Below are 72,089 nucleotides of genomic sequence, written 5' to 3'. Positions count from 1 at the left end.
CTTCTCCTTGCTACACCCAGCCAGGCATTGTTTTACTGGAGGTTTAAAGTCCAGCGTGTCTGCCACCAAATGATGCAGTGGAAATGTTTACTTCTCCTAGTGCTCCTCTCTCCTTTCTCTTCCCTGTACAAATCCCCTTGACACACATGCTGTGGGACCTCCCACACTGAAAGAAGTGAAGGGTCCCAGTAGGTCACCTTGTATTCCTAGATTATTCCATGGCCCACCAGGAATGTAAGTCAGGAGCTCCTCCTGGGAGCAGCCTGTGCTGAGAGCAAGTCTTACAGGATGCCCTGACCGTTGTTTGCCATTGGGGGACCTGGCCATGCACACAGACCCATTGAGTCAAGCTGTGGCCCCTCTCCTGGTGCCTTCCAGGCCTCATGTTTATTTTTTTTATACCTTCCCCATCTGTGGTCCCACTAAGTCATGGGATTTCCTGATCAACTTCCCCCACCATCCCCAGCAGAAGAAAGAGGAAGCCTGTGAAGAGTCCTTGTGACCACAGTGCCTATATCCATTCCTTTTTCCTCTGAAGTCCCCCAGCAGAGCATCAGTGACAACTGTCCGTTGGCTCCTCAGATGCCCTCAGGATGGGGTGCGTTCTCCTCTGGTTCCCCATCTGTACATTCCTGACCTTTGGACAGTGATCTTCCTCTCTTCTCTCTTTTTCTGTATCTCGGGATCATTTGGCTTTCGCCAGGCCTTTTGAAGAGCATAAGATCAGTGCAGGCATGTACTGACACCTCAACAGAATACTTGTGTGGCCTGAAAAGAGTTAAGGCAACTCACCCCTACTATGTGTAATAGCTTTGTGCCTTCACCAAATTGTCTTCTCACCATATGCCCTCTTTTCCAGTTCATTTATAAATAGGCTAAACAGCAGGAGCCCAAGAACAAAACCCCCTCAAGCATCACTAGAGACCTCCCTCAAATGTGGATGATGGCCATTTATCCTCCTTTTTTAATAGGTTATTCAGGTGAAGGCTTTTTCTGTTGTCCCATGGCACCTTGTCTTCAGAAATTGTTGCTGGGATTCTATATAGGTGACCTTGTTGTGGTTTTCCTTTAACTTGCCAGAGTTCTTTCTATTTTCCATTCGTGGACACAACTTCTATTTTGTGAAGAAAGTCTTCTGCTTCTAATAAATTCCTTTATCCTGCTGTTAACTGTGTCAGCTCTTCTTTTCCGATGTCTTTGTCCATACACAGAGGAGAGAGAAAACATACTCCTACATACTGTGTTTAAATAGACACCATGCAAATGTTTTAGCCTTCAGGCATCCATTTTAGCTTATTTTTAACAAAGTTCCTTGTTCTCCCAATTCTAGTAATTCTGTTAAAGTTTGGGCTTTTTTGGGGGAAGGGGTGGTGGTTTGGCGTTTGGTTTTTTTGGGGGGGTTGGGTTGGTTGGTTGGGTTTTTTGTTGTTTTGTTTTGTTTTGTTCTCTAAGTAAGTATGTGGAGTGGGGGTATTTTGAATCAGGTTCTGCATGTTGCTCTGGGCTAATATAAAAGCTCCGTCTTATTTTGTAGGCTCTTTCATGCAGAAACAGTATTTTCATTTTATGCAGCATCAACCCCCTATGTGACATATATCCAATATACAGGTGGGAAATTGATATCTGCTGCTATTGCTGCATTTCTTGCTCTGTCAGCAACTCTGGTCTCCCTCAGCATGTGATAGATACAGACATTTGATTTAATCCTGCTATGATATGGCATATTTCAGACTTAGACCAGGAATGTCAGGCTAAGTTTTGAGCTGCTTGTAAACAAACTTAACATGTTACTTTGGTTTGCCACAAAGGTTTCTCTAATATCTGTTACCACTTCTCTTTTGCTTCTGCCTCCTATGTCTCTTTTTTTATACTTTGTGCCCCAATTCTAAAGCATCTGATCAATTGCCTTCTTCCCATCAATGTTCTGTTGAAAGTTAGACCTCTGGCTTTGATAAAAAATTCATCCTTTCTTTTTCTTTCTATCCTATGAGATCCTTCTTGTTTGATTATTCTTCATTCTCCCTTTTAAAGTTCACCAAATTGTTATTCAGCTGAGGATAAAGTTTTCCTGACTTCCTGCTCTGAATATGTGCCATCCTGAATCATGTTTTAGCACTTGTCAGCTTCTTCCTTCCTTCAATCTAAAAAAAAAATTCCTAATACCTTTTCTAGGTGCCACTAGTGGTTTTATTTTAGTTTACCTGAATCTGACTCATGCATTATGAAAGTTTTCCTTTTTTCTAACAAGTTCAAATTCTTTGTCTTCAGCTATTTCCTAGCCAGTCATTGACAGCTTGTCTCTGCTTCTCCCACTTCAGCTCTGCTCAAGGTATTGGAGACATTTCAGATGAAGCTGCTGTGGAGCTCCTGACCTCCAACTTACAATCTGGCTGCACGCGTTTTGCTTCCTGAAACCATCTCTTCCCTTCCCGAGGTCTTTGCTCCATACACTGTCTCCAGAGACTCTCTCAAGCCTTCTCCAAGAGCCTAACCAGATATTCCACATCATCCAGCAAGCAGCTATTGCATCCAGCAGTCTAATCACCATGCAGTCATTTTTGGGTATCACAAAACCACATGGATGTATGCCTCATAGAGCATCAGTGGTCCTCTACCACTGTATCTTCCTGAAAACTCACTGCAAAAGTGAATGTGGCCTCAAGACATGAGATCATTTCTGTCCCTCCTCCAGATAAGACTGCCACTCACAGTGCCTTCGCTCACCTCAGCAGTTTGGGATCAGCCTGGAGATAGGTCTGTTGAGTGATGATCCTAAAGAGATTGTCAGTGCATGTGTCTGTTACCCTGAAAGCTTTTAGTTCAGGTGTCATGACCTAAAGGACCAGGATGTTGGGCTAATTGCACTGGATACACATTGTCATCTATCTATCATCGTCATCTATCTATCTATCTATCGTTCAGTATCTACGCACTGAAATGATTTACAGTGGTCAGTGGAGCAAACTTAGGACTCCTTGCCCACTCATCATGTAAATAGCCACTGCTGATTTAGGTTAGAAGGGGTCTGATGGGTCCTGTACCCAGCTCCAGGCACAGATCCCTGAAGGAGGAGCCATTCAAGTTCCTAAACCAAGGAGACAGGCAAAATGCCTCCTCTGGCTGGTCTCCTTTTATGTCACCCAGCACCACTGGTCTGGTCCTGCTGTGGTCCCATAGTGGGTCTTTGTTTTCTCTCTTATTCCTTGTCACTGACACCCAGAAAGGGAAAAGCAGGAACTAAAAGTACAGTGCTGTGATAAACAGCCATTGGTAACGTTATACTGCTACATTGCCCTCTGGTATGCTTTGGATCTTCATTTTTTTAGATTGGAAGGACATTTTTATGAACATTTCAGATCAACTGCCCTGAGCAGAGGCATTCCACAAGAGCCAGAAATGGTGACTTGGAAACAAGGGGCTTTATACTAGAAGCGCTGTTGTTGAAGTGTGTTTGTTCTTTTTGGTTACAATTCTTCTATATACTGACAGTTGCTCCTTTGTTCTCCTTTAGCTTTCAAAGAAAAGATCTACTGCCTGAGAGCTCCACATTTGTGGAAAAGAAGACCCATCAAAATAGAGAGCAGCAACACCCAAGAAGGACCGTGAAACACCACACATGTAGTTGCCACTGGAACAGCAGCTTCATGGGGGGAAGCCTAGAATGGGGCCTAACTTGCCTGTAGGTGAGGGGTGAGGACAGCTAGACAAGAGACCACACTCATCTGAGCTCCCATATAGTCTCTGGGAACCACTTTCTTCAAAACAGTAGGACACTGGGCTCTCCCAGACCTCAGCTCCTACAGACTCCCTCATTCCTTCAGCCTAGGGCTCTGCTCACAAGCTGTCATCAGCAAAAGTGCTGTAACCCTGCTGATGCACATAAGAGATGGAAAGGGGAACCACTGTTTCTTGAGGGGGAGACTGAGGAAACGGGTGACATGTGGTGGGAGGATGTGCAGTGAGAAATGGAGAAATGAAAAATGGAAAGTTTTCACTAGAGTTGTGACGAATATGACTCCTCTAATAGAACTAGACGGCAGAGCGGGCAGAGACAACTTGATGGCCTTTTAGAAGAGGAAGGAGTGACAAATATGTGAAGATACTAAAGTGGCCTATGTCCTGTGCGCCCTGACTACCAGGCTCTGGGCGTTCATGCTGAGATGATTTTAAGAAGCTCCCAGTCCAAGTTGTTCACCCATTGCCACAGGTTATTACCCTGTCACTGATTTGTCAGAAGTAGTGGTGTGCTCACATCATAGGCACTAGACTGATATATTGATATAACTGAGGTCTCTGTGGCTAGTTCAGTTTACTAGGAGGTAGACTGTGGTGGCCAAGGCATCTTCTTCTTCATCCCTATCAGGTTTAGTTGAATAGGTAACCAGCTGAGGTCAGAAACCTCCTGAGAGGAAGCACCACAGCCCAACCAGAGAAGCACCAAAAGTGGCCAAGAGATCACGAGGAGAGACTTGATACTAATTTTCTCGTCTTTAGACCTCCATTTCTCTGTTCACTAATTCCTTTGTTGCCCCCTACCTTGCAGAAGGCATTGGAGAAGGTTTTCAGAAGCCCTGTAAGCTTGTTCTTCTGATGTCTCCTTTCCTCTAGGGAGTTGAATTGCCAGACTGAATAGTACAGGTGGTAACTGATCCCATGATGTGGTACAGAGAAGAGCTCTGGTAATTGTATAGAATGGCTGTCAGGGTGCAATGAGGGGTGGGGAGGAATTCCAGGGTGGCAAGACCAGGGTAGCCTGTGGAGAGGTAGCCCTAGCCCCATGCATCCAGCACCTCCATAGGGATGGAAATGTGACCAGGCTGAGCAGGGCTGGAGATTGGTCCTGCTGTGGCATTTCTGAGGCAGAGATTTACAGTTCAGGGTCCTGGACCCTGGTCAGGATGGGCATAGAGCCCTGGAGGAGTTGAAATGAGGTCGTGGCTGCTGGTCAGGGTTGGGGGAGCTCCAGGGCACTTGCAGCAGGGACAAGCAGGGCTGGTGGTGCCCTTGGGATCCTGACAATGCCGTTGGCCAAGTCTGGCACTTTTAATCATCTCTACTCATATTAAGGAACTAGAGAAAAACCTACTCCAGCAAATGAGTTACAAAACTAAGCTTAATTCCTCGTTGTTACCTTGGTCATGTGTTCTGATTACCACAGAGTAAATGACCGCTGCAGAGCATAAAAAGATGCCAGGCTGGCACCCAGTAACAACTTTGGACTGCTTCTGGAGATTTGCTTTAGCTCTGACTACAGCAATCCCTGCATGTGCTAAAAGGAGCAGCTAATAAATGGCAAATACTCCCATGAGAATCACAGCTAATGGCTGCTGCTCAGTGAGATAATCACCCATTTAATAAGGGGTGAGCTTCTACCTCTGCACTTCCATGGGGAGCATTAATGCATTATTTTCCCCTCCTTAGCCACTTATTTCCACAAAACTGGTAGGAATTCAATGTTTTTGAAACCACTCTTCCTCTATTAATCTTAGCTGAAATTGCCCAGTGGATTCAGAAGTTATTAGGAATAGCTAGATGGTTGTACAAATGCTGACAGACACAAAGCATTATTGCATTAAGAAAGTGCTTGAGTTTATAACAACACAGATTTTTAAATCACGTTAAAATCCAGCAAATAGAAGCTATTATGGGGATTATGTCTCATTCCTGCACAAGTCTGCCTCACTAACAGCCTGAGAAGGTAAAGGAGCTCAGAAAGAAGTAGCCATTGCTTAGATTTCATGCCTTGATGCTCTTCTCTGGGAAGGAGTGATGGAAGGGTCAGGACTCTGCAGGAGGGCTTACATAAATATTCTTTAGAGACTAAGGGGTTTGCTTTGTACATCTAATTCTAGATTTGTCAAAGCTGCAGTTATCATCTTTTCTTCTCCAACATTTTATAAGTTAAATCCCCTCTCACTCTGTCCACTTCCCATGTTAGTCTTTGCCTTCTTTTACCTTGAGACTTGAAGGTGCAAAGTTGCTTCTGTTATTCATGTTGAGCTTCTCAGTAGCAAAAAAGCCTTACTGTTTTATGGAAACATTTGTTTCTCGGGGAAGTTCAAGCTTTAGATATAAACATTTGTGAGTAATTTCTCCTTAGGACTATTTAAAATGTAATGAGGTCTACATTTTGTATTGACTTGAGTTTTGGTTTACTTGTTCATGCATTTTTGAGAAAGAACAGATGCTGCTTGAATGTTTCCTATGAGGCAGATTAAACACACTCTAGAGAGCACACCTGAGCCAAAGGTCAATCTTCCTCAGCAAACCAGACAGCAACAAACTGCTCCATGAGTTCTCAATTTTGGTAATGAAGGCTTGTAAAATAAACTGTAAAGGAATTATATTTATTTTTATTTAAATTTTACGAACTACTGAAATACAAGTTTTGAAATATTTTGCTTTGGTGGCCTCCAGAGGATAGCAGCTGGTTTTCTACATAGAGTACTGTGTAATTTGGAAAATTCCAAGTCTTCCAGTAAATTGGTCTGGCAGCTTTCACTGCAGAATTACAAGTTGAGTGATTTTCACTATGCAGCCATGCCTACAGTTCTGCCCTTCTAAGAAGTACATTTCTCACAGGACTTAAGATTCTTTCCAATTAAAGTCTGAAATGGCTTTGTCATATCTGTGGGTCACTGTACTCTTATTGTAAAACACCTCATTTAACTAATCTCATTGCCATTGGCTTTAAAATTATGGTGTTCATGTCCAGGACAAGAACACTCTTTCTTCCTTGGGAGGCTTGGTTACCTCAGGGAGTTGTGCCAATTATGTCAGGAAAAAATCCTCCCTTCATAATGCTCCATGCTGGCCCTAAACTGAGTGGTAAAAACAGATTGGTGAAATAAAAGCTGTGATCTGTCACTGTGTATGGATAGGAGGAATTACTGAAAAGCTCCTTGTGTTCCCTCCTCACCCTATGAATTGGTCTGGGTATTACAGTTTACTCTGTGTAAAAGCATGAGAGAAAAGCAAAAGCAGAAGTGAAATCAATGTCTCATGAAGGTTCGAAATGACAAAACCACCCTAAAAAGCAGTGGATGTGTCAAAAGCAGTGTGGTTGTGTCATTTGTTTGTGATAACCTCTCCTTACAGATTATTCTGTAAACTGTATGTTAAACTAAAAATTCTAGTTTGTTTATTTTGAGAAAGGGAATGGGCAGTTTGAGGTGGGATGAAGGGAGAAAGAAATACTTCTTTTTTTTTCAGGAAGAGCTTTTATTGCTATTCATCCAAAGACTGAGCAATAGTTAACTGGTCAGTGTGAGTGGTTTTCTTAAATGAACATGGGGAATAACAAGTCATAGGAAGTCTGGCCATATTTCCAGGAGAGAACAGAGTATTTGTCTTTTAGCTGTATACAGTGGCTGTTGAAAACGTCAACTTCCCTCAGCAAAAAATCAGAATTACATGAATTTAAAAATATCACAAATATTTCAGTACAAAGCTACATATGCCATGTCTGAGACATTTCTTACTGATGGTGGAGGCTGAATGTTTATATTATAAATTATTCTTGATGGTTCAGAGTGATAAATGTCAATAACAAGTGATCCCAGATAGCAGAATTCTAAATCTGCTCTGAAAAGCATATTCAGCCTGAAGAAATTGATGGAACTAATATTTTCCTAAGCCCTTGGTTTTCTTCTTTCACCTATGATTTCCCAATACAGATCTGTAATATTTTTCCGACGCATTTGGAAAATGTGAATTTCTCCTAAGATGACTTCCTAATTTTTTCCACCACCACTTCACCCTCATTACTTATCTGTCCTAATATTTTACCTTTCTAAAGTTTTGAATCAAGGAGTTATCTTTGTGAAATGTCTGGACAAGCACTTATGGATTACAAAAGCTCATGTTTGGAGCTCTTTTTCTATTAGAGATTATTAAAAATGGATGCAAGAGAGAGCATAATAATAATAATATTGGGATCTTCATGAAAATTCTGTTCAGTTTCTGTTTTCCAGTTAGTCTGGGAATAAAATGGAATAAAATATAGAAGTCAATAAACTGATTTTGCTTCAGAAGTAAGAGTTTTATTGTCCAGTGTGGAAGTGGATACTCTACCTACATAAGAGTTGTGAATGCACACCTGTTGTTGAACCTTCACTGGGACTTTATTTTCCACCAGTTTTCATATCTGCATTTCATTTCCTTCCTGGCCCTGAGTATCTGTGGGTGACCAAAAGCAATGATATGTGAGTGAGCTGTTTGGTTTGAAGAAAGAAAAGGGGAGATGGATGGAATGGGGGTCCTAGGTGCAGATTATCCACCAGCAAAGGAGCACAGCAGCTCCACATTTAGCCATGGCGCTGTAGCCCATGCACTTGTCACTCCTGAGTTAATCGGTTTAGTTGAAGAGGCCAGAGTTGTACTTTCCATTTTCAAATGTCAAGATCGCTGCCGGGGGCAACTGGTCTCTCTGCACACCCTAATGAAAGTAAGGCTACAGGCTGCCTTGCATTCTCCACAAATCCACATAGAGGTAGGCTACTATTGGAAATGCACCTCTATGGTTTTTAGATTTTTGGGGGGGTTGTGTGGGGTTTTATTGTAGTGGAAAGAAAACAGGGCTAAGTGACAGGCTGGTATCTGAGTATGTTGGAGCATTCCTTTTGCTTTTAAGTGGAGAGGAAAAAAAGACATGCAGAACTTCTGTTTTGATGAACTGACTCTAGGTGGCAACAGCACCCTGCGTAGCCTTCTAGAGGCTAGTCAGGCAAACTAATGCTGCTTACAGAGGAAAAACATTATGGCATTTTCAGTACTGCTTCTAGAAAATTTTACAGCTGATCACACTAGCTGCTCATTGCTAGAAAAATTTCCAGATTCTACCACTTTTCATTGTAATAGAGGACTTGGTTTTCAACACTTAGTTTGAATAAGATGCTGCATGTTTCATTTTGTAGCTATAATACTGCAGGTGTGCAGAGGAAAATTAGCCAATTATTCTCTTTCGGTTATCTTGCTTGGATGGGCAATCTCAGGAAGCTTGTGTATCATCCTGATTTGTAATGATGCCTGTAAAAGTGCACAGATAGGTATGTACAACTACAGTTCTGTAGCATTCACTGAAGATGTTCTCGAAATGCCACTTCACCACCTCATCAAGAAAACAGACACACAGATACCTATTAAATGCTTGACACATATTCCACGTAAAACACTGTATTATCTGCCAAGAAATCTGTAATGCCCTATGTCATTCCATCTTCATTACATATCCAGCCTCTTGGGCTTGGGGGTAGCTAAGCAAACACTTCCACAATATGAAAATTCTTACAAATATGATGGCCTGCAGCATTATCACATTTTTCTCCAAAGTCAGCTTAACTCCACTGACCTTGATATATTTAAATCTGTTATTGATGTGTTCATAGGCATAGGGAGAAAGCACAGAGAAAGACATTAGCTTTGATTACCCCTTGCAGAAAAAAACTGTCATTGTAACCACACTGTATATTAGTAATGACTGTAGAAAATCTTTCAAGTGTGATGACATCATGTTTGTAGCAGGCCAAAGTGTCTGATGGCACCTACAGGATATGATAAGCTTCTTTATTACTCTGTCAAAGTGACAAAGCTGTAAACCCCTGTGATTAAATCAGATTGTTTGTGTAATTGACCCATTCACCTGCATGTTGTCAATTTATCTCCTCTGGGTCTACCTCCAGTGTTTCAAACCTCTAAGCTGCTTTCAAAGACAGGAGCTGTCCTTTGAAATGTTAAAATGCCTCTCCTGAAAGCAATTTCTTCCTTTATTACCAAAGTGTGGAATTTCCCTTTAGATTATACTGAATCAGATTTCCAGATTCACAGTACTCTAAACCAATGTCTTATAATACTCTATAACCCTGTAAGCTGACTTTTTAAATATATATTTATAAATTAATCAGGATTTATTCTTACTAGGAATATATAAAGTAAATAGGATGAGAGTGCTCTGAAAAGGAAAAGTAGAATTCACTAACACTTTTAGGTACTTTGCATCAAGGTGCTTTGTGTAACCCCTGTTTTTATTAGTTTTTCTTCCTTTCAATTAAGCAGTATTTTTATTATACATTTTTCAAAAAGTGGGGACATGATGGCAAAAGTAGTGGAAATACAATTAGAAAAATTGGTTATGTCCATGACGTATTGTCCCTGCTCCTTTTTCTTACTCCTTTCTCTTTTCTTTCTCTTCCAAGACATCAGCATTTTTAACACACCTGGCATATAGGGCCAAAATAAAATGAGTAATGTATCGAGACTAACACGTTTTCTTCTGTCAGCTAGGCTCTTTGGAAGCTTAGGAAGTGTGTTGTCAATGCCAAATGTCCTCACGGCAAAAGTGGGGAAATGTGTTGCTTGCTGAGAGCGCAGTGGGTTTCCAGAGGCAGCTGGCTGGGACATCTGCCACAATCTTACCCAGCACTGACACGGGCAAAATCAAGGTGACTACAGGCAGTCAGAATTCAAGTGTAGGAGCTGATAGCTCTTGAATCATGTGTTCTCTAACTCTTCATTATAAAATTGTGCAAGGGTCTGTTTAACCATTCCTTTACCCTATGAGCATCCCTTCACTTTCGTTGTCATCCACGTCAGTAAAGCTTTCCCACTGATAATTGGAATGTTCCCTGAAACTTGTGCTGTAATCAATAGCTTATCATTCACCTAAGCTTCAAGTTCCATGCATGAAGTTGTGAAAAATTGCTTTGTCTTCCCAAAGAGCCAGTGAAACACCAGAACCATAAGCGACAAGTCGGATACCAAATTATGTTTTAAGATGACGCATCATATAACAGAAAGTTTTCAGAACTTTCTGTTATTTGTTTTAGTTTGTTGGGGTTTCTTTCTCAAATAGGGTCAGGTGTGACTTTGTATAGATTAAAGCATCCTGTTTTCTAAATGTAACCATTTCATCTTTGCAACGCAAAGTTTGGGTGCAATATGAAATGTCATTCTCTACCAGCAGTTCCAGAGAATCCCTAAGGGACAAAAACACAAGATTCAAAACAAAACCAAATGTCCATGTGTCCCATAAGTGTCAATTCCATATTTTTGACTCACCTAAATGAAGTCACTCCATTCCTTGTTTATTCGCAACAACAGTATCCATTTCAAAATAAGTTTTGTTTGGAAAAGGAGTTATCACATTTTCAGGAATTTGACTTCTACCAGGTTTACCCAAATTTTATTTGGTAGAGCACCATCATCATGAAATAGAATAGTTGTCAGCAGCAACAGCCCAAGTTCTAGAAGGAGATATTTGGCTGTTTGTATGTGGTTCTATTTCAAACAGCTATTCTCTTCTTCCACATTACGAGTCCCCACTGTGATTTACAATCCTAAATACAACCCTAGTTATTGCGAATGAGTTGTAAAGTAAAACCTCTCTCTCTATGGTCAATCTATACTGAACTCTCACCACAAGCTGTAGAAGAGTGAACACCTAAACCAGCCTTAGACTTTTATTGATTATATAAATAACAACAGACTCTATGTTCTGTGCTTATCAGGTAAATCAGAGTGAAGCAAAACTCAAAATTAAATTTAGATTGTACCAGTTGACTTCTTTCAATGATAAATAATATTTCAAAACTCTTTTTTTTCCTCAACAAAAGCATGTCTTACTGAATTGCTTCCCTTGTACACAAGTTCCCTTCAAATCCTGGAGTTATTGTCTCTTCAAAAAATTTAATTCTGTTTTCATTTTTCACTTTGATTCTCCAATTGACTTTTACCATAAGATAATTTAAGGTTTGGGGGTTGGGTTTTGTTCTACATTTCACCTGAGAGTTACGTTTATTATATGCAAAAATGGGTTTAGGACAGTAATCATTAATGGTAAATCATTGATTCAGATATCAAAGTTACTATTGAGGCTTACAGATCTTAGTGATGCAGGAACCTTTATTCAACCTATTCTGCCTGCAGTGGCCTTCTTACTATATGCATCATTAATTCCCTTATGTGCAGTTAACCAATGAACAAGAAAATAATATTTTCAAAGTAAAGAGGAAGTTGAAAGGGAAAGCAATAGTCTCTTTCTTTGGCTTCTGAGTTTTGGGGGTTTTAAACCTAGAAGCTGCAGCCTTTTGTTTTCCTGGTTTGGTTTTCTTGGTTTGATTTTTTCAAACTATACAGAATCACGGGATCAACAAGGTTGGAAAAGAGCTTTGAGAGCATCAAGTCCAACCTATGACCTAACAATGTGAATGCTACATGAAGTTTCATGCCACTGATAGACATAGAATCACATCCCAGGGAAAGCTGAGCTACTATGAGATTGCTGTTTTCTTCCTTACTGTTGTTTGGGGCAGGGGTGGGATACATAATAATTCATCAACATTTTTATGAAAATTCATCCTGACTCTAAAAAACAAAACCAAAAAAGATAGTGTTGATAGCAAATTACTATTGAAACGCAATTGTTACAGTTTTCTGCTGTTGCTTTAGCTGCGCCATCGTCTTTTGTGATGTGGATGGGAAATGTGAAGGGGAGCAGGCATTGCTGGTATCAAATTGCTGCACAGACTCCAGCTGTGAGCCAGTAATTGGGTTTTTGTATGTGAGGCAAGAAAAGACGGGCACGTTTTGAATCTTTGAAGTTTGGTGAATCTACTTGAGCAATTCAGACTGGTCTAATACACAAATAAGCATTGAAAAAACTGTGATTCACATGTACTAAACAGAGAGCTTGAGTCTGAGGATTTGTTTGGATGATGTAGCTTATAAAACAGTGAGAAGGTGTTGTGGCTTAGGAATGGTATTTTGCAATTTAGTAGTCCCACTAAAACCAGGCCACCGCTCACTCCCCCTCCTCCTGCCTCCAATTGAAAGCACAAAAGGCAAAGATCACAGACTGAAGTGAGAACAATTTACTGTAAACAGCAATGAGATAAGAAAACAAACAGTAACAGCAACAATATTAACAACAAAAGTTATAAGACAAAGAAACTATTTATATGGAAATCCACAACAAATACTGACTGGCTCTTCCTAACCATGTTTCTCACCCAGCCAGAAAAGGACACTGTTCTCCTTGGAAGTGAGAGAGAGTCCCTTTCCTTCGCCCCTGGCAATAATGTGAGATGGTATCAAATAAATTAGGGTCTGGCCATGCCCCCCATCCAGGTTACTGTAAAAAATTAATCCTGTCCTGATTGAACCTAGGACAGAATGTCACAGGTGCAGTAGAGCTCTGACATCATAATTCACTATCAAATTTAAGTATAATTCAGGTTTATATGTAAGCGAATCTTTGCGAGGTATGTTTTCAGTTGGCTGAACATCTTGAAATATGACTGTTCTTGTCACATTGTCATCTTTCCCAACATGTATGAAGTCCCTACTCTTTTTGCCAGGCACATTTAGCATGATGTTGTACTGAATATGAAAAATATATATCTAAAATGGGTGAATCTATATATTTTACGGAGGGGGGGGGGGGAATCTCTTAATGTCTCCAACTGGGAGCTTTGTGTTACTAATGACTGCAAGGCCTGAAGTGAAAATTTCATCGACTGAGGATTGTAACATATTAAAAAATTGAAATATTCTGCCTCTGAAGTACCTAGCTTCTGTTGTGTTTCACCTAGTAAGTTTGCACCTATTTGAAGAAACACTGTTGAGTCATATACTCAATCTACCCCCAAACTGAGAGTATAAACCACACAGTGAGTCACCAGCACCAGGAATCGAGAGGTTTTCAGACTGCAATGAGATGGTGCTTGGATCATACAAATACAACTGTCACATGGACGTGTCTTTGGATGCTGAAGTTCCTAAAGGACTCAGATTTGCAAATGAGTTTACAAAGAACATTTTGTAGTTTCCAAGCAATGTTGTCCTTGGCAGACTGTGGAAAAAGAAACACCCAAATGTGCAGTTGGAGAGGATGTTCAGTTCACAAATGGGTGACTGTGGTGGTGGGACATTAGTCCTTCCTGTATTAAAAATTGAATTTGCATCTCAAATGAGAACTAGTATCATCTGTTGCCATATTTTATCCCCCTAACCATCAGTAGTAAACACTTCAGAAGAAGCTTCAAGAAATACAATGATTTGCCTAGGGAGGAGTTTCTATTAATGATTCTCTCCCTGTCCCTCTGGCTTAGTGACAGGCTTATGCATTGAAATATTAAGGTTTCTATTTCTTTTTCTATCTCTTTATGTTTTATACAATCTAGTCCTTTTTCTAAATTTAATCTCATGTGATAGTGAATGCTTTCATTTTAATAGCTGGTATTTCCTTTCATTACTTTCAAATTTATATCTTTTTAATTTCACTGGATGAACTCTTGTTCTTAAATTATGAAGGAAAGGTGACTAGAAATGCAGGATTTATCTTCTATGTGCCATTCATTATTTTTATAAAGATCTATCATGTCCATTCTTAATGCCACCCAGATACAATTTTTTTTTCTCTCAGCCTCTAGTAATTTGCATTGCCTGTCTCCAGCTGATCTCTGTGTCTGCTCTATCTATTTTGCAGCTGAATTTCCAGAACTGAACGAAGTACTCATAGTGTAACAAATAACCAACCGTTGGGATTACAATATTTCCAGATAGATTTTTAATTTCCCACTAGCATTTTGTTTTACAGTGATGTCCACTGAGCTTTCCACAGTACTGCCAGGATTTTCTTTTCTGAGCAGTTGTACTCAATTAAGGTCCCAGTAGGTTGTGTGAGTAAACCCAAGATGTGCTGTACAGTGTTATGCTAACCCAACATGCTTTCTGACAGTTTTGAATGCTCAACAGTACCACTCCCACCACAAATTTGGGTAGAAGCCTTTATAAACCTCTGATAATTGTTTTGTTAAATGGTCAGCTGCAAGTCTTGACAGAGGTATACATACTTGATTTTACTTACGCCAGCATCTTCCCAATGTAGTAAAAAAAAACAATCTAGAAATAGGAAGGTCGTGAATCTGAGCATGCCCACAGGTACCATGGACCTAGTAATTGCAGTGCTTCCACTCAAGCCCTCCTCCCCTCAAAAAACTTTTTGTGTCCCTCACCCTTGAAAGCCACTTCACGCCGCTCCCACTGCTGCAGTGGCTCTGCCCATCCGGAGCCACCTGTGAGAGGCAGCCGGCACAGCTGACAAAGGCCTGTGTCCATTTGCATTCCAGTCCTTCTGTACTGCTGTTGCTTTGTCTCCTCAGGACATCCAGAAATCTCAAGCAATGGTTTAAAATTTGCATTTCTTCCCAAGGTAAAGAAAAAAATGGTCTGGAGAAAGCATGTTTTCCTTTTACAAAAGCCAGAGCTTATGAGTTCATCCCCTATCTTAGCATATTCATGTTTTAGTGCTTCCTTCAATTATCTCTTCAGCTCATTTTCCATGTTGCAAAGTCTCTAATTTTCAAAAGAACTGCTAGCCTATAGACACAGAAAAATGGTTTTCCACTGTCTCCTGTCAGAATTATTATTACAATTATTACATTATTTAAAATTTATATAACAGATATCTAAAAGGCTGCAATTAAATTAGGTCCCACTGCACTTGCCACTACCCAAATGTGTAACTAATGGTATTTCTGGCCCTCAGGAAAAACATTTAATTCTAAGGTAAACTCCTCAAGGCAGAAATTACCTACATTTTTGTTCTATGGAAAAACAGTGCCTGGTGTTGGTACAGCCTAGAGGCTGTGCCACAGTTCTAAGAATAATAATAGTAGTACTGATAATTAATATTAGTATTAAATATTGTTACTTCAGTTTTATCACAGCTTACCCCTCTCTTTTGTTTTAATATTATGTGATAAGAATGTGTTTCATTCCTTCAGCTGAGGCATTCTCTATTCAAGGTTTTGTTGCTGGTTAAAGATACTTTGCTCTGCTCCCAGGGAACAAATAGGCCAATGGAGTAAGTGTTTGGTGGGATGAATGGTGTTCAGAGTGAGGACAAATGGTGAAAGAGAGGGGACACCATCAAAAGCTGTTCCGCTCCACATGAATGTGAACGCTTGTTCAATATCCTGCAATGAATTCCTGTAGTACACCGAGTTACTGGAAAAAATCTGCTGCACAGAGAAAGACACACATGTCACTGCTGAGTCAGAAGATGGCCATGATCAAATCAGCACTTTTTTTTTTTAAAGTTCTTTCTTGGGGGGTTTGTCACTTTACCCCTAAGAAGTAGATGCTCCTTAAAAATTGCTGCCAGAAGGCATTCCAGATGTAGATTTTAAACATTGCCCTTAAGCCAGATTGGAAGATACAGGGACAAAATGTCAAAATGCAAAGGCAGGATAGCTTAGTGTTAAAGTGTTACAAAATGCAATTGCTGTTTTAATACTGATTTATTACTTCAATGCTAGGGTTTAATAATTGTATGTTTCATTCCATTCTCTATAAGTATAGAATTATTGTGACTGCCTGTCACAAATTAGTGTACTTGAGATCACCCAAAAATCACCAACAAGGGCATGAGCAAAAGTCAGATTTCATATTAAACTATAAAGCACAACAGATTTCTTGGCAAGATTCACTCTACTTACAAAGGACAACTAAGGCACAACAGGGGAAAGAAGGCAACAACAAAACCAAACAAAATTCAGGCAATCAGAACAGAAATTAATTGAAAACTACCTAGGGGGGTGGGTGTGTGTGTGGGTGTGGGTGTGGGTGTGTATGTGTGTGTAAAGACAGGGCAGACAAGGATGAAAAGGAATGTGGCCTAAAGCTTAACAATCCTTAAACTTAACAGTGCTTTAACTTAACTTACACCTTAATTTATAGCTTGACCTTAACAATCTAACAGAGAAATAACACTTAACAGCATTCGCCTAAATTATAATTTATCTTCCAGATTTGCTATAGCATATGTGCAAGGGGTATTCGTGCAGACAGAAATAGTCAGTGCAAGATAAGGTACCTGTGGAAAAAATCTCCCTCAGAGGTCAGTGAAAATACTCACTTCAGATGCTTTTGCATGTCCTGCTGGATGAAGGATTGGGCCTTGAGGAGTGGTGTATCAGCCCAGGACACATCGTGTTTCAGCAATCCTCCAGGCACAGCAAACCTGAGGGTTTCTGGCTCTGAGAGGCTCCACTCAGAGGGACATTGCTGGTCTCAGACCCACTGTGGCCCAGGAGAGCTCAAAGGGCTCCATATCGGACTGCTGTTTATGGGTTTGCAAGAGTGGGCTTTAGTCAGAACAATGTTCCACCCTGGCCACAGTTTGTGTCCACACTTTCTTTGAGAGTGTGAGAACAAGAATGTTATGCCATTCAGGCCAGAGAAATATTTTCCAGGGCCGACCAGGAGAAAAACAAAAGCTTGTTAGGAGTTCCTGGGAACAGACAGTGTTTTTGACTAGCTCAGAAAGAGCTGAGCCCAGGTGGTGTTTTCAAGGACAAGGCCTAAAAAGCATTTCTGAGATCACACTGCAGCCTGTAAAGTGAGGGGGAATGATGCACCACCACACTGCCAACAGTCCAGGCAACAACTTGGCATGTTTGCAGTTAGTGCCCTGCTCTGTAAATGCTATTGCAAAAGTTAAGCTCCAAATGACATTAAGCTAGTTAAAATTAAATACATTTCAAGCAGAGTGAAAAAAAAAGAAAATAAAGAAAAAATCCCCACACAATAAAACACTTTACAAGCACTAGAGCAGTGAACTGGCTAAAGTGCTGTCCTAAAGATATAGGTGATACCTGCCGACAAAAACGGCTCGTCCCTGTTAGTAAAATACCATTGTAACCTTGATAGGAAAAGTAGTCTGCAAAACATGGATATCTGCACAATGCTAAGACATCCAATTGAGTTTTCCTGCAAGTCTTTTAAGATATCACCCAATTGTCTCAATTGCCCCTTCTGGAAATGCTATTCTTTATCTTCAGCCTGGAGTGGGAAATGTTTAGAACCCTGTGTTTTAAACTGCATTGAAGATTAAAAGCCTTAGGAGACACTATCAGTACTTCAGGTGCTTTGTATTAGTGAAGACCAGATAGAAAGTGTGCCTTTCCTATCATTTTTCTGTCCCTTCCTGTGTTTCCACTTGGGAGAAAGTGCTAGGAATTTATTTAGAAAGAAAAACGGATAGGCGTTATAGCAACAGCACTGCTTTCTTGCTGTCAAAACAATGACCATTTCTTTGAGCAACGTTTTTGTTGCTCAGCTCTTTCTTTTCTAAATGCATCTTAGGTTAAAAAGCATTCTTAGTTTTCCAAAAGATTTTAGAATATGAATTGCTTTCCAGCTTTTGAGGGGTTTTGGTTTGGGGTTTTTTTGTTTTAATTTTATCTGTTATGAATACTGATGCCCTGATTTAAAGGAGGTGACCATTCTTTTAGATCAGGAAAAATAAGCAGATTTTTCCTATACTGTGAGATCCAGGATGTTGCAGATCTTTCCCTTCTCTAAAGTTACTCTTTCCATCTCAGAGCAAGCAAAGTCACAATAAGGTAAAACAAACAAACAAAAAAATAAGCTCTCTATGCTCTGACTGGATTTATGTTACCTTTTTTTTTTATTTTTTAACTCTTGAATTGGTATTTAGCATGCAAATTAGGTAGATAAATATGTGGTGACCCCCTGTCTTTCACACACAAACCTTCTATCTCCTTCATTTGTGCCGCCATTGTCATTTGGCTGTGCGATGGTGAGCTGTGAGCTGCCAGCAGCTCTGCCGTAAGCTGGGCTGCTTTGTGAAGAGCTCCTGTGGGGGTCTTTCTTGTCTTTGGCAAACTCTTCCTAAAGAGTATTTTCTGCAGTGTGCGAGCAGCTCTTGGCACAGATTCATCAGCTCACAGTTATTTGCAGTGCTGATACTTAATAGTCATCCCCTGTAGCTTGGCAGTAGCTGAGATGGATAATGCAGCCTCCAAGTTGCTCCTTGCATGTTAGTTTCCTCTGTGTTGCAGACTTGGAAAGTCAAATTTAATTGATATAAACCAGGGAAAGAGAAAAGGGGAGATCCATCTTGCACTTCGAAGGATGTTTTATCAACTTCACTACTACTAAGAGAATAAGAATGTTTCAGGCAGAGAAATTAGAAGAGGATAGATCCAACAAGCCAAATACCACTGAGCCTTTAGTGCAGGAGGAGGAAAGGAAGAAGAAAGGAGGAACTGCCTCAGCTTTTGTCAGTTGTGTCAAGCAAGGAGAAGGATGTGAAGATGGGCATCTCTGACACACCACAGGCTATTGCTGTAGGAAAACATGCCACTCCCCAGACTCAGGATAACCCTAAATCTCAAAAGTGTCAGGACGCAATATCTCCCACACAACCGACTGCTTTACCCTAATCCATTCTCAGTCTTTCCCTCCTCTTCCTTCCAATCACCCATGCTTCCCATCCCAGCTAGAGCACGCAGGTTGAGCCCTACACCTCCTCAACCCTTACGGCCTTCTGCGTCATACTAAATGCTCTGCAGAAGTCAAAAGCCCTGCAGCATCCTTGGACCATGAGCCACCATGCAGAGGGGTGCCAGCAGCAAGTTCCCCCCCAAAAGCAGTTTAGCTCCACATACCTGAGGATGTGGAGCTAAACCACTCTCACAAAATAAAAGTTTGTTCCCGGCTTTTTTTTTTTTTTTTCTGGCTGGGAGGATGGTTTGTGGTGATGCTCTGGGACCAAAAGGGCTGCAAAAGCAGGAGGCCAGGAGCGAGAGTGCAGGTCACCTCCTATGGTATGGGTGCTCCCTGAGTCCCTATTGCCCTGGGGCCCGTTCTCGGAGTGTGAGTGTACCTCTGTGTGTGTTTTGGGGACAAGCCTCCCTGAGGCGGCGGCAGGGCTGGGGGGGGGAAGCTCCGAGCCGAGGGACCACATCCTAGCCCGGGGATGCAGTGGAGGTGAGGGCGGCGAGGCGCCCTCCCAAACCCCAGCCGGGCTGGGCGGTGCCGGGGGCTGGCTCCAGGCGGAGGAGGAGGAAAACGCCAGGAGGATATTCCTGAATGAACGGCTCGCTCCTCACCCCACACCTCCCCCCGGCTCCCGCCTTCCTCCCGCCACTCGCCGGTGTCTCTTCGAGGCGCAGCCAGTTTCTATAGCGACGGCGCTGAACCGCGGCTCTTCCGAGTAGTAACAAAGCCGGCCGCCCGCTGCCGCGCCGGGGCTGCGGGGGGACGTGGCTGCCTCTGCCGAGGACACCCCGACAGGTACGGAGCGAGAGGATGCCCGGCGGCCGCCGCCCGCCCCCGGCCAGGGGATGCTGCCGCCGGGGGATGGCTGCGGGGGGGACAAGGACTCCCCGCGGGCCGGGCGGCGGCCGTGGGGAAGGGGGAGGTGTCCGTCCGTCCGTCCGTCCTTCCGTGCGTTCGCGCCTGTGGCAGCCGATGGCCAGGGGAGGGCTGCGGGAGGGTGCCGCAGGTGCGCCCCGGGCGGCCCCTTCCCGACTTCGCCCGGCGCGGCCGCGGGCACCGGGACGGGGCGGCTGCCCCGGCTACCCCCCGCCCTCCGGGGCTGGGATGGCACGGGCAGCTCCGCGCCCCGAGCGGCAACCGGTGCGCTTGGCTCGCCCCTCTCCGCCGTGGACAGCGCTGCTCCTCGTCCCTTAAGGTTATACCTTGGTAATAATAATAATTTCGTTGTTGTTGTCAAATAGATTAGAGCCCCTAATTTGGGGGTTACAAAGTTTCGTTTCTTCAGCTTTATAAAGTAATGATGAATAGGGTAATAGCTTTAAAATGCGCTACTTAGGTAAAAAAAAAATCGAAAGGATTGGTGTTGTAGAGTAAACAAGACAATTATCGCTTGTTTTTAAGAGTAAGCGTACCGAAAGGTTTTAGGTAAAATGAGTCTGTAGCTTTCAGAGTCAGAAGGCAAAGATGGTAGAGGTGATAAACGTTTGCTTATCTCGGACAGCCAAGGTTAGGCAAGAATAAGCCGTCCTCACCTCCTGAGATACTAGTGTCAGAGAGTGGATGGGAAGGTCATTAGCAGGTCATTAGCCTGAGCAATGCTTGTGGTGGCTGTAATCGATAGCATCCGAGTGGTAGTGGCGGTGTGAATAGACATGGATTTCTGCAGAAATTTACAATTCAAGGGAACTTCCTGATGATAACAGAAGACTGACCCCGCATGATGAGGTCCTAGGGAGCAGTCTTGTGGCATATTGCTGAGTGATTTAGGAAATAAACGAGATCCTGGGCCAAAGCAAAATTGTGCTGTGACATGTATGCAGCCAGCAGCACGTTCAAGATGGGAATCTTCCTGGCTGTGAACAAGGGGAAAAAGGGAAATAGTACGTTAGCTGAGGACACTGTGTTGAGGACATAACTATTGAGCAAGTGGACAAGAATTGACATTTTAAGTAATAAGTAATTTAAATACCAGGTTATTTGAGATTTAAAACACTATACATAAGGTAATATCGGGGTATCAGAACTCAAAGGCTAAGCATTGACTGGAGGAAGTTTGAGAAGTAAATAAATGAAATATTAAGTGAAAAGTAAGCAAATTGTGTGACAACAGTGTAAAGAGAAGATACAGCTCTTCAGCAATCATAAATAGAAGTAGAAAAGAAAATGGAGACTTCTCTTGCAAGAGATGAATAAATAAAATGAAGCTCTAAATGAGTGTTGTACAAGTTTAAACTTTCCTCCATATAACATTTAAATTAGCAATATCATAACAATATGTGAAGTGGAATTCAGGTCTAGTTTTTTTTTAAACAGCAGTCACAAAAAAAAAAAAAAAGAAAGAAAAAAAAGTGGAATTTCTTAGCTATGTTGGCTGCAGTGGTTTGCCCAGTGTTTATAAGTGCTTGTCCTTCTCTTTCAAAAGTGTCACAACAGTTGTTTTGTTGAAAGAGTTATAACCTTCTGAATGACCTCTGTTTTTCATGCAACAGTGGAAAGCAAACTCTTGAGTTTAGAAAGTGTGTAAAAATGTAGATCTCAGATTAATTTAGCACGACGGAAAAAATATTTCAAGACCATGCTGTGGGCTATTTGAAATTGAATACACTAGCAGGAAATAAAAGGTCAGCTGTGCGTAATAAAGGCCTGGACACTTCTACCCCCTTAACTGCACGGCAGAGAATGAGAAGCATCAGAATGATGATCTTGCCTTAAAAGAGCAAAATATTTATGGTTACACTGCCTTGTGACATTTCAGTCCCAAAATTGTTCCTTGCGGAACAATTGCAAATTCCACTAGGCAAAGTTCACCAGAGTAAAAAATGTAGTAGTTGAGGCAGTACCAGGAAAGAACACAATAGTTCAGTATAGATAATACACCCCATAATATAGCCTGACATGCATATAGGCTTCTAATAGTCAGCAGTTCTAGCAATTAGATCACAGTCTCTCAGACTCTCATTTCACACCTTTCTGGTGCTCCTCAGTCCAGACTAGGTTTATAGGAAGCCTGTTGTCAAATTTGCTTGAAAGCATCATCTAAAGCTGTGCACTCTGTGCATTGATATAAGGCCACTGCAGGAGTCTGCTTCCACTATTCTTCTTGCTGTGTTCAGTGTGAGTTTAACATGTTTATCTATATCCTAGTTTGATGACTCGCTGTTAATTGTTTTTCTGGAGATGTACATGTGCTTGCCCTAGCCAGCAACTATTTCAAGTATACAGGGACACTTATCACCTACTGCCTGGAGGCTGTGATTTCAGTCCTTCCAGCGAGGTTGCTAAGGAGTGCTAGGGATCCTTGGAGAGCAAATCTCAGGAAACTCTCCCGTGGCCTTTGCATACATTGTGTGCTGAAGCACTACCTGTCCAATATAAACTACTCTTCTAAACTACTATAGTAATATAGTGTGGCCAGATGTGTACCTTATGTATCACAGTAAAACATATGATAATTGTGACTTTCTAGTAAAAAGAAAACATCTGTGTGAAAGTGCTGTGATAAGCTGCAGGCCTCTTCAAAATGTACCTTAAGTTTAAAAATCATTTGCAAAGACAAATAAAGAAGTACAAGACATGCAGCTTTTAACCTACTACAGCTCTACAATTTTTAAAACCAAATCCTGTGTGTTTCATTCAGATTGTTTTTCCTGCAGAGATGACGCAGCACAACATTTTAGGCATAATAAATACCATCATTCAACATGCCTTTCCTTTTCCCATTTTGTCTTTTCCACCATCAATGAGTGAACACAAACATTCAGTAAAAGTGGAAATAACTCGGCAGCAATTTAAATTTAGTCCAGATAGCGGGAAAACCTGAGATGTTCCAGCATCTCTCTAAAGTGCTGAGCAGACTTCAAATCCATTTAGGTTCTGTCTGATATCTCTTGCCATTTCCAAGAAATTTGGCCAAAGCATTACAAAGTTGTAGTTCTCTGAAAGATTCAGGTTCACAAGTGTTTTGTAGATATATATTGCATTTTGAAAGTAGCATCTATAGAGATTAGTACCACTGGTGGTACCACTGGTGGTAGTTCAGAAATTGGAGAAAGGAATAGGGACAAACTGTCTTATCTCTCCGCTTTCCTACTTCAATTAGGAATTGCCCAAGTTAATAGTGGAAAGGCAGCCTTGTAGAAAGAAAGGCGTGTGACAATCTGGATTTGCGAATAACTGTAAGGAAACCTGAAGGTGTATGGGGCTGTGACAACGAAAAAGGGGGAGCAGCCCATGATGCAGACATAGCCCTGGAGTCAAAGGGCGTGGTGGGAGAGTTACCTGGGACTGGTATGAGGAGTCAGGTTGAGATGGGATTCAGACTGGGACAGGCTGATTTTCCAGCCAGGAAAATCTGCAGATATTAGACTATGTGCATCATTTCCTCCCAGCGGATGGTCCAGTTCAGGGTTGAAGGCTTCATTTAGACCCCCATCGGTAAGCCATCAAGGCTTCATTGGCAAGATCCATGGCAAAAGGTGTTGATCAGGAAACCCAAACCTTTCCAAAATAGTCTCAGGGTAGGTGTTGTTCCAGGCAGGGGAACTCATCTTGGCAGGCAGTGCATGGCAAAGAAAGAAAACTCCCATTTCAGATGGACAGCCAGTCTGTACTCAGGCAGGAGATGTTCTCCTGTGAACAGAAAGAAAATATTCCCCCCCTGGTGACTCACAAGCAGCAACCTGATCAGAGTCTGCTTGAAAAAGCATCTGACCTTGAAGTTTCTGCTGTGGAATAGCTTTATGTGAAAGTATGGCTTGACTGCTGAGGACCTACACTGCAGGTGTTTACCAAAAACCTGTAGATGCCATTTGCCTCCCAATATGTGATGGGGGACCTGGAGTATTTCCGCAGAAGCATTCACTGTTGAAAACAAACATGCTCAAAACTCAAGCTGATACTGGCTTTCCAGTCTTAACAATTCCTCCAAGTAACTCTCAAAAAAGCTTGAAAAGCTTACCAGTGTTTCTACCACTATTGACAATATTTTGTTTATTTAGCTAGAATTTTATAAACACCTTAAGCAGAAATTTTGAGTAGTGTTTGAATCACCAGGTGGAGTGTTGTATAACATGTGTGTGTAATGAGGGCTTTTATCTTCCTGTATCTTTTTCAGTTCACTGAATTACACTTCTATGCTGTTAAAGGGACAGCTAAATGAAAGTCAAAGAAATAAACAGTGCTGTGTTTAGTGCTAGGTTCAAATAGTGCAATGAGTGAATTGCAGGGCCACAAATTAAACAATGAGGATAAAAAAAATAATTCACTAAATAACTGCCAAGTATACTGCAAACTCAGTGAAGCTTCCTGTGGAAGAAAATGATGAGTTATTGTATTACTAAAACTCTATTGTAATACATATATTCAGTGGAATGCTGATGTTTTGTAATGCTCTAGTACTTGGATTTGCTTTCAGTATATTACAGACATTTTACTGTGTCCGCTAAATCAAAGAGCACTTTTGTACCTGATGCTTATTCCTGTAATCAAGTTGCCTCTCATCCTCTGACAGACTTAACAGATTGAGCTCTTTAAAGCCTTCCCTTGAAGAAGACTTATTCAGCTCCTGATTATTTTTTTTGTGACCATCACACTGTTCCTGTGAGAAACTGTCCAGTTGTTCAAAATCCTTTATAGATTGTGAGCACTGTGACTGTGCAAAATATCTTCATTTGCCTCTCACCACAGCCTAAAAGGTAATGGTATCTTAGCTGTGTTTCTCTCCTCACCTATTCCATGTTCTAAATTCATGTTGCAAAGCTCTCACTCAGAAAATTTGTCTCTGTGACTTCTCTATGTCTGTGCTCATAACAGGGGGGTACCTACTCATTACCTGGGTACCTACTCACTTAAAGATCAGCTAGCAATGAAAAATTTCCTCTCTGGCCCTCTCTGTCGTCTAAAAATTAGGAACAAGTATCTATCCAGTAACATTAAAACTGCCCTCTTTGTATTGTAAGTTTTTGTTAGCCTGAAATATCACCCTTAATCGTAAAATGCCATGTCTCACATAGGATAAAGAGAGAACAGAAAGCATACCAACAATGAATCATCTGTTTTTGTTATCAGTCATTCAGACCCTTTGGTGATGGATGGGTGAATAGATTGAGCTTAGAGCTGTAAGCCAGCTTGGCAGCTGGCAGGTAAGTCCCTGGAAGCTCACCAAAATGCTTTCTCAAGCATCACACTTCTGTTTTACTTGCTGTATTTAGCCAAATCATATCCTGGAATATAAAGTACCCTCTTAAGACAATAGGATCACACTTGAGCATACATCTACTTTCAGTAGAACTTAAGCATATAGAGACATGTGCTCAGATAGGGATCTGAAGAAGGGTGCTTTCTTGGATGGGAAAATAGAGGAATACCTCTTACAAGACTAGGAAAGAGCAAGTCAGAACTGAAAATGAATGGTGTGCAGGTGATGTAAAAATGAAGTAATTATATTGCATATTGATAAATACCACAAAAATCCCCAGTGAACTAAGTTTCCAGTAAATTTTGTGTAATTTGTTTTTTAAGGATTAATGAAACTTTTTTACATGACTGCTTTGCCCAACTATGCCATCTGACAGGCAAGTTAAAAGCATTTTATAACCCTGGAATGGAGAAGCACTGAGTGCAGTGGTATCTCTGATCCTTCCCCTGGTATACCTCCCAAGACAGTTTGTTCCAAAGTAGTGTGCTGTGCTAATGGCAGCATTTGCATTAAGAAGATTATTTTTATGAATTTATTGTCACATGGCCAAAACATCTGCTTCATGCTGAAGTGTGGTTTTTAGGGTCTAAGGATAGTTCTCGGTGTATTCATCAGTGTAAATGTAAGGCTTCAGTAATGCATACTGACATAGATTTATTAAAATAAGAATTCTCATTGACTTTGGAACAGGAAAGAGGGAGGAATGTCACAATAACACATAGAAAGAAACTTTCTGGGGTAGCTCTTTTAAATGCAGTTTTGATATTCAGATATGGCTATGAATAGAATGAACAGCCTTCTGAACTTTATGCTCTGTTAAAAATTAAGTGGCCTGCCTATTTTCTGTTTCACTAAAGTAAAATTATTAATGAAAAAAAAGTCAGTTATGCCAGTCTTAAAATTAATTTTCAGTTTTAATAACATTAACAGGATGCTTCACTCACTGTTTGTCATTTTTACAGATAGCTCATATAGTGCATGTGTGTATTTGAAACTCTGTAGGGATCTTGAGAGACTAACAGCTTTTCTGTAGTTCTAGAACACACGCATGTGTACACATACTTTTATACATGCTACCTTCTCAAGAGAGCAAGAATATTTTAAATTATGCAAATATATGTAATATTTATATTTGCCAGACAGACCAAGGGTATAAATTGACATCATAGATAGATGTACGGAAATTTTCTGCATTCAGTGATGCAGATTACTGTACAAACAAGTTCATCCCTGTAACATTTTGTTTACCTGTTGCTCAAGGAAGAGAAACAATTTCACACAGTATGATTAGTAAAGTGCATCTGTGGACATAATTCTATGCAGGTGTCCAAAACAGAAGTATCTGTCCACTGACTGTAAAATAGCAATTTGTAATAAACAATCATGTTGCATATTTGTTGCTTCCTCCTTTTTTACTGTATCACTCTGCACTTCTTTCAATAGCAGTGTTATGTCTTTATGCTTAGGTTTTTCCCTCTTTTATTTCACTTACAATCTTGTCTCTCTGAGTGCAAGAAAGCCAACCTCATTGGAACAGAGATTTTTTTTAAAGTTGTTTCCAAGAGTTAGCCTATATGTTTTATTTTGCTGCTCACACATTAGCAATGTCAACCAGAAAGAGCAAAACGAGGCATGAAATAATGCTATGAGAAATAATGAACCCCAGGAAATAAAAAGTATGCAGTGATCAGCACATGGCTGGCTGTATTGAAAAGTAATGTTCATACCACTCCATTACTGCTGGCCCAGAGCTCCTTTGATCATGTTTGAAGAGTTGCATTTGTCTGGGAGTGTTTGGAGGGTTGATAAGGGTCGACTTCAATCAACATTTGCTTTCATGTTTGTGTATTCATAAAATTTAATATTCAAATATGTATGTGTGTGTTATAGTAATGCACACAGCTGATGGATTAGATTCATTACTTGCTGTTAAAACATTAGCAATAACTTTCATGGACAAGGCACAATAACACAGATTTTGCTGTGCAAAATATAGTGTCTAAACAGACAGAAATGCAACAAGTAGGGTATGTCAGAAAATTCCAGAGAAGGAGATAATATTATTTGGCATCAGTTTTGAGTTGCAATTGGATTGGAGTGGTTTGCTGTGTTTTGCATGGGTTTTTGTTTGTTTTGGCTTGTGCTTTTTTATGATGGGGAGTACGGACGATAAGGGTCTTTCAGGAAGAAACATTAATTGCAAGTGAGATTTTTGCACCGGCATGTGGACGAGAACAAATGTCTATCCTGGCAGTATGTCTGTTAAAATACCTAATTTTGCACTGCAACGTTTATATAAATTTTTCTAGAGAATACACTGAAGGAGTGTGGAGTGCTCACACTACGGGAAAAGCCTGAAAGACTTGTAGAAAAAAGAAATCAAATTGAACCCCTATATTGCAAGATCATATTGTTCTGAGAGAAGAAACAAATCTTGGGAAAGCAATTTCATCAGCATTCATAGCACTAAGCAGTGTCCCAGTTCCTGTGCTGCCTGCTCCAGAACTGACGTCATCTGTCCACCATGACATACTAGACCACTCAGACTGGCACACAAATACTGAGCAGCTGCCTCACAAATCCAGTTGCATACCTCTAGCAGAAGAAAGGCTCTAGTCAGAGATATGAATGGTTATTCACCCATCTGCAACAAGAAATGCAGCGTGCCAGGCAGCAAACAGCAAGCATCATACATTCATTGATGAGCAAAGTGATAATGGGGAAACCACAGGGAATTGTGTTGATAGGAAATGGGCAAATATTCGGTGTCTGTTCAGTTCAACTGACTGGTTCCAGGGAGAACACTTGACAAAGCTCACATCTTGCATACAGCTCCAGATGTCCATGAAACTTGGGGGGAATTTTCCCTGATTTTTCTTTCACATATGCAAGATGTGAAATGGTCATCTTGGTCAGATGAAGGTCCAAGAGGAAGGGACCTGAAGTCCTAGATCTCTGCTCTGCCTCTCCAGAGTGCCAGCTGCCCTGGAAAGACTGAAGTTAAGAGTTGTGGCTCTTGTGTCCTGCTCTGGGACATGACAGGCAAGATATGCACAAGTCACACCAATTTTAAGGTTTCTTTCAGTTACACTGGGAATGAAAAAGGGCCGTTGTTAAGGAATAGACAGTATAGAAACATCTTTGATCCCCCTAGACTGAGTGAATTAGCTAAATGATGAATGTCTCACATTGTGCAATCATTATTGCTCATCGTTGTGACAGGCCGGAAAGAGCAAACATAATAATTAATACTCGGCGTTGTGATAATGCCATTGTGTCCCAGCTTTAAATTGTTTAAACGAAGCTTTTCTTTTATTTAAGTAACTCCCTGATAATTCTGTTAAATCTTTCTTCTCTTCAGTCTTGAATCAGCTTTTCAGTAGAGACATCTTGTATCCTCTGGTGAAGTGGGCTTACAGGCGGGGAATGTCTGTGTTTGTATGTCTGTGTCACTCCCTTTCAAGTACTCATTGTAGAGCACAGCTATGACTGAATAATTTTCTTCAAATGTCGGATAAAATTACTCATTTTGTTTCAGCTAAACATTATTGTACACATACATATTGTATATATATGCTACCTGTAGATTAAAATATTAATCTATTAATGTAATGCTTAAAGAAATATATTGAGTTACTTTTCATGGAATCATGGAATGGTTTGGGTTGGAGGGGACTTCCAAGATCATCTAGTTCCAACTCTCCTGCCAAGGGAAGGGACACCTTCCACTAAACCAGGTTGTTCAAAGCCCCATCCAACCTGGACTTGAGCTTCCACTTCTTTTTTTTTCTGCATTTTCAGAAATGCAGTTTTATTCCAGTTGAGCAACAGCCACTAGCCACAATATTCTACCTCATGTGGCTTCTTTTATGAAGATATCCTAGTCCTTATTTTCAATGTAAAAATTGCAATTTCAGCTTTTATCTATGCATTTTCCTGAATATATAGTAATGGATTTATAAGTATGGAAGCATAGTGTGTGAGAAAAAACACTCCCTCCTTTGTAATGCTGGAAAATGCATGGTGTGTTAGACCTGCTTTTGAAAACCAGAATAATCAAATAAGTAATATATATAAAAAAAAAACAAACCTGAAAATGTGAATGTTCCTGTTCAAACATATGCATATAAATTTTATCTTTGTTTGATAGTGCAGTTCATGGGTGGTTCAAGTAAAAGTATTCAGCTGTCAATTTTGGGGTTTTTTTTAATTGTAAATTCACAATGCTGAGAATGTGTAATGACTAGAAGTCCACAGATGAAAACAGGCATATGGAAATTGTATTCAGTGCCTCTGCTAAAACTGAGGACTCTCCCTGAAAGGCCAGCTTCATGTCAGAGGTGGAGAGGAAGCTGCTATGGCAGTTCCATACAGGTAGAGAATGTCATCTGCCAAACAGATTCTAATTAACCTTATAGTAGTAGCCAACATTTCCAAGTAGGTATTTTTTTAGTTAGGGGCATTCAGCTGGCTTTGTTTCTCCAGAGCATCCCTGAGATCTGTACTGACCACAGGAGGAAGATGTCAATGTGTGTCAAACCTCTCAAATACTCAGTTTACTGTGCCTTGTGTGGCTTTGAAAACCATTCTCATAGTCTTGTGTTTGCTTTGTTACATGGGTAGCAATGTGCTTGATATGAGAGATTGTCCTGCGTTTGCACCCAGAATCAGTGAAAGAGCCAAGGGGCACCTGAGTGGATTCCTCACTGTGAGTCTCGGCCCGGGGGGGTTGGGAACCCTCTAGCATCGCGGGAGACATTCAGTACTCAAAGAAGCCCTTCAGACCTGTCTCTGCTTTTGTTGAGAATTGTAGTGGGCACCTTGGCTGGTGGGAATGGGATTGAATGGGTTGTAGAAGCACAAAAGTAACAATGTGAGAAGGAGCGTGAGAATGGCACCCAGATGAGGAGGTCATCAAGATAACAGAACTCATCTACTGACCTTCCAAGGACACCCACTTCAGGAGACAGATCAGTGAGTAAGTCCTGATGACTCACAGAAGGGGGTGGGGAGAAAAGACTGTTTACTGTTGCCTAAAGACAACACAAACAAACAACGAGCAGTGGCGCATGTTTGCCAACCTAAAAAGAAGGAGAATTTAGGATGAGGCATCTCTTGTTCACCATGTCACTGCAAGGATTGTATCTCCATTATGAACGCTGAACATATGTCTCGGTGCTGGTGAGTGCATGGATTGGAGTGAGATCAACACTCTCCCATTCTGTAAGATCTCACATTGAGCTCTACTGAATTCTTGATACACAGTGTTGCAACATTGTCTTCCAAACTTTTCAGGACATGAGGTTTGAACCGGATGATTTCCAGTGGTCCCTTCCAATGCAGGTTGTTCTGTAATTCTATCACTTGAATGCAGGAGCATGTTCCGTGAACTTCACTGCGCGGGTGATAAGATTAGTATAGTACAGGTTTATGGTCATTTCTTAAATCTTACACTTTTATCTTCACTTGTTCCAATTACCCATGTTTTCTTTTTTAAAAATGGATTTAAGTCACCTAGGTAAAAAAAAAAAAGGGGGGTGCATTTCTAAGAATAAAAGTTCATTTTAAATAACCTTGCACTTGAAAAAATTCCATTCAGTGTATCTTTCTGATCAGAAGGCTGTAAGCCTCTGAACTTCAGGGACCTGGGATTGAAATGTCATCTCGGTTGTTGGCTGAGACAGGATCAATCAAAAACAATGAGGATTATGTATCCACTTAAAAAAAAATACAGTGCCCAGACTGAACTGTCCAATTTGCAGACCTCATCTTGTTGTATTCTTTATGGTGCTAAGCTGATTGTATGAGGCTGGAGCCACAAGTAATCTCTCTCATTCAGCTCTGCTGCAATGTTGCTGGACATACAGAATGAAGGCATGTTACTCAAAATCATGCACATCTGTCAGCTCTAGCTCACGCCAGGAGTTGAGCTTTTGGTTTGCTTCTTGTCTGACAAAATACTGCTGCTTTAAAAACACTGAAGGATCTGCTGTGAACCCCACCAGCCTTTACCCTTAGTAGAATTCTCTATTAAATGAACCAAGCCATTTGTCAGGTCAGTGGTCTGACAACTCAAGGAGTAAATGTACAGCTAAATAAAACAGCTTTCTTCTGAACTTTGCTATTTCACTATAGCTATTTTACTGATATTTTCAGTATCAAAATGAGTGCTACGTTTTGATCCCAAATACTTTCATGTTCTATCATTCTATTACTATTTATCCCATTCATTCTCATCAGTGTGGTGGGCAACAGAAGGTGTATTTCATTTCTCAATTTCTTTTCATATTCAGATTATTACCAAATTTTCCTATCATCTATTCTTGTATAACGCACAACATTTTTCTCACCTCCCATCTTGGTCTGTGCCTTAATACTTTCTTAATTTGATTCCTGTAACTTGTAACATATACCTTGTAACCTACGCTTTCCTATCTGGCTTGACATTTCCATTGTTTCCCTTCCACTTACCTAACCCCCTTGTACCTTTTTTGACCATCTTCCTAAAATGTGTAATTCTGCATCTTTGAAATCCCCCACAAATTCACCTTGTGTATCAACTCAAACTTGGTTTTATTCCACTCAGTCCTTCTGCCCCTGTACATGCTTCCTGCTGGGATTCCTTAGCGTGCCAATTTAGAAAGCATTTTCCTAAATTTTCTTCTCTTGCACTTAGCCCTCTCTGTCCACTCCCTACATAAAAGTCTTTCTGATTCATCATACTGCTGCTCCCTTTTCTCTGATTCATAACTCTCTACTGTAAGGATCCCAGGACTCTCAGGTAGCAATCTTATAAATTGTGTTCTGTGATCAGTTGCACTCAGGCAACATCAATAACACACTGGAACTGAGCCCAGTGGCTTTGCACAAGTATAAGCAAGAGTGCTTTTCTATGCACTTCGGAGTGCTTAGAAAAGATAGTGAGCGTTTACTCTGAAGGTCCTTTTTTGCTCCATTTAGATCTTGTGCTTAATTACGTAGTTATTAAGGTGTTGCTGTAAGATGCATTATAGTCTTTAAAGACAATTATAATGTGTAGTGTTTTAGTTTGTTTCTCTTGATTAGCTGAGTTAAAATCTTACCATGTGAAGTGGTTAAGGATTGCTACGGATGGTGAGTGGGATCTCAAGTTCTCCCATAACCACAGGTGTAATAAGCCAGTGGCTCCACCTGGTATGTTCACAGAATATGAGAAATATCTGAGACTGCAGTGTCTCATTTGGACGTGATACTGAGCCTGTGTGAGTGTATCAAATACTTCATTCACATAATGTTCGATCAAGTCCTTCAGACTTGATATCCTGCCAATGGGGCTGCCACAATTCATGTATTCATAAACAGTGTCTTTGAGATCTTGTCTGCTCCTTTCTGCACAACCCAGTGTATTAAAAGAACTTTATCTTTTTGGGGAAGGGAGCAGTATCCTGTGGTTTTTATGAATGACTAGATGCCATCATAGTTGCTTACTGATGATGTTCCCTGGTTGGAGTTATATATTATGAAGCACAGTTGTTTCCAAGATTTAATAATGTGACAATTTTTTTTCAGTAGCAGAGCCAAGGAGAAATTAATGGTTGTTTGTGTCAGTTTTCTAGTCAATTCAGTATGACTTTTGCCTTAGCAGGGATTACAGATTTAGGAACTGAATAAATGAGGCAGTAACAAATGTTAGAAACATCAAAAAGTTATATATTCTATGAAACAACAATCAAGAAAATCATACAGTAGTAGCTTATTTCTACCAACTTTCTTCCCGTTACCCAAATAAATAAGAATTTTGCCTGAGAAAGGCCTGCATGTGCATCCTAAGAAAACGTTTGTGTCCAAGATTTAATTCCTGCTGTCATTTTACAGGCTAAACTCAGTGACAAGTTTTGATGAACAAATCCCTCAAGTAAAGGTTTTCTTAACACATCTTTAGAGCTACAGGCTACCATAAGGAAAGCAACAGGAAGATGACTTTTTTCTCAAGCAAAGGGACTTTTTAAGACAAGCCAATGTGATTTGTTGACATATTTATAAGCATTGCATCTTGTTTAGTTGAAACACTCTCGATTTACACAAGAGGATCTGTGTGTAATGAATTATCAATATGCTGTGTTGCCATTTTTAGTATTGAAAGACTTGTGACCACACTGACCAAAAAGGAGAGAATGCTTTTATTGCTGTACTATACTGAAAATGCTGTGCAGAGCTTTTGATTTTATGCAATTCAGTGGGATCATTGAAAGCTAGAGATTTGGGCATAGACAACATGATACACTGTCACCTTTTGCTGTGGACAAGGAATGCTTCATTAATAAGGTAAAATGGGCACTAGGGCTGTCTAGTGAATCTACTTAACATAAAATTCATTATTGAAGCAGCTGCTTCTCCCTCAATCCACTTCTGTCTTGTGATCTGTCCATATAGCAGTGTTCTGTGAAGCCCACTCAGAAACAGGAGTGTCTCAGGGGAAAAACCATGAAAATTCAAGTTTCTCAAGCTTTCTACTGCAGGTCTTGTCACTTCAAACACACAAGGTATTTATGAGAATGAAAAAACTTTGGAAGGCATCTGTATGGAGGAGCACTGACAGACATTGTGTGAATAGCAACATTTGCATGAAGTTTTTAGTAAGTGGAGATGAAAGTCTCCATTTTCCATGGTTACTGATCCTCTGAGATATCCAGTTCAAACAGACATATCTGAGAATGAAAGGTACAACTTCTACTGTCTTTTAGGATATCTGCTATCACATTTCAACATGCAGTCTTCTGTAGCTTAACACTCTCTAGTGATGGCTGACAGATAGGCAATATATATTGGCACAGGTTGTAGACAAAGCTCAGCATATTAGCCCAGCACGACAGAGTGGGAAATGGTACGTAAGGCTGGCTGATTCTCCTGCAAGCAAGATTAATTTAGCTCATCCAGAACTATATGTTATTATAGCTAGGCTGGTTCCAGTATGAATCTGGCCCAGTTATATCAACACTGCACTGCAGTTTAAAGTGTAGATGTACTCACTGTTGCAAAGTATATCCACCACAATTAAAGAGAAATGCCCCTCAGGCTATATTTTCTTTGGGTGCACTTTCTGGAAGAGCCCTCCAGAAGCAGAGAAGGACAAATATGAGCTCAGAAGCTCTCAAGTAATATTACAATAATTTAATGCTGGAGCAGAATTGGATTTTAATCAATTTCGTGGAGAGTTCTTTCTGTCAAGAAACCAAGCCCAAGGAAAAAGGTATATTTTAACTTGCTGCAAATTATGTGGTTGGTGTTTGCAGAGATGTGAAAAAGTAGGATTCACAGTGGAAGCTGCCTTTTGCACTGATTTTCAGTACAATAGCTGTAACTTCTATAAACTTCGGTTTAGTAGGCTAACAAACAGCAGTATGCTATCCTGGTGCTTCCAACATAGAGCTTTCCATGAAAAAGTAACAGCATAAATAAAGGCTAATGCTTCTTAGCTTTCGAATGGAGAGTGCATATATATAGGGTTTTTCCCTAGATCTTCAGTCTTTGCAAATTATATGCATTCAGCACACCGGAAATGAAGAATAGTGAAATATGTGTTATCTCCTAATGTCTAGTTAATTAGTTCACATCATAGCACATCTTTCTAGTATTACTTTTTGGAAAAGACACTTACACAGTGGAACATTCAGAAGCCTTATATTCACTTGCTTAAGTGAAAGCAGAGCAGAGGAGATTTGTTATTTAAATAAAGAAAACTGTCACTTAAAACATCTGGTATTTTAAAATGTTCCTGGTTATGTTTCTGTTCTGTAAAAAAAAGTCTTTTAGTAGAAGGCAAGAAGTGTTTTAAATTTCCTACTTTAGTCCTTAAGCCTTAGCCAAGCTGCTCATTTGTGATACTATATAGAAAACCTGATAGCCTTGGGAATACTCACTGAAGAGCTGCTGTGCTGATGTTGGGATTTTTATTACACCAAGTGAAATTCAGAACTTGTTAGTGTTCTATTTTCTAGTTTTTCTAGTCTTGTATGACATGTTGCAAAACACTTAAACCAAAATCCCCATTGATTATTACCAGTTAAGAAAATACCAATGCCTGGTCTCAGTTATTAATTTACTCTAAACCAGGTTAATAGGGAAGTGTAATGGTTCTCTATGGACTGTGTTGCTTTTTAAACTTTTAGAATTCAATTTCATGTACTTTCTCTCTGTTTCATATGTTGGTTGAGTTTTTTTTTTTCTTTCTAATTAGTTTAATATACAAGCTGTGTTTCTGAATATGCCTTGATTACTTCCAAAATTTCTGAAGCAATGCTTTCCTTTCATTCATTTTGTATTTTAAATATGCTCAACTGGCAGACTTCAAACATTTTCATTTAGTTTAACCTTTCAACTGTTGTAGTTGCAAATGACATCAAAATTCTGTGGCTCTGCTCAAAGAAAAGACAGTTTCATACCCTTCATTGAATTTGTGAGACTTAACTAATGTTAAGAGACTTAACTCTTTTGGATGATGGAAAACTTGTAAAGTCCAGGTTGCCCTTGTCCTAAAATAGAGTTAGGCATCTCTTGCTGAAACACATTTTCTAAGTGCAGATTTTCCGATTTTTTTGCAGGTTCATATTGATCCAATTTAGATCTGATTGGATTATTCTGATATTATTCTGATAGAAATTCCCATTTCTATTAGAAACACATGGGAGTGAGATACACTGCATTCTTAACTGGATTCTGATACATCCTATGAATAAATTGCAGCTTCCTTTTGCTCCTCTTATCCAGTCCAAAGGGCACTGTATATAGAGTCGCTGTCCATAAGGATTCTGCCCTTTTCTTGAAATATTCCATCTAGTAGCGCTTCAGCTCTTTCACTGACAGTCCAGAATGGGAAAACAAATACCACATTTCACTGCTAAATAACACGTTAAAGCAGAGCAATTCATATCAGTCCCCAAGAAGTTTTAGTGCTTTATATGCATTAATCTGAGTTAAGCAAGTCTCACCAGCAGAACACTCCAGCTATTCTGACATTGGTGGTGTAGCAATTTATGGAGCTCTGACAGTCCCAGATTATCCCTAATAGCTGCAAAGATACTTCCAGACTAATACTTAAAGCTGCTCTTGTTTAACATGATTCCTGTATTCCTTAAAGGAATAGAATAAAAGCTCTGTGTAGCATTTGACACAAATTAATTTCACTCCTTCCATCCACTCTTTTAATGCCTGCAATTTTATTTCATGTACCTGCATCTAGAATGATGGGTGTGCATGCAAGAACTGTTCCTTTGTCTTGGTTTGAAAACAAACCAGTGGGAGATCACAAGTCAAGATTGAAATTAAAAATAAGTGAAATAATACAAGGAAAAGCACTGACAAAGTCAGATACAACCTAGCACCCTGTTAGGGTGGTAGTAGCAGTCCAACTGAAGTAGTCCAGCTGAAGCGGTGATCCTGTGAAGGTCTAGTCTCCAGCTGAAGATCCAGTGGTAGCTCTGGTCCTCTGGGAACCCAGTAGACAGGGCTAGCTCAGGCAGTTCCAAGGCCAGGTTATATCCAGGTGGGAACACCTGGCTCCTCCCTCCTCGGCAGAGCACCTCACAATGGGATGAGATAAGTCCATGAGTCACACGGTGGGTCCCTGATGGCCCATTGCCTGTCATGCGGGGTGGGTCATTAGCAGCTGGTAACAGCTAACGGATGGCCCATTGCCTGTCATCCGGAGTGGGTCATTAGTAGGTGATAGCAGCTAACGGCCCACAGCTGGTGGTAATAGAATACTTAACTACATCTATACTGCAACCTAGGACATTATCCACCCCTTATTCTATTACCATCTACACAGTTCTCATTTAAGATAAGATCTCCTTGTGGTACACAACAGGTTTCCCCATCTGCCTGCATCACCCACCAAGTATACCCAGGTCCTTGGGCAAAAACAACCCCACAGATGGGCTTGCCTTTGCCTGAGGTGGGACTAATCCAAACAGTCTTTCCTAAAAAACCTCTTATGTGTATCACAGGGACTTTATCTCCATCCACTATGTGCAAAGGTTTGGACTGGGCAGGACCGGCTCGATTGATAGAGCCTCTTGTGTTAACCATCCAGGTGGCCTTTGCCAAGTTCAGTTCCCAATTTTTGAAGGTTCCCCCGCCAAGTGCCTTCAAAGTTGTCTTTAGTAGTCCGTTGCACCGTTCAACTTTCCCAGCAGCTGGTGCATGATAGGGGATATGGTATATCCATTCAATTCCGTGTTCTCTAGCCCAGGTGCTTATGAGGCCATTCTTAAAATGGGTTCCATTGTCAGACTCGATTCTCTCAGGGGTACCATGTCTCCACAGGACTTGCTTTTCCAGACCCAAGATGGTGTTCCGGGCAGTAGCATGAGGCACAGGGTAGGTCTCTAACCATCCTGTGGTTGCTTCCACCATGGTCAACACGTAGCGCTTTCCTTGGCGGGTTTGGGGAAGTGTGAGGTAGTCAACTTGCCATACTTCCCCATACCTGTACTTTGACCATCGTCCACCATACCACAGAGGCTTCACCCGCTTGGCCTGTTTGATTGCAGCGCAAGTCTCACAGCTGTGGATGACCTGTGAGATGTTGTCCATGGTCAAGTCCACCCCTCGGTCACGAGCCCACCTGTATGTCGCATCTCTCCCTTGATGACCAGAGGCATCATGGGCCCAACGAGCTAGAAATAACTCTCCTTTGTGCTGCCAGTCCAGATCCACCTGTGACACTTTCACCTTGGCAGCTCAGTCCACCTGCTCGTTGTTACGATGCTCTTCATTAGCCCGACTCTTAGGTACATGTGCATCCACGTGTCGAACTTTCACGGTCAGCTTTTCTGCCCGGGTGGCAATGTCCTGCCAAATCTCAGCGGCCCAGATGGGTTTTCCTCTGCGCTGCCAGTTAGCCTTTCTCCAGCGATCTAACCATCCCCACAGTGCATTGGCTACCATCCAGGAGTCGGTGTAGAGATAGAGCCTTGGCCATTTCTCTCGTTCAGCAATATCCAAAGCCAGTTGGATGGCTTTAAGCTCTGCGACCTGACTCGATCCACCTTGTCCCTCGGTAGCCTGTACAGCTTGTCGTGTGGGGCTCCATACTGCAGCTTTCCATTTCCGATCTGCGCCTACAATTCGGCAGGAACCATCGGTGAAAAGGGCATAGCGTCTTTCACTCTCCGGCAGCTCGTTATACGGGGGTGCTTCCTCAGCACGTGCTACTTGCTCCTCTGCTTCTTCTGAAGATAATTTAAAAGTCTCACCTTCAGGCCAGTTTGTTATAATTTCCAGAATCCCAGGGCGATTTGGGTTTCCAATACGGACGCGCTGTGTGATGAGGGCAATCCATTTGCTCCACGTGGCATCAGTGGCATGGTGGGTAGAGGGAACCCTTCCCTTGAACATCCACCCCAGCACTGGCAGTCGGGGTGCAAGGAGAAGTTGTGTTTCTGTGCCGATCACCTCTGAGGCGGCTTGGACTCCTTCGTAAGCTGCCAAGATTTCTTTCTCAGTGGGAGTGTAGTTGACTTCAGACCCTCTGTAACTTCGACTCCAGAATCCCAGTGGTCGACCTCGGGTCTCACCAGGCACCTTCTGCCAACGGCTCCAGGACAGACCATGGCTCCCGGCTGCAGAGTAAAGCACATTCTTTACCTCTGGTCCTGTCCTGACTGGGCCAAGGGCTACCGCATGAGCGATCTCCTGTTTGATCTGGGTGAAGGCTTGCTGCTGTTCAGGGCCCCAGTGGAAATCGTTCTTCTTGCGGGTTATGAGGTAGAGAGGACTCACAATCTGGCTATACTCAGGGATGTGCATTCTCCAAAAGCCTATGGCGCCTAGGAAAGCTTGCGTCTCCTTCTTTTTGGTTGGTGGAGACATCGCGGTGATCTTATTGATGACCTCAGAAGGAATCTGACGCCGTCCGTCTTGCCACTTTACTCCCAGGAACTGGATCTCTCGGGCAGGTCCCTTGACTTTGCTCTTCTTGATGGCGAAACCGGCTTCCAGGAGAATTCTGATGATTTTCTCTCCTTTCCCCAATACTTCCGTTGCTGTGTCCCCCCACACAATGATGTCATCAATATACTGCAGATGTTCTGGAGCCTCACCCTTTTCCAGTGCAGCCTGGATCAGTCCATGGCAGATGGTGGGACTGTGCTTCCACACCTGGGGCAGTCGGTTCCACGTGTACTGCACACCTCTCCAGGTGAAAGCAAACTGAGGCCTGCACTCTGCTGCCAGAGGAATGGAGAAAAAGGCATTGGCAATATCAATGGTCGCATACCACTTCGCTGCCTTGGATTCCAGCTCGTACTGGAGTTCCAGCATGTCCGGTACAGCAGCACTCAGTGGTGGTGTGACTTCATTCAGGCCACGGTAATCCACTGTCAGTCTCCATTCTTCACTGGACTTACGCACGGGCCATATAGGGCTGTTAAAGGGTGAGTGAGCCTTGCTGACCACCCCTTGGCTCTCCAGTTCCCAAATCATCTTATGGATGGGGGCCACAGAGTCTCTGTCAGTGCGGTATTGCTGGCGGTGCACTATTGCTGTAGCGATTGGTAGCCGCTGTTCTTCAATTCTCAGCAGTCCTACAGCAGATGGGTTGTCTGAGAGACCAGGCAGGGTATTCAGTTGTCTTATGTCTTCCGTCTCTACGGCTGCTATCCCAAAAGCCCAGCGATGTCCCTTCGGGTCCTTGAAATATCCACTCCTGAGATAATCTATGCCGAGGATGCATGGGGCGTCTGGACCAGTCACAATGGGGTGTTTCTGCCATTCATTCCCAGTTAAACTCACTTCAGCTTCCAGTACAGTCAGCTGCTGGGATCCTCCTGTCACCCCAGAAATAGAAATGGATTCGGTCCCCACATACCTGGATGGCATCAGGGTGCACTGAACGCCGGTATCAACCAAAGCCGTGTATCTTTGTGGGTCAGACGTGCCAGGCCATCGGATCCACACAGTCCAATAGATCCAATTATCCCTTTCCTCTACCTGGCTAGAGGCAGGGCTCCTCTAATCCTGTTTTTGGTGCATGGTGCTCTTCTCCCATAAATGTGTTCCTGAGGTTCCTTCAAGAGGATCAGTCATATTATCATTTCCATTCTGTCGGGGGTTCTGTCCACAAGAGACTGGGGCAGTGTTGTACCTAGATGAGCCTCCTGACATGGATGTTTCTGTTTTCAATTCATGTACCCGGGCTGCTAAGGAGGAGGTGGGTTTCCTATCCCACTTTCTCATGTCTTCCCCATGCTCCTGAAGGAAAAACCAGAGATCACGTCGTGGAGTTTGTTTTCTTTCCCTGGCTGGAGTACGTCTGCTCCTGATGGCAGAGACTCTGGTTGGTTTCGGTGTGGCATGAAAAAATCCTTCTTTGAGCTCTTTCTTTAGTTTCTGGTGGCTCTCTTCAATTAAGCTCCGGACTTGCGCAGCCAGGTTTGTTTCTACCGATGAGACCTGGGTCCGTAGTGGAGCGGTGACAGTGTCCTCGTAAATTCTCAGTTTGTTTGCTAACACACCCACCTTGTCTTCACCTTCCCTCCACTGCAGTGTTGCCAAGTAACGAGAGTATATCTCTGGTCCGAGCCGTGCGAATCTTAGCCACATTTGTGAAGTGCATTGGACATTATCTGGGCTCTTGGGGAATCTCTCGTTTTCTGAGAAAATGATCTCTAGCACGGCCAATTCCCTCAGGCATCGGATACCTTGTTCTATTGTGTTCCATTTTCTTTGGTGCATCTGGAGGTCTTCTTTGCAGAGGTATCTGTCCCGTACACTCAGCAGCAATCGCCGCCAGAGGCTGAGAGTTTCCTGGGTTTTCCCAATCTCCTGGTCAATGACCACATCCTGAGACAGGGATCCCAGTTGCCTGGCCTCACTTCCATCCAGAATGGTGTCATTAGCTGCAGCGTCCCAGATGCGGACCAGCCAGGTTAAGATGGACTCATTCGCCTGCCGGGTGAATTCCCTCCGTAGGTCACGCAGCTCCCCCAGGGATAGAGAGCGAGTGATGATCTCCGGCTCTGTCTCTTCTGCTTGGTGAGATGGTCCTGCCGCATCCTCATCAGTCGCTGTGCAGACTGATTTGCTCTTGGATTTCTTTTTCTGGACGGGGGCAACTGCTATGGGCTTCGGCTGTTCTGATTTGCTTTGTTTCTCCTCCTCAAGAAGACAAAATATTGTTCTGATCTTCAGCATGAGGTACACGGTGCTGGTCGCAGAGAAAAAAGAAAACAGAACTGACAGGAAGATTATGCCATCCTTAGCATCCAGGGAGAACTCAATATTGTCAAGGACGGCTGTGCCTGACCTGAAATGTTGGAAGAAACCGCTCTCTCTTCCTAGCCCCAAAGGCTGGGTGCGATTGCTGAGGAGGTCCCAGACGAAGCAGCTCAGGTTAGGCCAGGCAGACAAAGTCGAGTATATATAACGAATGGTGTTCATCGCCTCACAGGTAACCATGCCATAGGCATAATAAACCAATAGAGCAATTCTCATGCCATTCCCTGGTTGCAACAGGAGCAATACGACGGGCAGATAGTATCCCATTTGAGGAAAAATATAGAGAGCGAGATACAGTACCCATATAGATAAGCTGAGCATCATGGTGATAGGATTTCTGAGTTTCCCCAGGTCGTGCCGCACATTGGGCGCCAAAATATGTCTTGGTTTGAAAACAAACCAGTGGAAGATCACAAGTCAAGATTGAAATTAAAAATAAGTGAAATAATACAAGGAAAAGCACTGACAAAGTCAGATACAACCTAACACCCTGTTAGGGTGGTAGTAGCAGTCCAACTGAAGTAGTCCACTTGAAGCGGTGATCCTGTGAAGGTCTAGTCTCCAGCTGAAGATCCAGTGGTAGCTCTGGTCCTCTGGGAACCCAGTAGACAGGGCTAGCTCAGGCAGTTCCAAGGCCAGGTTATATCCAGGTGGGAACACCTGGCTCCTCACTCCTGGGCAGAGCATCTCACAATGGGATGAGATAAGTCCATGAGTCACACGGTGGGTCCCTGATGGCCCATTGCCTGTCATCCGGAGTGGGTCATTAGCAGGTGATAGCAGCTAACGGCCCACAGCTGGTGGTAATAGAATACTTAACTACATCTATACTGCAACCTAGGACATCCTTGCATGTTGTGTATAAATCAGGCCAAATGGACTATTTCTACGAACCTTTTGTATGAGGGCAATACATGTTGCTGTCAAAGTTAATGTCTCCTCATTGACACTTGTCTGTTAGGATTGTTCATTTCCCATGAATGCGGTTGAAGGCATACAACTTCACTGCATGTCAGCCAGATCTACTAATATTGTATTTTTTGTAGCATCTGAGGGGTTTGTGTTTGCCCTTTTTTAAACACATCAATAAGTTTTTTTGGTTTTTTTTTAATTCTTAGTCACATTGAAATTCTAGTGATGATAATGATGTAATAATAATGATAATAATAGATATCATAATGTCAAGTGAGGAGGGATAATATGCCAATCTTGATGTATTGCTAAAATGAAAATAATCTTTATCCCAGAAATAACTCTTTTTAGATGCGTGCTTTAGGAGAACTAAACAAAATATTAAAATTACACTTTACTGTATCCAGGTCAGAGTGTTGTTTCCTCAGACCCCTCAATTTTCAAGCTATTGGGACTATTTGCACCATCAGATAGATTAGATTTTAGTTGCCAGTGTTTCAAAAAGAACATGTTGATAGAAGGTCAGATATGAAAAAATTGTTTGTAAGTGGAAATCTCTATTGGTTTTGGATCATTTTGACATAGAGTTCTCAAATACTCTGTGACTGGAAGTAACTGCAGTTGTTTTTTACCGTTTCCTTTCTGTGCAGGATAAGATGCAAATTCTGAGCAGTAGTTTAAGCAGAAAACCTTGCTACCAAATATATGTAAAGCATACATAAAATCCAGTTATCAGTACTGCCCTGTATAGTGCCCACCCTTTTTATCTCCTGTTTGCACTATTGACATAAAATAGGCAATATAGTAAAATCTTTATATATAGTCATATCCTCAAAAATGTCTGACACAGAATGTACTAAGATAAACATGCATGTATTAGGTGGATTTTTCTTAATGACAATAGAAAAAGCAAGAAGTACAGTTCCCTTTCTAGCCTGTTCTGGGATTATTTTCAGCTCCATTAGGACAAAGCTAATGCCACACTTACTTTCTATTTAAATCTTATTTTGAAAGTTAATTGGAAATTATTATAATGCATTAAAATTATTCCCCTGTGTGAGGAGGAATTTCTCTCTGAATGATGTAATCAAGATAAGTTTTCTGTAATTTTGTTTCACCTGGTCCCTCCCAAATTATATAACATAGAAAATATGTCCAAAGAGAGAGAATTCTGTTATATTTTGGGGATGTTACATTTTGAGTATGTCACTTAATATCTTCTATCACGAGTAATTTTTATTAAAAAAACAGAAGTTATTTTCTTGTATTTCTGAACTAATTTTAATTACATTCAAGCATACAGTAGCAAGCAAAGCAATGATGTAAAATTCTATGGTGCTTTCATCATGTGTTCTGAAACCTCATACAAAATCGTACTGGCTTTTAATAGTGTCTAACATAAAGATAAATGCTAGACATATCTGTAGGCCATATGATTAAATATTTATGCCTATATTAAGAAGTACTGGGAAGCTTTTTATTTATTTATAATTTTGTATCTTTTCAAGTCATATTCTAGAATCAATGTCCTACAGTCTGTTCAACTCTCAGAAGAGCTCCCAAAAGGCAGAAGCACTAAAGCAGAGAAGCAGAACTCTATCTTATTTGATAGAGCTGCCAAAAACCACCCCTACTACCAAAGAGGAGAATGTCTAACCTTTCCTTGAAATAATAGTAAGGTCATAAGTTCTCTCGTGAAATAAATAGTAACTGGAGTAGATCACTTACTGGTTTCAGAGCCATAAAGGAAAAGCCATTGGCAATGATAAAACTGTGCAAGAGAAAATGCTAAAACAGTCCAAGTAAGCTGGTTGTGAAAGAATTAAAAATAATTTTAAAGGATTTAATTCTGTTTAACTACCACATCTCCAAAATTAATTGTTACCATTTTAGATACAAATTTCAAGCCATTTCTTTTTACTTGTCAATTTAATCTAATTAAGCCAGTTTAAATCAAGACAGCTAATAAAAGCTCAGATCCTCTGTCCTTTATTAGTTTTATTCTTAAAACAGCTACAAAGCAACCCACAACCATATGTCACATTAAGTAGTTACTTGGCATATTATTATATAAATAGCTCATGAATTCTACATTTGAGGGAAAAGTTCTTCTTAAGAAATATTGGAAGAGGTTTTGGTTTTGCCTACAAGCCTAAATAATAAAACACTTCTTTCTACACCATAGTTGCAGGATTCATATCAATGCTGTAGTAGCCTGTAGCTAGAAAGTAAGTAATTCAGAATAGTAGGATTTCAATCAGGGATTCACTGTTTATTCTTACCATTTTTCACTACCACCTGACACATGAGTTATTGGAATAACAAAAGAGTATTGCAAATTATGTTTTTAATAGGAAATGGAGTATGGTGATATGGAGTATGCACATGCAAAGGATATAGAAAGTACCCTAAGATTCAGTGCCACATGACTGAATTATGTGAACTCTGTGTTAGATTAAAATCTCCCTGCTTACTTAACAGGCAGGATGGGGAGGACGAATAATTAAAAAGAAAAAAAGACTGTATGAAATGGCACATTAATATTACATGACTTCTGATACTAAATAATTAGAGACCCATAAATTCTACTTCAAATAAGAAAAACTATAGTTTTCTGTATTTTGCATTTTTGTGACATTATTGCAGAGGATGGAGAGAGATCAAGAAAGAACTTGAAATATTGTAACAATAATTTCTGATTAAAATGCTTCTTTTTTATATTAGTCTCAGCAGCCAATAATACACAATTATTTGCTGTGTATGTTGTGGGGTTTCTGTTTTATGCATAGTTATTGGAGGAATAACCTCATTACCTATGCCATTGAAAACTAAGTTTTTGTGAAAAGAATGGAGGCATTTTTCATAGCAGTTTACACAGCTGACCATAAACCAAGCATGGATCAGTACATCACATTCTGTAACTCCTGTGCAAAGTCTCACTTTGATTGGAGTTGACAGGGAAATGCCCATTGTTAAAACCCATCCACAGTTAGCAGAAATATGCCATGAAGCAGGTTGAACATGTGATAGCTGCTGGCACTTTGAACACAGTCTATTCAAAGGTCAGATTAGTAAAGCAGTTTGGGGTGGGGATTTTTTGCATTATGTTTAGCACAAGCTGGAAAATCTAGTGTGATGGTCATTTCCTGCTGAGTCAGAATGCAGCAAAGCTGCTCCAACATGAATGCAGTGGCCCACAGGAGATGGTTGCTTTCTGGTCTGTGCTGGAGAAGAGACTGCAGCGTGTTTGGAAAAGTAGAATTGATCAAAGAGCTTCTATGACAGTTCTGAAGGAAAGTATTTCAATATGTTTTTACAACTGTTCTTTCAGAGCACAGTTTCTCTCTTCGGATGCTCTGCCTTTAGGTTGGGGTTTTTTTAGTCAATTGCTAACATTTGTGAATATGTGGTTGCTAGAAGAGATAGCACTTCAGAGTGTTTAGCACATAATATTGAAAGAGGCTGAAAATCAACAACAAATCTGTAAAGATAACTGGATTATGTTACAGAAATAATTTTAGTAAATGAGATTTGCCCAATATATTTCTCTAAACAGAAATCTCAACATATGGGTATTTCTATCTAAACTAGAGAAGTTGGACTCCTTCCTCTCTTTCAGAGAAAACAGACTGAAGAGTCTCCCAGCTGTATTCTTGCTCTACTAATGTTTTTTCCCTTTTTTCCACCAGGTTTTGCCCATGTGAAGAAGAATAGGCATTTCTTATGTTCCCTGTAAGTGAACCTTTGCAAGAAGTTCTTCATCGTTGAAAGTAAGTTTCTATCTATCATCTATCTATCTATCTATCTATCAATCATCTATCTATCTATCTATCTATCTATCTATCTATCTATCTATCTATCTATTTTTTTTCCTTCTCTTTTTTCCTAAATATGCTCAGCTTGTATTTAGAGGAAAATTTTAAAACCTTTGAAAACATCACATGTTGGGTAGCTCCATGGATATCTTATGGAAGTTGCAGAGCCCATATATTCATTTTAGGTTATATGTGAAATATTGGAAAATTCCCTTCACAGGAAAAAAAAAAAGTGTGAGAGATGAATGATAAAAGGTTGATTTGATGAACTGGGCAAAGATGATCTTCCATTAGGGAAGAGAGGCAGAAATTTCCCATCTACTTTGCCCTGTCAGCATGACTGAGCTCCAATATTGAGAGTTTCATCTACGAGTAATTGCTTCTGGCCACTCACAAGAACACTTTGTCTACACCGTGTTTGATAGACGAGTGCAAAGAAGGGCCATAATATGTTGCAGAGCCCATTCACCTTTCTTTCCATGCCTGGGAAGAAAGTCCACAGTTGCAGAGCAGTGATTAGTACAAAACTGATCAATGGCCAGTGGCCTGTTGGGGTTGATGGTCCATTGCACTCTGTCTGGCCGTATTGTGGGGTAATACATGAGAGCTTGCTATTGTTTATTCAGTCTGGTCCTGTGGGTCACCTCCTCTTGCCCTCAAGGGAGGATATTCCCCCTGATTCTGGGACTGCCCTCCAGCAGTCAGCTGGAGCACTGTAAGGGATTGCTTGTGATCTTCTGCCATCTAGAAGATGCATCTCTCTCTTCAGCTTTTCTCCCTTTTTAGTAAAAGTTTCAAGTAGAGGAGTTTGTAACATACTGGGCAGATGGCACTGGGATGGAAAGAGAGGGAGTCAGAGCTCAAGCACGAAGGATGGATTCACTCCTGCAGTGCTTAGTCAGGACTCTTACAAAAGACAAGTGCTTGTCGTAGGATAACAGATGTGCTTGTTCTTGAATAAACTGCAATGGATACTGTCATCACTGTACGTGTCTAGTAGTTTATATTTTGTTCAGAAAGCTGCTGTGTGCTACAAAACAGTCACAGGAATGAAACGTTCTGCAATTGAGTTGTGTTGCTCCCATCAGATATGTTCTGTGGAAGACAGGACAGCAGAGGGACTCTAGGTTTTGTAAAAATTAATTCATAGGTTAAATGAAAGAATTTTTACCTAGGACAGTTGTTTAGCTACATAAGCAATTGTCAGCCTGATTCTTTATTCAGTCAGAGATAAAGCTTTATGAACAGATCACATAGATGAATCATAGAATAATTTGTTTTAGAAAGAATCTCCAGGAAAATCCAGTTCCTTTGCTCAAAGCAGTGCTCAATTCCAAGGCAGAGTTGCCTGACCAGGGTTGCATCCAGTCAAGGATGTCTGTAAGGTTGCAGATTTCATTTACATTGTGTCTTGACACATGTTCAGCATTTGAATACCTTGTGTGCTAATTTTTTTCCTAATCTGTAATTGAAATTTCCCTAGTTACAACTTGTGTCTCTTGGTATCAAACAAGCAGGTGAGACAAGTCTAAGTTCAGGTGAAAAACTGGACATAAGAAGTAGTTTAAAGTCATGACAAATATCAGAGTTAATAGAAATACACAGAGTGCTTTAAAAATAGACATGAGATTTCACATTGATCTCCAGTCACTACAAATTTTGTACTTGAAGTGAAAGAGGTTAGACTCATCATGACTGCCACTGGATTTCAAGGTCAGAAAGAGCATGCAGGATGCAGCTCAATATTTAAAACAGCCCAAATATTAATGGAGTATTGGAGCACATAATAGGGATATATTTTCTTGTGGCATCATAAAACGAGTGTCTCAAAGAGAAGGAAAAAACATGAACATATAGACACAATCCCTTTTTTTTTCCCCTGCAGAATATTGCTTTTAACACTCAACAAGAAGAAGTATGTGAATTGTCACCAAATGTGAATTTGGTGAGGGAGCAGGATTCAGAGGGGCGGTAGTTAACCTCTTCCATTCTTTAATTCCTTATCCTGCCTGCTTCCAGTAAATACCCAACTGGGAAGCATGCAAAAGACCAGCTATAAAATCTTTGATACAGAACTTGCTTGAAGGAGTAGCTGGCCATATTTCTTAAGAAATGCTTCATTTTCTCAAGAAATAGGAATAATTTGAAGCCAAATTTCATTAAAAGCCTCAGTTTCCATATATTTTTAATAAATATCTAATTGTAGAACTTTTTCGTGTATGTGATGTTTATAATAGCAGGGCAGCATTAATTAAACCCACAATGGTGGTAGAAAAAAAGAGCAGGAAAGTGGATACTGAGAAGGAAAAATTGCCATAAGAAATTAGTAAAGCAAAAAAGACAGAAGAAGCATCTAAAACCATCATAGAGCTGAGAGCATAAAAATGCATGAAAAGCATTAATAGGAACTGGTGATTAAATTTTAATTTTCAAAGAAAAAAATGTATAAATAACGAATAGTAATAAGCAGTATTCACACTAAAACGCGTAAGGAGAAATCCAACATCTAAAGTTACCCAAAGAAGAAACAATCAATGATGTTTTATTACAGATATTTTTTAGACACTCTAGGAAGTGAGAAAGATTATGAAAGTCACTCTTTCTTGTACAGTACATTATATTAAAAAAAAAAAGTTTGAAAAAAAATTGTAGAATAGCTCATGACAGAAACTACAATAGGAATACACTGTGCTCTAGAACTGGAGCTAATGATCCCAGTTTAGCAACTGGGACATTGCTATTCCCAGAGACTTCTTGTTCCTTGTATTAATGTTAAATTTTGGCACTTTAAGGTGGCAAATGCAGGAAAACACATTCAGTTTGAAAACTGATTCGGGAAAAGGTGATCCATGTCTGAATAGAATTGGTTGGAAAGTGGGTTGGGTTTCGTGAAAATCTGGAAATATTAATTAGAAAGATAAACACTAAAATACAAAGATTTTTCTAGCTGGAAGTTTTCAGAGAAAGGTCATAATTTTCCAAGAGAAGCAGACACATATTTTGGAAGATTTTTGGTTAATCAGGAACCTAGTTTTATGTCACAGGACAATATTTGCCAGCAGTACCTTGTTACTAATCCTAATTCATCTTAGGTACAGAAGATAAATGATACTTAAGATGTAAAAGTCCAAAACCATCACTTTTTTGTTAGGCTTCTTAATTTTTCAGCAGTTCTTTGCCTTCCTGTAGGCTGGCATTTCACTTTTTTTGGTCCATTTTGGGGTTTGTTCACCCTTTGGAAAGTTAGCATCTCATGACATTTATATCTACTTAAAAGTCATCTGGAAGATGATATTTGGAATGAAATAAAAAGAGTAGTAGAAATTAATAGGAAAGCACACAGTGTAACAAAGGATAAAGGATAAATTACAAATTCTGTAGAAGATGTTCTTTTTGTGTCTCAGAAGATGTCTGGCTTGTACACCTTGAACATTGTGGATGGTGTTATGTTTGCCTTGCCTGATGCAAAATGCCACAAATATATCCACAGTACAAATAATAAAAACAACAGTAAGGCAGAGATGAAAATGTTCAGAGTACTAAAGAAATAAATAGGAAGAGGCAGGAAAGGAGTTATTGAAGTAATTGATTGGGGAGGGGGCCATGTCTGTAACAATTCTTAGATAAATATGTGGGGTTTTTACACTATGTTGTCATGTTTTTTCATTACTGCAATGTCTGATGTTTACATCTTTGTTTTAAAATCCAGGAGTTGAGTCTTACAAATTATTTTGCTTATAGAAGTTATATATCCACCTCTCTTCCATATTTGAATCTTCTGATGGACATGCAGAAAATTGAAAGAATGGAAAATACTTAGAGCACAGTAAGAACAAGAGGCCCATGAAAGAGACTTTACTGTACCTAATGGTTGACAGGTAAAATATACTGACAGAAGGAGCACAGTACTTAAAAGAGTTGCTTCCTGCCTTGGCCTCAAAAAAAGGACAAAAATCTGAATGCTAGGAGTGAGTAAAAACTTCCCAAGGGAAAGGGAAAGAAATTAAAATTTACTGAAAAAAATAGTCAAGAAATTAGTTGCTTGAAATAGGTCACTTTTTCATATTCAGTGTGCCTGATACTGATAATACAAGAGGCAGCTGGACACAAGTGCTGAACCCCATCCTTTGACAGTGGCAAATTCCTTGCTACTCTTGCAGTGAAGGGATGAGTTTGAAAGCCTGCAAAATGCAGTGCTGCCCTCATTTCTGTGAGCAAGCATGTGCCTGAATCTGGAAGAAGTGTTTATCTCCTGGCAGATAGAGCTGGTTTCATAAATACTGGTGATTATTGATCCCCAGAGCACATACTACTGGTTAATGTTTTGTCTGTAATACACGGACCGTTTCCTGAAGTCATGTTACAAAATATGGCAAGACATTTGTTTAAGTGAGACAGACGGGTCTGGTGGAAAAGCTGCTGCGCAGAGTGGGAGTGCAGCAGTGCAAGCATGCCACAGACCTATCCTTAGCTGAGGTGTGAAACTGCTGTCACAGCTGTGACACCCTTGAAAACCAGAGCATCTGGTGAATGTCCTTGAGAGACACATTAGTCTTCAGGCTAGCAGCCCCATATCGAAGGAGACATCTGTTGCAAACTAAAGAGCACTCATTTTTGTATTCATGTGTCCAGCAGATGGGTGGAGAAAAAGAAATGGGCTGCTCCATAAAGAGAAAAATTAACAAAGTCTAATCCAGATTTGACCTAGGTCCCCACATAACTGTGCAATAACTCTGGACCTCTTTCATACCCACTCCACTCTCCCAAACTCTTTGTTTCCCCACAGTATCACCAGCTTCCCTCTGGGTTGTGCTTTTCTGTGGCTGAGCTACAGGCAGCTTGCTGCCCATTCAGAACAGAGGGTGGGGTGTGCTGACCAGCCATTGCCCTCCAGGATAAATGGTACTTATTATAAATACCTCTCCTCTACCCAATTACCAGTGTTCATTTCTTTTTAGAAACTTAATTATCTTCAGTACTGCAGCCCCTCTGCTGATTTGTCTGAAATTGGACAGCAGGTTCACAAGTTACCAGGTGTAAAAAGCTCCAGGTGTCGGGTCTCATTTTCTTGGGAAACCAGAGTTTAAACAAATGGTCACAGATCAGTGGTTAGACTGCATCTTCTGCTGAGAAATTCATGAGCTGAGCCAGCCAGAGCTACAACTTAAAATAAATCCATGAAGCATGATGCTAAGTTTTATCAGCATGACTGTCATCGGCCTGATATGCCACAGGAAAAAGCTACCTTAGAGGCAGTTTTAGCAAAGGAAGCTGAGCTTATAAAATGTAGAACTTGCATATTTCACTTGGTAAAGCTTTCCCTCTCCCTCTCCCTGTCCATTTTCCTCTCTCTCTCTCCCTTTACCTTTTCCCTTCCCCTTCTTGTTTCTTTTCCTGCTTTTGCCTTCAACAAAAATTCCTCTTTGGCTTTTTCAGATGGATGCCTGGCTCAGACTAAAGGACATGCAGTGCAAAGTCCCTAGCAGAAGTTGAAAATGGATGATGTCTGCTGATGCTTTTCAATGATGTCATCTCCTCTTTTCCTGTTTGAGATGGGTGATAGGAAAATGTTCTAAAATAAGCCTGAGTGACCTCTTCATCCCTTGACTTTTCTTTCCATAAGCCTAAAAATCAACTGAAGAAATGACCACTCAACTGCCAGAGGAGTCCGTGGAGACCCAGAGCACAGATGAGCTTGAGTGCAAGATCTGTTACAACCGCTATAACCTGCGACAGAGAAAACCAAAAGTGCTGGAGTGCTGTCACAGAGTATGTGCCAAATGCCTTTGCAAGATCATAGACTTTGGTGATTCCCCGCAAGGAGTCATAGTGTGCCCGTTTTGCAGGTTTGAAACGTGCCTGCCAGACGATGAGGTTAGTAGTCTTCCTGATGACAACAACATCCTGCTGAATTTAGCTTGTGGGGGAAAGGGAAAGAAGTGCCTACCAGACAACCCAACAGAACTGCTGCTGACCCCCAAAAGGCTGGCATCTCTGGTTAGTCCTTCTCATACCTCTTCTAATTGCTTGGTTATAACAATCATGGAAGTACAAAGAGAAAGTCCCCAGACTCTGAACTCAACCCCTGTGGTGGAATTTTATAGGCCTACAAGTTTTGACTCTGTTGCAACTGTGTCCCACAACTGGACAGTGTGGAACTGCACATCTTTGCTCTTCCAGACCTCGATTCGGGTGCTAGTGTGGTTGCTAGGGTTGCTGTATTTTAGCTCCTTGCCTTTAGGGATTTATTTGCTGGTATCCAAGAAAGTCACCCTTGGGGTTGTCTTTGTAAGCCTTGTTCCTTCGAGCCTTGTTATTCTCATGATTTATGGCTTTTGCCAGTGTGTTTGCCATGAAGTTCTAGACTGCATGTCATCTTGATAACAAATACAGTAAAATAAGATGTATTACAAGATGTTTAGCATAGTTGATTTATCCTGTCTTTGTATTCTTTGTATTCTTATTTATTCTTATTGTCCATCCCACTAAATGGAAGCAGTGGCCCTAGTTACATGGTCCCTTTTTTTTCAACTGAATTAGACCTCACTCACCCTGAGCTTTTTTTGAGCTAAGAATTGGAAATAAAAACTACATGTTGATTTTGAAGCAATGTGTTTTAGAAAGGGATAAAGCAAAACTGCCAAACTTGGTTCTGCTGCTGCTGCCACTGTTCAAATGAGTAGCACTTTGCTTTGTATTGACTTGATCAAGTCAGTTCAGGCTGTAGGATCTACCCAAGAAGAAATTAAGGTAGCACACACCATCCAGGTCCAAGTTCTGCATCTCTTCACCCAAAGCATGTCATGCTCTGGAATATCTGTTATTTAACATCCACTATCATTTATGGCAAATTAAATCACTCGATTAGAATAAAACATTTTTTTTTTTTAATTTTTTTTTTTAGTTCTTGTTACAGCAAAAACACTTGTGGGAGGCCAATGGTTGTAGTTTTTTTGCATTCTGTAGAATGAGGAATCCTTTTTTTTTTTTTTAAATGCAAAACACTTGTCTCCAGAACACTTTCCCCAAAGAGAAGCCCATTTTTCTTGTCATACAGTTGCAGCTTGCTGTGAAATATTCCTGCTAATGAGTACTTCTGGGGACCCAGCCACGTTTGCTTCTCTCCAGGTGCATTTATTTCAGTGTACACACCTTAGGCTTCCCTTTGAGGGTTCAGAGCTCTGCAGACTTTTCTAGCTATGTTCTGTTATGCTTATCCTCCCTCCCAGCATTTCCACCACCAGCAGTGACATTTCCAAGCCACCAGTCCTCCTAACAGATGACCAACCTCATGCTCATGTGCTCTGTGGCAGCTGTGCTGGAGAATTTGGCTTGCATGACTTTAGCTCTCAAGATAGACTTTTCTTCCCAACCATTAGGAAACAGATCTTCAATCACTAATACAAATACAAGAAAAAAAATCTGAAATGGTTAACTGGGGTTTTGGTTTTTTAGTTTTGGAGTTTTGTTTGTTTTTTGTTTGTTTGCTTGTTTGTGTTCTGGGTTCACAGAATGAGCATTGTAAGGAGATACTATGACTTTGGGAAGGTTTCTGTTGAAGGCATAGCCTTTCATAATAATACTCTGAACTCCCTGTCACCACTGTGAGTTGATGGCAATGTAGATGTGGCAATTAGCATGTCTCGATTAGTGGAGCTCAGAGGAACTACTGATACTTACCACTCAACAAATAGAACCAGGCCCTGTAAGGCTTTCTGGTATGTTGCATGGTTTAGGCTACTTTCTGAACTACTGGAAGAGCACAACAATAAGTAATATTTAATGTTTATGTGTATAACTAGGTCTAGCAACACCGCAGCTGCAAACCAGTTTTCTTGTGCACAGCAGGGTGGAGTTGAGCAATGCAAGCCTGGTTTTTGGGTCTGGCACAAGATTTAGTCATTTCAGGGCAGTGTAAAAAGGAGAGGGGTTTGTTGCATGAAGATTGAATGTATGGCCTAACAATATACTCTTAGAGCAAACAGACTTTGGTAAGAATGAAAAATGATAGTGGGAAAAGCAGAGCCTGTCAAGAGGATTTGAAGTAAAGCTGGTTCAATTTTTGTAGATGGCATAGGTGGTATCTGCAGTTTTATTCCTACTGCAAATGGAGAAAATGTGGAAATGTAAAGGTCCTGCTTTTCTTGGCACTCATTTTGTAATAGTGCATATATATGTGTGTGTATGTACATTTTGACACATACATAAGAAGAAAACTTACAGCGAAATTATAGTTTCTAGTGTATGGAATTACGGAGCTATGTATTGAATGATTAAAGGAAATGCTTCAGACTTTTCTGTAATGACAATAATTATATCTAAAATATTTTCAGAATTCCTAGAAATTACTGTTCCTAAGTAATTGTTTTTAATGTTTGTGGTAAAGCACACGTAGTTAGAAGAGGAATCATCTCCAGTAAAGGTTTGACTCATCTATGAACTCATAAAATTTAAATATCCAACAACAGTCATCTCAAAAAGAAAGAAAAATAGAAACTTAGGTGGCTTTATAGAACTTCATAACTTTGGGAAAAGATGTATTTGTAGTGTTAGGGGTTTATATGTTTCAGGATTTGTTCAATTCGTCTGAATATAGTGTCTCTAATAAAGGGGTGACTAACAGAGGAAATAGGTTTTGCAAATGTGTGATATATATCTATTACCTCTGCACAACATGTTCTACAGTGCTACCTGTTGTCTTTTCCTTTTGATTTTCAGCTGATTATCTTAGCTCCAGCACCAGGTATTTTGTTTTAAAACAGAGCCTAATTGTAGCAAAATTACAGTGGTATCAGTTACACATCACAGCACAAATTAATACACCTGTTGTTACACTTCTCTACTTTTCAGACTGTCAGCCCATTACATTTATGCTGTTATTTTAGGCTGTGCTGCAATACAAACCCACTCAAAGATGCAAGAGTGCAAAAACATATTGATTGTACAGCTATCCTGCCACTCAGCCAGAGCATGCTATTGCAGATTTGGTGTCATAAAATACCTATATGGCTTACAATATGGCCACTGAGAATTGCTAGGAGGTAAATATCAATTACTTGTGGAGAAGAATTTTTGCCGTGTGACTGAGACAAGAAGAACTTCAGGTATTATTCTTTCCTTACTTTTATTCTCTACCATCCTTTTGACTTAAAACTGAAAACTTCTGCATCCTCTGCAGTGGAATAACTTTGCTGAAATCAATGTATATGGGGCTAAAATCAAGACTTGCATACTTGTCTGCCTGCTTTTCCTTCCTTTTCTCAGACTGTTTTTCTCTCCTTGGAAAGTAATGTGCTCCTGGGGTTGTAAAATACTGCCGGCACACCAAGGCAATTCCCTTTCAGTGGGATTTATTCTTGCTATGCCCAGACATGACTCAACCAAGTACAAAGTGTCAGAAATTCATTACTACAGGATTAATTTAGTCCAAATGAGATTTTTTTGTTTTGTTTTAAATTCCTGCTTATCCTATGGAAGCAGGCTGTATCCTCACCAGCTGCTCATTTATGGCATGATATCATGGTATCCCCTGAGGGCTGGGGCAGGATGCTGCAGAAGTGGCTGCTGGGCACAGCACTGGAAGGATGTGCTGAGATGGAACATCCTCTGAGCAGGACTTGGTGAGGGATGGAGCTCTGCAGGAGTGGCCTGAGCCCAGAGCCCAGAGCCCAGAGCCCAGAGCCCAAAGGGCAGTTAAGAGAAAGTGAGTTCACAGCGTCTGTGGATTCTTACATAGGATGTGGGGCTGGGTGTGGCCTGGCTGAGAGGCTGTGCAAAGCAGAGAGGGGTCTATCCCTAGGGATAAAGGGGCTGTGTTTTGGGGTAGAACTGCTGCAAACAGTTTAATGCTTTTTGTACAGACCCTTCTAGGGTTTAAAATACATTTGGTAATTAAATTAATTTGTTACTGTTATTACAGTTAAGTACATTTACTTTCCAAATGGCAAAGTATTGAACTTCATTCTAATTTAAAGAGATCCTCACATTTGGGCATATTGCCACTGTTAACTATTTCAAGCTACAGGACTGGCCAAAGTAAGGGCTGATGTCTTTGATTTAGCTGCATTGTGAGCTTTCATAGGTCTTACTATATCAATTATAGGCCCACAAGACAGTGTATGCTAACACTTCAAGTAGGCAAACTCTTGTCCTGATAACGTTATTGGCAAACTTCAGGGTTGCCAGCATTTAAGACATATCCAAGAGTAGACTTCCAAACAGTCTTGATTACCTGAAGATACAGATAATCTGGTCAGGGCATGGTGCAGATAATGCCAAGGTTGCAGGTTCCATCCCTGTATGGACCATTCACTTAAAAGCTGGACTTGATGATCCTTGTGGGTCACTCCCAACTCAGACAATTCTCTCATTCTGTGGAGTCCTGCAGCACACAGCCAAATAGACAGACACAGAACACAGCTTTCCACCTAAGTGACTACTACACTTCAACCTGAGGAAGAGGAACTGAGGGGGTTCACAGGAAGGTGGATGATGTTTTTGAGGGAGCTCCTTGTTATTGAGCTACAGGACCATTGGTTTTTTTTTTAGTTTTAACCAGTTCTAGGGGTAGATTCAACTCACTGTTCCCCTTACTTTTCTGCCCTCTCTCCTGAGACAAGTCTACCTGGAAATGTGGATAAACAGTACTTTGAAATGAAGTAATCTTTTCTATTACACTCAGTTTGCAGCCCAGTCCAGCACAGCAAGACTAATCCTGAAAATATGGCAAATTGCAGCCAGGATGTGAGAGTGAATAGGATGCAGAGGGGAAATGGCAGCATGTTGTTATAATAGTTTTGATGTCAAAGCAAGGAAAACATGGGGCTACATTCTGCTATGTCTTGGGTGGTTCAAAACTACCGAGAGGCTGTCCCAAGCCTGAGGGCCACCATGGCTCAACACCACCCCTGCATGTCCTCTGGGACTCTTTGCTTCAGCTGTGCATCTTGATTTCTTGTACAGGAGTTCTGCATCATGATTTCATATTCATGCATGGATGATGGGTGGAGTGGAAGGTCCACAGTGTTAAACAGGTCTTAAACAGGCTCATTTTGACTATCCTAAGGTTTCCTAGGGTTGGGTTTTTTTGATTTCTTCATATTTCTACAAAGTGCACTTAAGTAGAGCAGTGCCTTCAAGGATTTCTTGGGGGAAAAAAAAAAGAGGCAGGGAAGAAGAACTGAGAATTTTGAAATAATTTAAAGATATTCAAAATTATAGAAAGAGACTGTTCTCCAGATCTATTTTTACTTTCGTACTACCAGGCTAGGTGTTATCCTTTGAGTGATATCAGTAAATATTTAGTGCTGGAGATTCCCAAGGGAGCTGATAAGTCTACCAGACCTTAGGCACAAACACCATACTCCACTGCTTTTCTGTAAAGCATCATTCTTCCTTTTGCATCAGCCACCTCTGTCGAAAGTTGAACCGTCACAGTTCACAAAGAGTTCTGGCACAAAGAATAAATCTCCAGTCTGGGGACAGTAAATCATCTTTTTAGAGACGTGTGTGACACTAGCAAAGCTTTCAGTGCTAGACCTTAAACAAAGGTCTAAAACATAAATTTAATTTTAAATCAAGTTTTCTTGTGCTGGGCAACACTACAGCTAGAAAATGTTTTTATTGTTTTTCTGCCTTTTGGTTGCATTGTACAAATGCGGTTTGCATTTTAAAAAATGTATTAAATCACAGAAATCAGAGAAGGGTAGAAAGAAGCCTAATAAGTAATTTTATCCATTTCCTTTGCCCCTGTAGAGATGAATGCTTTGTCTAGTCTGGTTTTAAATATCTAAAGTGATGAGGCCTCCACCTCTTCCCACAAGGGACTTTTCAGCCATTTAATAGGCTTCTTTGTTAGGAAATACTTGCTCTTACTGATCCCATTTTTTTCTTCTGCATAATGTAATCCCTTTCTTCTGTGCCCACTATTTTAACTTCTTTGAAATCTGGGAAATGTATCATATTTATCCATTTCATACTGTAACTGAATAATTCATGTTCCTTGTTGTTCAAGTAACAAAAGAGATAAGCAAAGAGCAGCTGAACAGCTAATGCTTCACTGAGATGGTGGACCATGTACCAGTAGATGTATTTCCTGGCAAGTCCTGGCTGACACTGCTTTCTACATTAGGGAGTGAAAAATGTCAAGTGAAACTGAAGAAATTCATCTTCCCAAGCGCATGCATGGCAATATTATTGAAATTACAAGAGGTGCTGAGGCAAACAGCCTACTTCTTTGGATAGAGCTTTTTTTTCTAAAAGTGGATGATTTTATTAAAAGTATGCTTTCAAAAGCATTTAAATTTTCATTTCATAAGCAAACCTCTATATGAGAATGACACTATGTCAAAACTCTTTTAACTTGTTGAGAGACAAGGCCGGATTGATTGCCACTCACTGCTAAGCAGTTTTTGCTGACAGTTTAGCTCAGAAGAAGAAATTAATCCAGCGTCAGAGAGTTTGAAAAGATGCCTTTGCAACTGTGTCACTGGAATCAGATCTGTGCATGAAAAAATGACTCATGTCTTGACAACAGTAACTGCATTTCTGATTTAATTACAACATATTAGATAGTCCTCTGCCTCACTCAAAGGACAAGAAGGAGCATTGTGACTAAGGTAATCCTAGGTGGACAGATAGATTTTATGTGGTTTTGCATTCAAAAGATGCTTATTTCAAAAAAGCTCTGGTTTATGCTGACCCTGGGCCAGGTGGGAAGTCTGGGTCTCTCTAACCTGAGAGCAGTCGTGGGTGCAGATAGAAAAGGTATATGAACTGCCCACATGGATGGTGAGCTCTTCATATACTTCCTAATTTATGGCAATACACAGTTTGGATATCTCTTGAGATGGAGGCTCTGTCTGTATTTGTGGATTTGATCCTTGCCTATGGATTTCTGTGGATTCCTTTAAGTGTTTTGTTTAACCCATTTATAGTCTTGGCATCTATAAATTCCCACAGCATAGAGTCCCACAGTTTAATTCTGTACTTTGTGGAAAAGATCTGCTTTGTCTTATAAACTCCTGAGATATTTCTTACATCAGTACATCGTTTCTTCTCCACCCCTCAGAACTTCATCTATCCTTAGAAATGTTAATGTCATGATTTCATACGTCCTCATACTTCTCCTCAACTGCCTTTTGTCCAAGCTGAACATCCTAGTCTATTTCATCTCTCCTTAGGCAGGTCTCCCTGCTCAACACCAGCCACTGCACCTGCATGAACCTTTTGTACTGCTCCTTCTTTTTTACTTTGAGGTGGGATGAAGCACTCAGAAATAGAGTCTAGTTAGTGACATTTGTTAATAAGCCGTGTGACCACATAAGACACCTGTACTCCTATAGCCATGGGAATCACTTTGTCATTGATATGGCTCCTGACAGCATATCTGAGGTGTTACACTTGATTATTGTTAGTTAATATATCAAGCATTACATGGATGAGCACTGATAAATTTGCTAACATGTATTTATCCTGGGCACTCTAATATCCCTGTTTAAATTGCCCAGTTCACATGGCTGCAGGAGACAGTAGATTCCAGAGAATATTGAATTTAATATTGGCATAGACTGTACGGATTTTGGCTCTGTTAAGCACATGGCCTGACACTGCTGGACTGAGCAGCTACTCATCGTGTCTCTTCCATAGTGGTGCACCTACCTCACCTACTCACTGCAGCCATCCCAAACTACAGCCTGGAGCTTTTTATTGCAAGAATACATTTATTTTTTAAAATGCCTTTTACTGAACCTATTATTTCCTCAAGACCTGTGGCCTTTTTCATGTCCTCCTTTGTTCATTCCAAGAATAGGACGTGCTCTCAGATAAAATTAGTAGTAGTAATAATAATAATAATAATAATAATAATAATGATGATGATGATGCTGTTTAAATAGCCCATTACATTGGGTCCTTCCTATTGCCAAGTAGGGCAAAAGTTAGGGGTCTCTGCCTTCAGTTGTCCTGCCAAAGATATAAGCAGGGAGCTCAGCATCTTGCTGTCCTGGGCCTCACAGAAAGCTCCTTGCAGCCCCTGGAGGTCCTCATGCTGATGCTCTTTACATCAGTGTCCCATCTTTAGTTAGAAAAACTGAGTGACTCTAAGGAAACATTATTATTGCATTAAAACTAGATAGGCCTTATTTTCCCTCAGCAAAGAATGAAATTCTGAGGCTGAAACTTTTTGTGGCACTTCCAGGTTCAGCTACAAATCTATAATGACTTTTTTTCGTTTGTTTTAGTAATAAAACACAATAATAAAACAAAGTCAGTGAGGCTGCATGAATCATGTAGGTAGTTAATGAAATTTCACAAGTAGGTATTGAAAATGTGGGGGGGAGAAAGGGGGTTTTAAAAACAAATGAGAAAATGGAGAAAAAATCCACACTATAGGGGCTAATCACACAGTAGGGTTTGGGTGGAGAGAGCAAACAGCTGTAGATCTTCTACAAGGGATTGTAGAAATAATGCACAAAGACAGGTAGAATGTGAAAAATATGTGTGTACACTCCAGTGAATTATGGACAAATTGTATATTGAAATTCTCAATCCAACAAACTGAAAAAACCCCAGAATTTTTAATCATATATTGCTTTACTTTTTACTTTGTCACCAAAAATCCACGGGTTTTAAATTCCAGATTAGCTTGACACTTACCAAATGTGACATGAGTTTTATGAGAGGAGTTTGGCTGCTGTTACTTTGCCTTCTATAACTATCTTTTTTGGACTCATGAGGAAAAGTCATAGTGTGGGAAATTCCTTTTGTTTGTGTTTATTTCATGAGTGGAATGATGAAATATAACATAATCTTGCAGACAAGGAAACAATGACATGGTAGCAAATGGCAAAAATATAACCATTCCTATCTGAAATAATGAAGTACTGATGTAAAAACAATTGTTTCACTCAATAAAAATTTAATTTTTCAGTAAAGATTTGTCATGATAAGCATAATTGTTAATGCCTGTGTTTGAAGGTCTTTCAGATTTCATTTCTGTTATTCATTGGAACAATTTAAAAAATAATCTGAAGGTATGTGATAGTATTTTCACAGTGTTTTAACCAAATAAGACAAAATATTTCTGTTTACTGCACAAGTATGTAAAGTATTTTGGGCAAAGAAAGATTTCAAAAAAAACCTAAATGAAAGCTAGACAAATTTCTATATGATCACTCAACCATGCATTTTTAAAATAAAATGACAGCGTGTATGAGGGAGCATTCCAGGTAACAGCCAGAAAGTACTTTGCAGCATGTATTTTGCATTGGAGTCCTACATTTTCTGGCCTTGCCAATTGCCTGTTATTAAAAACACATGGCTGAATCCTGGTTTAGAGAAGGATGTTCTTGCCTGGAAACCTTTAGTCCAGGCATCTCTAAAGCCTGAGTCCACCAGTGTTTGCTGCTTTTGAAGGCTGTGAGCTGCAGGCTGTCACTCTTGTTAGAGAGATGTCGGTGGAGCCTTGTGCCAGGGGACATGGATGTGATTTGCACACACGTGCAAAGGGAAATGCAGCTGCTCAGCAAACACACACTCCCCCAGCATGTTTCACACACTCATTCATTCTTTCGGCAGGAGTAGGTATGTTGTGTAACTGCTAGTTCCAGGTGCAGCTGGACCATAAAGGAGCGCAACTCACAGGGGTGCAGTCTGTGATCTTGTAGAAGTGGGTAGATTAGGAAGATTTATTCACATTAGCCAGTATGTGGCCACTGGTGTAATTTGCATTTTGAATGGATGAGACTTTGGTTTAGTGAAAGCTAGATACAAAACTCAGGCAGCGCTTCTTTATTTTTTAAATTGTAAAACCTTGCCTGCCACGCTTTGCTTCCTTTTTCTCTGTAAAGCAGAGGGATGGCCCAGAGCTGATAAGCTTTCTGATATCCACATCTCATGAGCCTCTAAGTTTGCAGGTATTTGAAGCTTGAATTGTGGGCTAAGACCACTCTTATCTGAGAGTAAACCATCCTTCAAAAAAGCTGTCAGTGTACTAACTATCCCTCTTTCTTGTATAGAAATAAAAGCTCAAATTAAAATGTAGGCATTTGTTTTTTTCCATGGTAAATTAAAACATGAAATTTCTTTTCAGCTTCATTTTTACCACCTCAGAATTTCATACATTTCCCCTGTTTTTTTCTGACAAAACCTGGTGCATAGGTTTAGGAAATCAAGTGCAGTACATAAACAAATGGGAGAGAATGTGATCTTCACGTGGAAGTTCTTTTGTTTCTTTATCAAACAGTACTCATAAAAGCACCATAAAAATAAATTAGGAAAATAGGCAGCATTGTTAGATATCCAGGCAGCTGAACTTTTAGCACTTAGCCAGCATTGCTAGAGCCTCCAAAGAGGTAAATAAATGAAGCTTAGACAAATACTCTTATACATGAAAGCTAAAAGCCAGCTCTCCCCCTCCTCAAACACAGAAAATATCAGGAGCTGCTTATGCATCACAAAGGGATGAAAACCTTCTCCTCTTGCCATTGATACATTGTTTGAAAGGCAAATTATTTGATGGTTAGTTTTGCAGGAGGCATTGGGGTTTTGAGCTGGGACTAAGCCTCTGGCAGGAGCAGGGGAGTGCACCTCAACATCACCTGGTTGGATGTCCCTATAGCAACAAGGGATAGGGAGAACTGGGAAGACAGTGACTCCCAGACCTTGAACGATGACAACATTTAGAGATGCTTCTTGAAGGCTGTTACCTGCCAGCTGCGCCTGCTTATCTGAAACGTGAATCCCTTGACCAAGGAGATACAGCTGAACCGTGTGGAACCTCTGGGAAATCCTACAGAGCACACTGAGTAGGCTTCAAAGGGAGAATAGGGAGGAAGAGCTTTGTGGGTATCAGAGAGTGTGCTTTTTACACAGCAGCAAGGGAAGCAGCCCTGTGTTCCCATAAAAAGCAGAGAAATGGTTCATTTCATTCCCAGTATTGTGTCTGATTACGTGGTACAGGTGGCTCGTGTTCCATGAAGCATTCTGCCCTGCTGTAGTGCTCTGCACTGGTGGTGCAGCACTGAGTCACATTGCCTGTGCAGCTTTATCCTCTTCCTCACTGCACTGCCATTAAAGCTGTAGGGCAGTTGCACCTGGGCACTGGTAAAGCCAGCACCTCCTCCCATCCTCTCCCCATGCCTGCACTCACCTGGCACCGAGCACACACAGCTCTCCTGTTCCAGATGCCAGCACCATAAACCTCCTTGTCTGTCCTCTCCCAGCTCCCTCTGCCACCCCTAGCTGCGTCACTAGTTGTATAGGATCGGAGCAAATTTATCTGAAATAAAAATTATTATTCTTAGAGGGAAAAAAAATCTTTGCCATTTCGACACATATGGAGACCTCAGGTTTCTGGGCATCATAAAGTGAGAAGAGTAAGGTATGCGTCCCATGTCATCTCTGCAGGTGGCTGTCCCAGCAGCCTGTGCCACACATCCTGCTCTTCCTTGTGAGTGCACTCCCAGACTACAAGAAAAACTCCCTCAAACCCCCTTGCATGCTGGTCAGTGGTTTCCAAACAGGATAGGATAGGATAGGATAGGATAGGATAAACAGGGCAATGTGGATGCTGTTGTTCCATTGCTTTGCTGCTTGGAAAGCGTAGGGCAGCATCCGTGGGGAAGCAAAGGGAAGCGGGGGAGCAGGAGTGGGGACCCCCAGAGGGGACAGTGATGTGTAATGAGTAGTGAAGGCTGTGTGGCAGGGAGGTGAAACTGGGAGGTGAAGGCTAATGAAAACTCAAGCCCCATTCTGAACTGAAAAGTCTTCTGGAAGGATTCTTTATGCATCAGTCTTCCTTAAGGAAAATTTGTTGGTGAGCAAATGGCTCGTAAAATTAATACCACTGACAGGTAAAATAGGGCTGGAAAAAGTGAGACTGTCACTGGTTAGCTTGGAGGCTTTCCAGTCAGGCATGTCAGATGAGTTTTTCCTACACTAAAGATCCTGCTAAAGCTGTCTCAGACCTATCAGTAATTCTTTTCAAAAATTCAGGAAGGATGGAAGAAATACCAGGAAGAAGGGAAAAAACAGGTATTTATGCTTATGTTTTTCATATAGGAGTGAGTAGGAGCAGGGAATTAGTGATTGGTCAGCTCTCTGCAGCTCTCTGTGGTTCCCCTGATCAAGCCACTCATATGCTTGAAGGTAGATGCAGGGCTACCCAGTGCCCCCACCATGATTGTGTCTCTGAGTGATTGAAAAATTCCACATTTGTTATGGTAAAGGAAAAACCCAAGGTGAAGGTAAAAACTTAAATGGAAAAGTCTACTAAAAAAAATACACTCTAGGAGTTGCATGCCTCTGAATCATCTAAGATTCATTTAATAACCAATTGTTCCAGTAAAACTGTAGTAAAAGAAAATTCCTATTAACATGGCTTTTCTTCAACAGCTGCCAAGCACAAATCAAGGAATGTTTACTTTGGTGCCTTTGTCTGACAGAGAAGGATTGTTTCTGGCAAGCACTTTATATTGTATTAAGATATCAGTCAAAACAAACAAGAATGTAAAAATTGCATTTCAAAAGTAATCTAAAGCCACCATGCAGAGTCTCAAATATTAAAGGACACAGTGAGGGTAGATGTGTTGGTATATTCATAAGAATGGCAACATATTTGCCTCTTAAGTTCCTGATGTGAGTGAAACTCTTCTTGATCCATGGATCTATTATTTTTTGCCCAGAGAATGCTGCTCAGACTTTACAACGGCAATGAGTGTTTCTCCCTGCACTTGGATATCCCAACAATGTGTTTGCACAAAAAATTTTGACAGGTACTTTAGCTGCAGGCAAGTCACAAGTAACTCTTGTATTTCCACCATCAAGTACCAGAAGGGTTAGAGAAAAGGAAAACCAGCAGATCAAAACAGCATCATTAAAATACTTAAAATCCTTTTGAGTTAACAATTTATCTACTGCGTGTAGCAAACAGTAAGTTAAAAATATTTCAGGTATGTAATTTCTTCTTTCAGCTTTACATAGTTTGCTTAGCACATGATGGTTGAAGGAGATTTTCACGAGTATTTTTCCCCAGTTGCTTTCCTGTATGACTTCACCTTTGAATTCTTCAAGCTGACAAAAGCTTTGGTAGCTCAGTGTTCCAGAAGCTCCTGCTGTTAGTCCCACTAGAGCATCTTAATTGCGAACCAGAGATGATAGCTCATGTTCAAAGAGCACAGACAGAGGCAGGACCTGTGATCTATCTGAGCTCAGTTACAGTGTGAAGTCTTTCTGGGAATGCTGCAGGCTAACATAGAGAGAACAAAAATTAAAAATGGTATATCAAGAGTGCTCCCCAAACCAAGGGAGGGGCGTGCAGCTTCCTCGGGTGTGAAGGGCCGTCCTCAGGGACAGCACCACACCAAGATGTGCCTGTATGTGAAGTACCTGATGTTACTGAAGCCATTGATGGGGTTTTCTCCTTTCTTTTCTGTGGGTGGGGGAATGAATGTATCAGATGCCTGCTACATCTAATGGGTGAAAATGAAAACCCACCAGCATGCTTTAAAAACATAAACATGTAAGATTATCATCATGTTAAAGGTGACTCAGTCAAAGAAATGCACCTTGCAGCTGCAGCAGCAAGGGGTGAAGGATGAACATGCAGATGGGAAAGTGCATTCCCAGAGCAGCTTGTTAGGTCCCAGAAGATGGTGCAAGGGAGGCTCTGCCTGTCACACAGGTGAGTCCTGCTCCTACCTGAAACTTCCATGGTGCTGGAAAAGGAACCTCAACAAACTGGTCCTGGGTAAACTTCCTGTTACCACAAACCATGGGGTGCGTGAATAGTAAACCTAGAAATCCAACACTCAGGACTGTTGTCTTAGAGAAGGCAGCAAAGAGGTAATTTAGATTTGTTGAGGGGACCTGCTGTTCTAGCATGATGACATAAGGAGGTTTCCCAAGCCTGGAAATCTCTAATGTCTGCTTCCCTGCCTGCATCAGGCAGCTACAACTCAATGGACACAGGTATGATTGGCTAAAGCCACGTTATTGCCCACCAGAACAGGGCAATCTCTGAGCCAGAAGTGGTGGAAAACAGCAAGCACAAAAGCTGCAGCATGATGCAGCAACACACACGTACAAATGCTGCAATGCAAAATGATGCAATTTAGGATCAGAGACTTGTACTGTAAAAGCTGAGGCAGTAAATCAGTGAGGGCAGCATTGTAACAGCATGATCCTCTCTGAAAACTTCCCACTGCAGTCTCATGGGATCCATCTGACACAGGTATTCCTCTTTCCTGACTCAATCCCACAAAAGAACTGGACCTTACTGATAACGCTGATCCTTGAACCTATGCTGTCCAACCAGCTCACCCTGAAACTGCAAAGAAAAATGGAAAAGAGGTAGAAACAGATTTGGGTCTTCATTGAGACAGAGCTGAGTGAGCGTGAAGACTTGTGAGTCTTCACAAGTGAGTCCTCCTGCAGCAAGGATGGTCCCTGTTGAGCACTGGGGGCTTTTATCTTTTTAAGTTACTTTGCTAAACAGGTCTACATGCCCTGCCACTTCTCTCAGGCAAATGGTACCATGCATTGGTCAGCACTACCAAAGGTCCACAGCAGAATCTAGAAAGGTGTCAGGGTGAGCATTTCCCTATGGAATATTTATTTGAATTTGGGGATTGCACAGTCTACTATATTAGATAATCCTGCCATTGGCCTCCAGCTGTCTTTACTTTTACTTTACTTTACTCCAGCTCCTCTTTTGCTTCTAATTTGTTGTTCAGCTTATATAATCAGTAATTCCCTGTTAAGATTGGTATCCCTTGCCATCTTAATAAAATACAATTAAACGGTCCATAAAAGGCAGGCAATTCACAATTGCATAGAACCAGGTCAGCCCTGAATCTTCACAGTAGTCTCTCCGTAGGGCCTGACTACCCATGAATAAAACTGTCCTCCCTATATTTTATCCGTTTTGGAGAGAAGTGTGGTTTACATGGCAAAATTCCTTTTAGTGAGGTGGCTGCGTTCTTATTTGCCTTACTTGGAAGGGGTTGAAAATGAGGACTGTATCCTTGTGGTTGTAAGTCAGGAAAATATTCATGTGTGTGCTGCTGTAAGAAAAGTGGTCTTAGCACATGCTACTGTCAAGCATATGTTTAGGAAATTTATTTTAAGACAGAGGTGAATTTAAACAGCATGTTTAAACCTGCCTTGAACAGGTACACAGCACACAGCATTAACTTGGCTAGATTTCTCTACTGGCATTCAATTTACCTAAGCCATTTCAACCACTAGCAAAAGGGAAAAAGATATATGGTGTCAAAACTTTGCTAGCAATGGTGTTTGTGTATAGTGGAAATGTGTCATCAGTTGCCTTTTGATAGTGTTTGTAACACTGACCTGTTAATTACAGTCTTGTGTAATCTTGAATTAGTAATTACAGTTTAGTGTAATCTAACTCTTTAAAATTATTTTTATTTGTATTTTTATTTTACTAAATTTGCTGGTGTTGCATAAGCTTTTCATTAGTACTGGTCGCTGTTGACATCAAAATTAGTAAGTAAATTTAGCACAATACACTAATGTGCAAAGAATCCTTCTTAATGAGCCTTTGGGGGATTTTTTAGATCATCCCTTTTGTCCCCCCTTAAGACTACAGCAGCAATACAAAGCATCTTTACCTTCCACAGGTGCTGACTGCCTTTGTGCATTCTTGAAGCCTTCTGCTGTGTTTCCACAGCAGCAATATTCACAGTTCATGCAATAAAATTATTAAGTAAACTGTCATAATATTATGATAAGATAATTCTATCTACCTGGCCACAGTTCATTTGCATTTCACAAATCATCAACACATTTTATATGGAAAATGTGAAAACAAAATGCTTTTGACAAGAGATGGAGATGATCTTGGAGTTCTTTATTAGTGTGGATGACGGTAACAGAAGAGATGTAAATCACTGATATACTCCTGCTCATTATGGAGATCTTTAAAGATAGTAATAGACACATTTGCAGCACTTAGCATTGTCTAAATAGATCAAATAGAAATCAACCCATAGATTTCTGCGACATTCTGTCTTAGGAGCTTAGAATGAAAATGACAGAGAATGAGGTGCTGAACAAAAGATGGTTACCTAACCTCTCCGAGTCCTGAAAGCCTGCCGATTGCAGGTTATTACAGTGCCTTAATGATAGGAATATTTTTGATAAAAACTTTCTTCTACCTCACTGAAAAGTCACAGATCAAAAAGCAGTGCTGGAGCATAGGAGATCAAAGCCAGTTGAGGCCAGCTGCTTTGCTTATTTTTATGTCTTTGTATTTTCAAAATAGGTTCTAATTGTTTCTTGAAATGTTCCTACCTTTAGCTCTATATGTCTGAATTCAGTTTATTTTAAGAATTTGGTCTGGTTCATTTACCAGCAAACTTCCAGATAAAAACAATGCACAATGCAATGGTGGCTCTTTGTATCTAGATCATATAACCAATATAATTCTTAGAGAATGGAGAAGAATGTATGTTTCTAACAAAGATGAGAGAATTAGAAACAGGAAAAACACACCAAGCTAAAAGGGAGTAAGTTTGAGCTGGGTGTTATTCTGTGTTTGCAGCTCCCTCAGGAGTGAAGAGTAGGAGATTCATTCCACCAAACAGCAGAATCTGGTCCCATTTTAATGCAACATTTATAGCAGCTGTGACAAATGTCTGCAAAGACTGGTCTTGTGTATGGGTTCAGTGGTAAAATACAGGATTCAAAGGTACAGGATCTACTAAAATAAATCACAGCTTCTCTGAACTACATTTCCCATATCATTTGAAATACTGACTGGAAGATTCCAGTTACTGGCAAGTTTCAGTGCTCTGTGGCATCTTTGGAGTTCCAGTAGGGTAACTGAGGTAAGGCTACGGTTTCTTTTCAGCGCTAGGCAGAAAGCCATTCCTATCACTAACTTCACGCTATTCCATCAGCTTCTATTTCTTTGTGTCACCAATATTCCTGACCCACTGACCACCTTTCCTGAAGCTGGACTGATCCTGCTGCTAGCAGAACACACACATGGGCCTTCAGAGCTGTCAATTATTCAGTTGTCAATTACTATTTCAGCCTGATGAAAAAAAATTGTATTGATTCACCCTCCAAGAAGTCAGCTCATCAAGGTGGTTTGAACCACACCCAGTCTTCCAAGACAGATTAGTTTGGCAGCAACTTCATCTTGTGTTTCAGATTCCCAGCTCTACCTTTATTTTTTGTTTGAATTACTGTCTTTTAAAAATCTCATTGAAAATAATTTTATCACAGAGAACCCAAAGCCAACAGAAACTTCTGCAGAAACAGAGATGGGACTTGCAGGAGCACCTGCACCACAGGGAGAGGCAGTGTGTGATGAAAGGGCTGGAACAGAAGCTGAGGTCGTTATCTTGCATTCCTGTGTAAGAAGATGGAATCAAACTTACATAAACAACTGATGGAAAAACAACAACAAACAGAAAGAAGATGCTAATGCTAGGCATGGATTTTGAACCATGGTTATCTGCAGAGCTAACAAAAGTCCCATTTCTTAAATGGAAAAGAGGAAATACTTCATATAAAGACCACTGAAAAATCTGTGCAATTAGCTTCTCAGCACAGATGTTTCTCAATTGAATTCAAATTAGGGAGTAACGACTCCTAAGCTTGCTAAGATTCCTTGAATTTGAAGCATAAGATTCAAATGTAGATGATCAAACAACAGCGTGATTTATCTGTAAGATGTATCAAAAGGACTAAGCCTGGGGCTTGAATGCACACATGGCTTTAAGCCACTTCATGCAACGTGGTATTTCTGCTCTCTCTGATCATTTCTTCATCTTTCTTTTTCATTTTTTTTAAGATTTCTTTTTGTGTCATGAGCAAAGTACACTGCTCATCCATAAGGGGATTGCTCAAATCCCAAGTTCTTTATTTCTGATTTCATTGTGTGAATGTTTTATTCAACTCCTTCCCATTGTGGACAAAGAAGAGCCATGTGGAGACTCCTGCTGTCTACTCCAGCTGGCCCTGGAATAGCTGTGATCCAAGCCTAAAACTCTCCCCTCCTGCTCAGCTCTCAACTAGCCAGTCCCAGAAATGGCCAAGCATCTTCCACAAGGATATGAGCCACTTTGATTCCTACCAACCTGACAACACAGCTTCTTCTGCCAAGATTTTGCCTTGACACAATTCTGTGTACACAGGGACATTTAGGAGTGTATTAGTGTTGCAAAGTGTTCTTCCTGAGACATCTGTGGAAAGTACTTTTTAAACATTTAAGGCCATATTTCTGAATTGTATAAAAGAAGTGTGTTTTCCCCTAAGTATTTGATTTGTGTAAAAAAAGCTGCTTCTCTTCTTTAGTGTCTTAATGGACAAATGCCTTTCATCATGATAACAACTATTTATTATAAAGAGAACTTCTCAGAGCCTTAGAGAAGATGAGAAAACAAACTTGTACCAGATATTAGTAATTTAATGCATTATTGGAAGGTACTCAGATATTGTGGAGATGGCTGTCATATAAAAAGCTCTGCAGAATAGAAACTAGCAAGTGAGAAACTATCATGCGGAAATGAAAATAGAATTAAATTGTCCAACTGTGCAGCTCTGGTATTCTATTTTCTTATATATAATCTGATAGGCTTCACTCTGTTCTCCAGAATACTTCATTGGGCCAAATTAATTTGTGTGTAACTCCATTGACTTTAATACACTCAGAGAAGAGTTTAGTTTGGTCTGTTGGATGTTTTATGCATGCAGCATCATTCCTAGGAGAAGATTACCTGAGGATAAAAATGTTACCTACATTTCAAGGCATGGTCCATCTTCCACTTGAAACCCAAGAGAGTAAAATGAAAATGTCAACAAATTAAGAATTGGCAGTTGTCCAGGAAAATAAGTTAAAATGCTTTTTCAATTTTTTTCCATAGTTCCTTGAGAAACATTTCTATGATGTTGAAGAGAAAGCTGTTTTGTGAGAGGGTTTTGTTTATCCTATATTTAATTAATTTTTATCTTCATGATTTAAAACCTTAAGTCAGCTACAGAGACTTATTAGGCAATGCCATAACAAGGATTACTGAACTGTAATTATTATTTATTCAAATCAGTGGAAGAATTACCAGGGCTTCTGTTAAAGACAATAGAATCTAATGGAGGAAGAAGCAGAGGAGGCCAGTAGTGATTTTAACTGCATATTGTCAACCACCCAGCAGTACAAAAGGACCATCTAATTGACACCCTTGAAATAGGGGCCTGCTGATATTGGCTCGCGAGTTATTAATTTCTACCATCATTTTTAAGAAAAATCATTGGGAAAAATTTATTAATAGGGTATGAACACTAGTATTACTAGCTGGTTGACGAAATAAAAGTGCCAGGAAAAACCTGCAGAGATATATTTGCCTGATATTTTCACTGTATTTTAAATGTGGTTATTTTGCTCATTCTCTGAAAGACTCCAGACTGCTTAATTGCTGCAAGTGCCCACGGCTTTTCATCTGCAGTTTTAACCCACCAGTTACTTCCCAGCTGCACTTCTAGCATTCAAAAAGCCAATTCCAGCTGCATTTTAATTTCACTGAAAAGTTTCAACACTGCCCAAACAGAACAGTGCCCAGTTGAACTGCCCAAGGGTC

The 72,089-nt window shown here is 40.6% G+C and overlaps 1 protein-coding gene across 4 annotated transcripts; it reads left to right on the top strand.

Annotated features, from left to right (window-relative positions):
* Nucleotides 1-19,853: 19,853 nt before the first annotated feature.
* RNF182 (ring finger protein 182) lies at nt 19,854-56,146 on the top strand. 4 transcript variants are annotated; one of them, XM_085051814.1, is made up of 3 exons: nt 19,854-20,100; nt 46,360-46,440; nt 52,109-56,146. In XM_085051814.1, exon 3 carries the CDS (start codon nt 52,129-52,131, stop codon nt 52,864-52,866), a length of 738 nt encoding a protein of 245 aa, XP_084907940.1. In that variant the 5' UTR covers nt 19,854-20,100; nt 46,360-46,440; nt 52,109-52,128; the 3' UTR covers nt 52,867-56,146. The 4 variants fall into 4 exon arrangements, with proteins under 4 accessions (XP_084907940.1, XP_084907937.1, XP_084907938.1 ...); XM_085051811.1 differs by having other exon boundaries at nt 19,856-20,100; nt 51,922-56,146; XM_085051812.1 differs by lacking the exon at nt 19,854-20,100 and adding an exon at nt 20,262-20,511 and having other exon boundaries at nt 51,922-56,146.
* The last annotated feature ends 15,943 nt before the right edge of the window (nt 56,147-72,089 follow it).

This window comes from Lichenostomus cassidix, chromosome 2 (assembly GCF_008360975.1).
Source record: "Lichenostomus cassidix isolate B80296 chromosome 2, HeHo_3.0, whole genome shotgun sequence".
Taxonomy (NCBI): domain Eukaryota; kingdom Metazoa; phylum Chordata; class Aves; order Passeriformes; family Meliphagidae; genus Lichenostomus; species Lichenostomus cassidix.
The sequence above is the reverse complement of the archived record's forward strand: the minus strand, read 5'-3'. Positions and strand labels throughout refer to the sequence as shown.

Bases quoted from the DNA above. Each gene is read 5' to 3' on its own strand.
- RNF182 (XM_085051814.1), top strand. From the start codon at position 52,129: ATGACCACTCAACTGCCAGAGGAGTCCGTGGAGACCCAGAGCACAGAT.